This window comes from Spea bombifrons, chromosome 4, assembly GCF_027358695.1.
Source record: "Spea bombifrons isolate aSpeBom1 chromosome 4, aSpeBom1.2.pri, whole genome shotgun sequence".
Lineage (NCBI taxonomy): Eukaryota > Metazoa > Chordata > Amphibia > Anura > Pelobatidae > Spea > Spea bombifrons.
The window spans coordinates 74,276,231-74,348,319 of record NC_071090.1 but is presented as its reverse complement, the minus strand read 5'-3'; the positions used below and the strand labels follow the sequence as shown (position 1 = coordinate 74,348,319).

The following is a 72,089-nucleotide window of genomic DNA, read 5'->3' as shown; positions in this document are numbered from 1 at the left end:
CCCTTTCTACCACTTGTGTAGAAGGTGATTGTTCATGGATGTAAGTTCTCAAGGTCTTTGTGTCCAGCAAAACAGATGCTTTCTGTAACGTCTGTAATGGGTTTAAGATGTGATATGTTTGGTGAAAGCCCTAGGTAGTCTAGAATATAATTCCTGGTTATGTACTGCTAGTTATGGAGATCTTTGACTAATAAGTATATGTTTCTATAGATATATTCTGTAGGTCAGAATCAGGACTGTCCTTATCATATAAGCAAATACAGGAACTTCCTAGAGCAATGAGCTTGTGAGCTTGTGGTTCAGGTTCTTTCCTAAGTTAGGCACTGGTGGTCTCCTTGATATAGATAACCTAAGGCACTATGAACCTTACGGTCAGATCTGGACAAAATCTTTGCATTTTACTATTTCTATATGTTTCTAAATTTTACATAGATGTATCCAGTTCTATTGTAGGGCATAATTACAAATGCTGTCTTTTGTATGCAGATTTCAAACACAGGCCAGACAAATGGTGAATACAAATGCAGGGATGCCATGCTTAGTGTCCTGATGTTATGAGCCAACTAGCTAAGGGGGCCCATTGTGTTTATTTCTAGGCTTCCTAGCTCACATGATTATCACATGGGAAAAACCTAGTCATACCAACTACTTGTTTCTCGTATTATATAGTCCATGTTTCTCTGTCCAGCCATAGGTTATAAGATCCTGCCTTGAAGATGTTGTAGAAGCTTGTAGTCTCAGCAGAAAGGTGTAGATTCAGTCATGTGAATGGACACAAGTACAGCGTTATATCTTGAAGTGCTGCTTCTGTTCAATGAAATATATCAAGCAAACAGAGTGTCCTGACTCTGTATGCAGCACTAATTGTTCATGACATTTAGCGTGGTCTTTGGATACATTTCAAGTTCTGTAAAAATCAGGACTGCCATGTGAAACTGGGACACTTGAGAGTTATGAATTTGGCTGTTCTTTCCCCCCAGGTTGATTGCTGCCAGTTCCCCTTGATGTAAGTTTAGACGTACAGGACATTTTACCCATTTGTATGGGAGCCATTTACTATATATAGCACGGAATGGTTCTTCTGAAATGCATCTTGTTAATGTCATTCCCAAGCAGTGAAGGGGTTACTGACTGCACGAGCTTTAATGCCACTTTTCTCGACAAGCAGTGCTTAATTTCAGTGTAGAGCGTAAAATCAGTTTGGTGGCTGGGGAGGATTAGATGTAATTTTCTGGCGAGCATTTGGTAGACGTCGACGCAGTGGAAAGGGTAGGGTTAATCTTGGTAAATTGTTTTAGTGAAGCTGCTCAGTGAAGCGAAATATTACAGAGGAAATCAATAGCCTTTGTGGTGTATAGCTATATCTGTGTGGGGAGGGATAGAGAAATGTGTGTGAATTTGAAAGGTATATAGCTGCCTCTGTGTGCTGTATGTCTATATTTGTGTGGGATAGAGGAAATCTGTATTGATGTTTAGAAACATGCACAGGATACAGAAATATGTGTGTAGGAGACATATATAATTAATCATTTCAATATTATATATATATATATATATTTCAAGGATGCTGGTGACTTAAGAAATAGAATGCTCCTGAAAATGCAGCATTCTTGGAAAGACATATAATGAGATTGTATACGTTATACGTGGATTTAATTTATAAGGTCCTTGGCTGGCTAAGTGTGATGAGACTCACAGTTGAAAACAGGGAGACCATAGGTTGTCTAGCCTGCTCTGGGTACCTATTTTGGCTCTATTTGTTAGGCAGGAAGGCAAATTGGCACTACCACCTTAAGGCCAGTGACCGATAAATCACAGACTAGACTTTTTACATTCGTACACCGCCTAGACGTCTGCAGTGCACTCGTGTATTCAGCAGGCCACTACACTCTATACCATCAGATCGGTGCATGATAGTAATAATTAGACTTGCGCATTTGTTTTCAGACGAATGCATTTTTGTGCCGAATGTTACAGTTTCGTCCATTCATCCGAATAACAACAAACGAATACAACATTGGTCGAAAAACGAATGTGTACAATACGAAAAATCGTTCCATTGCGGTGGCCACCATTTTTAACTACACTAACAGGAGGAGAATCTCATTGTTTTGTCTGCACCAAAAACTATTTGGTTGTCCAATCAGCTCCCTCCTGTCACATTATGCTGAGGGCTTGTCCAATAGCTGTGCTGCATATTTTTCTGGGGGTAAAAGCAGACTAGTAATGACGAGAGCCTATATAAGAGCAGAGCAGGCAGGGGATCTGTTCATTTCACTGTGACTGCTTTATCTGAGAATTTTACAGAGTTAGATTCTTTTTTGTGAGATTTGGTGAGCCTCAGCCTACCATTTCTTACAGTGTCTAAGACTCTCCAAGGTTTTGATTTCATTAAGATCTTTAATTAATTTAATCAATTAATTCAACCATTCCACTACTATCCTTAACCTTAACTCTATACCTCTATGCTAATTTTGACCTTCTTCTATGTGTTTATTTCTTGTTTCCATGGCAACCAAAAAAACGAATGGGATATCTGAAGAAAACAAAAATTTTGAAGGATGAATGTTTTCCCTGAAAACAAACACAAACTTTCCGCCGGTGCCCAAGTCTAGTAATAATTGTGAATGGCACGTACTATAGGGCACCCTCCCATTGTACCCAGTGACCAGTAAGGGCCTGACTGTAAATCAAGTTTGTAGATTGGGCTAGGGAGATGGTTTATTAAATGTATATTCTATCAGATGGCTAGATTAAGCACTAATGATTTAAGGCTTTTTCAATGCCTAGGTTACTCAAAATAAGGTATTGGCCCACTATTTGTCTTGCACTTGTATATATACCAGCACAATTTAAAATAGGAGTAGTGATTTTCTTGTGATGCCTTTGTGACTATATGACACGTCTTAGTATGTGGAAGGTCTTTACTTCAAAAGGTGATATCATTTGTGAAAACTCTTTTTTTAACTGGCTGTGTAAAGTGGAATCCTCTTAATAACTCCATAAATTAATGAATATAATCATGAATTAATTAACATTCACAGTCACTCTCTGACTGGCATACTGCAGGCATCTACATCAGTCAAAGTGACTACTGGCATGCTTAATAGGGACAACATCTTAAAAACAGCTGGCTATACAGTACCTGTGCTGTTTGGGAGATAATTAATTCTTTGACATGGCAATATGGGGAGGGAATTTCGTAGTCAACTACTTTATATGGATTTTAGCGTTTTACAAACTCAGTGTTCGTTTGTCCACTTTGCATTGGGTATTTGCCACTTTCCAAACGGCATGAGTTATGATCACCTTTTTGAATACTGCCAAAATTTAAGTAGGTTCAAAGTGTAATGAGCACAGGTTCATGTTTTTTCTCATCATGCCAATTTCGTGCTGGTTCAGTTGGCAGACCAAAGTGCATACAGCTAATGTTAAATCACAGATTATCATATTAGAAGAGTTAAATTATACATGATGTGTATAAAGGGAAACTGTTGCCCTTAAAACTTTTAGCTTAACTAGATCATGAATTAAAACTTCTATTTGATTTTTTCCTATCTTGGGCTACGACCCTTCTTACTACCCGACCCCATGTAGAAAGGCTTCCTGAACCAGTCGACAATATCAACTTAATAATAGGTGAAACAGAACATAGTAGGATCTATTCACCAACTAGAAGCTGACAGGAGAGTTTGCAAGAGAGCTGCTTGACTTCACTATACATTATGAAGGGTAAACCCCAGTAAATGCCTAGTGCAGGAAGAGCCTGGTTGGCCCTGTATAATATATACTTAAATCAGTTAGATTTCTTCTGTCTCCTCACCTCCTCACCCATTAAATTATACATTAGCAGTAATTACAAGTTAGAGGGCCGAGCTAAAAATGAAAAACAACCCTGCAGTTATTTGGACACCAGTCCCATATATTTTATTGTGTGGTTGACCTCACGTGCTCACACACCACACCAAGGGTTTAACAAAAACCACCATGCCCCAGTGTGAAAATTGCCCCGGAGCACCCCAACTTCACAAGCAAGATGTCCCACACAACCCCCAGCTTGTCCGTGCCACCTTTTCACCCAAACAACTTATCTGTGCAACCTTTGTCCCCAAACAGTTTGTCTGTGCCCCAAACAGCCTACCTGTGCCACCTTTCCATTACATCACATTTACAGTACAAAGCAGGGAATGTAAATTACATGGAATTCGTTTATAGAGATAATAGAACAATATATATCATGGTCTTTGTTAGGTTAACATTTTTGAAAGTCTGATTTGGTTACATTTGTTAGAAAACTTGAAAATAATGTCAGATTGAAACAAATTCCAAAGGTTTTCTTTTGGGATCAGGCCACAACAGTACTTGTCATAGAGATATATAAATATTATTTCCCGTGGCTAGTGTACCTTGAATGGCACTTATTTGTGCAGGGATTAAAAAAAGAATACAAATGTATTTTCTAAATCAATACCATTATTACTGTTAGTATGTAACAACCACTCCATCGTATGAATTGCATATAACGTGGTATAATTGTGATATTTCTGCAAGCTACATAGTGTGCAATTACAAATAACATAATTTAATAACTTAAAAATAATGTATGAAGGTTTCTTTTAGTGAATTCTGTAGTTAAATGGTTAAATGTCGGTAAAATGCTGAAGCAATGTAGAAGATAAAATTTATTAGTTTCATAAGTTTCAGCCCATTAAGTCAGTACTTTTTAGAAAACCATTTTGCAGCAATTAATGAGTCTTTTTGGATAGTTTTTGACAAGCTTCGCACAGTAGGTTAGTCCATTCTTCACAAGTAAATTGTACCAGTTCTAATAAGTTTGTTTAGCATCATTGATGGACCATGGCCTTCAAATCTCGCCATATGAGACATAATTTGTATGACTTACAGCTGGTGTGTGAACACTGACTGCCATCTTAGACACAAAGCTTTGCAGATCTATCAAGTCCATTGTGGACTTAACAGTGACATCCAATACGGCTTTGTCATTTTCTAAACCTATTCAGTTTTGCAAGGTGACCTGGCTCGGTGTGATGATACATCTTACAACCTTTTAATGATGGATTTTGCTGTGATGGTAGGAATAGTCAGAAGTGTTCCTATACCCTTTTTATTCTGTATGATTCCAATAGACACCTGGGTATACCTCTGCAGTTGGTCCCCTACATTTGCAACCTTGGATTCCCCAGGTCTGTATTCAAGAACTTGCAATCATTTTTCCCTGTACTCTGAAGGTGACCTTTTTGCCCTGTGGCAAAAGACAGTCTTGTTTTCATCACAAACTAATTTTAAAAGCTTACCGGTGTGTGTCTGATATATATATATATATATATATATATATATATATATATATATATATATATATATATATACCGGTGTGTATATATATATATATATTTAGTGCCTGATACAGTTTTTAAATAAGAACTGTAAAGTGGGAACTGTCAGCTCTAAGATAAAATACAGCCTAAGGGTCAAGGCTAACCAATACTTTTTTGTAACTTTGTGATCTTTTGAGCTATTTGAGTAACTGAGTAAGGCATTTAGAAGAGGAGCAATGTATTTTACTTACTCTGTATAATATAAAATACACGTTCTTGTGACTTTTCGAGCTGTTGCTATGCTTGTACCTACCAAACATTCTGAGCTCCAAGGGGATCCTACATATCAATGTGCTTAACATAACTATACATCTTTTATGTAGTTATGTAGTTTTTATTTAAAACGCAATGAATATGGTCCATGGAAACCATAAATAACTATATAATATAATAATATATAATATTATTTTATTCCTAATGGAACTTTCCCTAGTAGAGCAGAAAATATTAATCTTTAAAAATATTTTGTCTTACTTTTACAGGGCGCCTTTAGCAGATATACTGTATCGTGTGTATCTGCAAAATGTTGCTGTATTGATTTGTTTACAGCAAACCCTGTTTGTACAGGAATGTAACAGCGGATATCGGAATTGCCCTACTACATTTTAGAATGTACTGCACGTACTTGTGGTATTTAAAAAGTTAATAAGCAGCCTTAGATAAAAGTCCAGGTTCTGACCTGTACTGCAGGTGGTCTATTGATGTTGGAGATTCCGTGTCCCTGGGTCTTCCTGATTAATTCACATGCCCCTGCACATGTTTACTGTAGACAACATCCATATCGTGAAGGATGATGATTTTCTCTGTTTTGGTTATAAGGTGTTAAATACATGTAATTGTGTGTAAGTACAGTGACATGTAATTATATTATTACATAAGTTATGGTGGGTAAAGGGGATGGAAACCCTTCCACTTAAAATTAAGGGGGTAGTAGAAGTGTTATTAAACACTCATCTACAGACACCACACAAGCCAGAAGGCTTGTTTTTCCCTCAGGAATGTAATGGTGCTGCCACAGCCACCTTATTTGCATGTGCCTACCCAGAATTCCTTGTGGTTGTGGCAGCACCATGAGATTTCTGAGGGAAAAAAACAAGCCTTCTGGCTTCTACTACCCATGTATGTATATGTTATTCCTCTTTTTCTTGTATTTATGAAGTTGTTCTTTATTTGTCTCTACACTTGTTTATAGCTGAGCTTGATGTTGAGAGACAGTGCCCCATATCTGAGAACTCTCTAAAGTAGCTAAGACTCATCAAATCTTAAACTTTTAAAAACGCCCTTTCCAAAGATTATGTTGCAGTGGCTTGCTAATTGTGGCATCCAAATGGTTCTAGCAATGGCGCTTTATGAAAACCATGATTTGTCAGACAATAAAGATATCCTGAGCTATGTCACATGAATTCAAGGAAGGATTTCACCTGTGATATGCCAGAGCCCTAGTTGGAATGATCAGTTCTGATTTAATCAGAGTAGAATATGAAGGAGTCCGCTTCAGACTGTGTGCCCATTTACCCTGAAATTGGAGTCAAAACCATGAGACTAAGGCAAACCATGATACATTCCGTGTGGCAATTACATTTTTGCAAAGGAACTGGGTTTTTTTAACCATCCTTCATAATTTATTGCAGAAGTGTAAACAAGTGTATAGGTTGTTGTAAAATTTGAGTTTGAAATGTGGCATCATCAAGCATTGTTGTATGCTAATTAAAAATCTTAGTAGTAACATTTCATTTGATGTTTCCTGTGTTCTAATGCCACAAATGTAGCCTAGGCAAAAGTTTTAAGATATTTTGATTTATTTTTATCTTCATAATTCTAAATTTCTATTTATTTTTAACGGCTTTGCCGCATTGGGTCCAATTCTATTACTTGAGATTTATTTTCCTACGATAATAAAATACTAATTCTCCAATAGATTGCAACACAAAAAATAAGATAAAACAGCAATAAATCTTATGACGGGTAATAAGATTTAGCCCACTGTCAACCACACCTGGTCTTCCTCACGTTTTATATTAATATAATCCACCGAGTGTGTTATATTATCTCTTTGGAATGCAACAGTAGGAGACACTTGACATAAGAAAATCACCGAATGTCGCAATAACAATTATATCATATCCACATCCTGACAGGATGACTACACCTCAACACTTACAATGAATGCTTAAATCATATATAGAGCACAGTGCAAAGCTGTGGTGTTAAGAGTTCTTGGCAACATGGTGATGGGAGTTTTGAGATCATTTGAAAAATTGTGCCTTTAGGATATGTAAATATCCCAAAGGTGCCACAGTGGTGAGTAGCCATTTAATTAAGCATGAGGGTGGAACTGGGGCTGGAGATTTTGATTGATTGTTTGTCACAGAAATTTGACTTTGTGCCAATCACATTTCCCACATAGACCCTGTCTAAACCTTAGGTCTTTACGTATGTCTTAAATACACTTTACAGTCACATTAAGAAATATATAATTTTGTTATAGTTATTTTTTCTGTATGAGGGTGGTTTAATGAAAAAGTGTGTTATAATTATACCATCTCCTTATTTCAAAGAGGCCATTAAGTGGCAAAGGAGGGATCTTATAAGCCTGTCCAATTCCTTAGGAAGGAGAGAAGCATATGGTTGACTTTTCTTTTCTGTGCAGTGATGGTCTTGGTTTTTAGATGCAAGTTAGAATTAATAGGATGAAAGAGACAGGGCTGATATGGGAAATGAGAGTTAAGAAAAGAGAGAGATTTGGGAAATGGAGGCTGGGGGAGGTGGGTAAAACATTGGATAATGGAGGTATGGGAAGGGAGCTTTGTTACTCCACTTGTCCATGCATGGCACATCTACACAGGGTCAATGGGTATGACAGGTCTCAGTGACTGTTTGCTGAAAGGTGTGACAAATGTCCACAGCTGAATCTGTGGTACAGCAGTGGAGAAGGACCTGGTTGCGATATTGATGAGTTAAGTTATTCATGGCTGTGCGTATGATCCTGGTTATGTATTGCAGGGTGTGTGACTGAATGCAATGAACATAAATTATTCATTCAAATTTATCCTGGATTTAACCAGACTACTAAGAATTCAGTGTGCTTACTTCCAAACAATGTTTTTAAAACCCTTTCTTAGAAATATTTGTGCACTCTAAAGGTCTGGTGTTCAAATATTCCACGACTAAAGAAAAACCTCCATATACTCTGATTGGCAGGGTAGAAATTATAGTTCAACAAAAGGTAGAGGGTGTTTGGTTATCAAAGCAGTCCTTTGCTTTATAATTTTGTATTACTTACATTACATAGTTCCTGGTGAACACATGTTTATTGGAATGCTTATAAAATATATCATGCAGGAGATCATTGCTTTTATTTCTGCCCTGCATTTATATATTTTGTTACCCAAATATACGTAGCTTCGTAAAGGCAGAAATTGAGAGACGATAAATGAATAATATTTCCCTACATCCCTGTAAAAAGTAGTTGAAACTTATATTGTGCTGAAATTCATGCTGATCACAAAACACAATACTTAGCGCACTGTGTTCAAAAGCACCAAGAGCTTTTTTTGAACCTAGCAGCACAATCACAGTGATTATGAAGGTGGTGGACGTTTCTACCCCTGCCCTGCTGGTGTGTTCTTTAGGCTTTAAATAGAAGGTTGTAGTGCAACCATTGAGTCCTACAACAGCTGTCTGGAGTTAGAGGTTAGAAAAGGGTTAGAACATTTTGCCATGTACTTAAGTGTCCATTGTCGCTTTCACATAAAATATGGGTTTATGCGGTTCTTTAATATGACTAAGGACATGAAGACCTTTATTTCGGTTATAAGACACATCACAAGGATATCATGCTCTCTCTCATTGGCTATCAACTTTAGAACCTGCTAATGGGAATTTTGTATTTTGGCCAATAAGCTAGTAATAGGTTGTAATGGTGTAAAAGGTGATTAAGCCATCTGTTAAGTATCTGAACTGTGCCCAGTATGCCAACAAGCAGAAATAACACATTTCTTTCCATATGTACATCCCACCCCTTACACTCTTTCATTTACCAACTTGAAATTCTGCCCTAATTCTGTGTTCCATTCCAATTCTTTCTGCCTCCTTATTTAGATCCATTTCTCTCATCCTCTCGTTTTGGGATCATTTCTACTTCTCCTCCTCCCTCTATGTCTCTTATCACTCCACTATGACCTTTCAAGTTGCTCACTTACTATAGTTAATCTTCTGACCCCTGGAAAACATTGGGGTAAATGACTGTTGAACTTTATCTCTTCAGCCCAGTTCTCCCCTTTTCTTCCCAGTCTCTGTGTCTCTCACCCCTTTATTAGGATTCATGTCACGGCTCTAGTTCCTTCTCTCCTATTACTCTCATTTACCACCCAAAGGGAATTCATTTAGCACTGGGAACGTGGACAGAGCTAATAAAGATAAAGAAGCAAGAGGGGAAGAAAAGAAAGAGACTTTCAGTCTAACAGCCTACACCCTTTGTAACCCCTGCCTTTTCTCTCTCTCGCTCTCTCTCTCTCTGCCCTGCTCTGCCTTCTTTATCTTCCTTGTCTCCTCTGCCCCCGTATCTGAGTCCTATGCCCATATCCTCTCCCAGCCGTTGTATCTGTTTGTTCTCTCTCACCCTCTGTCTATTCCACAGTACCCATCCTCTCTTTTCTGGCAGCTGTTAGAATGCAGGAAATCTAATTAATCCTATAATAGAATTACAGACCAGAGGGGACAAAATGGAGATTAACTAGGTGTTTACCCACCACAGAACTGATCACTAGGACAGGGCATAAAATCCCTAGAGTTGAAGAAGGGTGCACACTCACCTCTTAAATACACAATGCATACATAAATTCATCTATTAACAAAGTATCCTATACATGGAGATAATTACTACTCTCTCATCCTGTTATAATGTTTAATGGATCAGTGTGCCTTGTTTCATTCTGCTTGCAGAAAATCCAGCACTAACAGAGCTTTTCAATGCACACAACAGGGTCCTTTGATAACACATTTCCCTGGCTTTGGACAGACACTGTCTTGGACCACTTCAAACCTGTGATGGGTGTCCTCATGTGGTTGATGCAGTGCCCTACAGTGAGCTGTGTACCACTGTGATGTTTACTCGCTGGCTACATTAATTATTAATCACCCACTGCTGTAATTACCTGCCCCAACAGCGACACAACCCTTTCTGTGCAACAGATGCTCACCAGGAGCTCTGAGCGATGATGGCTATGCTCCATACAGTACAGCTATGTCTCACTATATACAGCACAGTTATAGCTCACTGTATACCTCACTGCTATGTCTCACTATATACAGCACAGTTATGTCTCCGTATATACAACACAGCTATGTCTCAATATGTCTGTATATAAAGCACAGTATATACAGAATGACTTTTAGTGTATACAGCTCGGTGATTTCTCTGTCTATATAACACAGGTATATCACTGGGTACAGTTCAGCTGCCTCTGCATATAGCATAAAGGACAGTATGTAGCACAGCTGGTTTCTGGAACCATACAACATAGGTGTAGTTTGGTATATACAGCGCTGCTCTCCATTTGTATATGCTGAATAGCTCTCTTTGTATATACAGCATGTCTGTCCCTCTGTATAAATACCATGGCTGCCTTTGTGTATACAGCATGGCTGTCTATTGCTATATATGAAACATATATGCCTTACTATGTATAACACAGCCGCCTGTCAGTCAATACTGTTCATTTTTCTCTCACTGTATAGAGCACAATATATACATTGTGTCTGTGCCTTGGTATACATGGCATGGCTATTTCTAAATCCATACTGCACACTTGCTATAAATGGCACTGCTATCTCCCAGTAAATGCAGCACAGTTATACAAGTACAATACTGTCAATATACACAGCACCACCTCCTCTCTCTCAGTATATAGTATATAAGATATGCCTTAATAACCATCGTTGGGCATCTGTCATGGTGTGCAGTGCTCAGTCGCTTTTTGGGCAGAATAACAGTTGCCCAATTGCTCATAGCCACTTCTTTTTTTCCTAACTCATCCCATTTTTCTTCCTTCTTTTCCCCACCCCCCTTGTTCTTTCTTTCATTCCCCTCCCTTTTTCTCCCTGATACTATGTCTCTGCTTGCGCCACCTCTGCTCTGTCTCTCCTCTCTGCATTTTTTTTTCTTTTCCCTTTGCCTTTTTCTGGTTCTCTCGCTGCTCGTTCTTCATCTTTCCTCCTTGTTGTCTTTGGTTCCTCTCCTGCATTGTGTGTCCGTCCCTCCTTCCTCTTCATTTTTTTTCTGCCTAGCAGCACCAGCCTGTATTCGACTATGCATGGAAAATTTCTGCAGCTGGAGATCAGCCTCTGGATTTTATTGCTGAGCGGCACCGTCTGCGTGTGTCCTTGTGCGTCTGTGTGTCTATGTTTATCTCTTTGTGTGCATGTACGTGAATCTCTTGTGTGACTTGTATGCCAGAGGTATCGGTGGCATTTATACCCCGCTTCTGTATGCTGTCCTGCAATGCGTTCTACGTGTGCCTGATTTAGCATTTTTCAGTGTGAACACAGGAGTGATCGTGTCATTGTTTCTTTGATTGTTGTGTGGTGGTTCAAAGGCTGGTGTTTTGTAATTGCTTTACTGGATATGGAAACACAAGAAACGATCTTCCAGTTGAGGAAAATGAAGGCCAGGTATGGATAGAATCTGTGTATCTTTCCTCCAGTACGTTGACAGGGGATAGATATTTATAAATCATATTGTGAGCATGTACTGCTTCCCCTTGCATGAATAGTTGCTCATCCTCTCTCTGTGTACATGCACCATCTAAACACTTTTTCCCGATGGATATATGTTGGTGTGATTTCAACCAATATAGTTTGGTGGCTGTACATACACTCCTTTCTTCCACATTCTTGTTCATGTTATTTGTTGCTTTCTGCTTGTTTTATTTGTCTTTTTACTAAGTCTATCCTGTACATATCTGAACTATAATATCTTCATCAGTGTCACCTTATGGCCATTCTCATTCTCTGTCTCAGAGATACCCTAGCTCCAAACGCTATTACCCTCTAACATGCTGCCACCAAGCTTTTCTTCTGGGAAGTTTTTGTTTGGGGCCTGCTCTCTTTAGTAACCACACAGTAAGAAATACTTACCTCCTCCTAAAATGACAGAACGTTGGTGAGAGAAAAGGAATACAGATTAGCTTTGCATCTCATATCGAACATAGCCGAGGGACGATTATGCATCTTTTGGAGACAGAATAAGAGTGAGAGCTAGCAGTGTATCTTGTAGACAGATGAGCGCAGTGAGAAATAGCTTTTTGTACATCTTGTACAGCGAGTAGAATCCATGATTATTTTTAAATTGAGTTTGGTATACAGGCATTCAACTATCTCATAAACTTAGAATAAAGCCAACTTGAAGTCTGATTTCATCAACCTCTGGAAGACAACACTTTTCAACCAAGACGAGTCTTCATTAACTTCATGTAGGAGTTTCACAAAACTGAACTCCTGAGCCCGTGCCCCAAGGGAAAAGTAACCTACAGCTCTTAGGCAGAATCGGCAGATACCTAATTGACACATATGGTTTACACAATCTTATTCCTACTTCATTTGTTCTTAAACATAGCAAAATATACCTAAAAAGAAAACACCTTTGAGTCATACAGTGACTCATCTGTGATTAACCCAATGCTTTATAAAACTAATCGAGGGGATACTTTCTCTACGATTTCATTTTGTCAGCACATGTAAGGTGCCAATCACTAGTTATTATGCTAATAACTCTCCTCTATTCACCTGTAATTAAGATTCCTTGAGGCTTGGACTTTGACCTCTCTGATTATAGAGGTTATCTTATATATGATGAATAAAGGGTGATCATTCATAATGGAAGCTCAATTTGAGATGTACCATAGAGGTTTCTACAAGATAACTTAACTTACTATAAAAGCTTCTTATTCTGCATGAGTAACGACAGAGTAATGAAAATAATGTGACAATCTCTGTTGAGTCTCATATAGAGAAAATCTATGAGTGAAGGAGTACTCTCCTGAGCAGTGATAATAGTATCTTACCCAGAGAGATAACAAAAGACGGTTGTGGCTCTCAGAGAGAGAGAGAGAAGCAGCAAAAGCAAGCAAAGCCTTTCCCTCCCAATGCCTTTGTGAGGGTTAATAGGACTCACTTTTCCCAGACTAAGATTCCTGGTCTGCAATTATTGTTAATTGTCTAATTGCCTTGTCTGTGCTCATTGTTGGAATTACAGAGGAGGTGGAGGTTGGGTCTTTGTTTTACATCTCTAGCGTTCAGATAAGGTTGGAGCGGGGCATTGGTATTGGATATAAATGCTGGCTGTGTTTAGAGTCTGCCATATTGGTATTTGATTCAATTCTTACACAACTTCGCCTGTGCATATAGTTTTATTTGTACCTCATGTATATAGGTTTATTGTAAAATGTGGTGTTGCATCTGTTTACAAAAATTCAATCAGTGAAGACTGGCTAAGAATCATGGGGGATGTAGTCCATTAAATAGTGGTCGATGTATAAATCTTAAAATATAGTAGTGCTCTTGGTATTCTCTGCCTTCTCTTTATAGATGCAGATCTACCACATCCACCCACAGTATGCTCAGGTTTCATTGATTTTTCCAAATATACATTTCGTTTATCTGGTGCTCAAACTTCCTTTGCTAGTTTTTACCACTTTACTGCAAGTCTACCTACTTATTCTATCTCTTTATATTGTTTTAGACATACTGCTTATCCAATTACATTTAAGATAATCTAGTTTTATAAGATGCTCCCATATATCCGAGCAACATTTTATATTTACAATGTTTCCCCTGTATACACATTATTAACACTTATGTTTCTTTCTAGGTGAGGAGTCAAGCATCCAGTATGATTCTCCCGCTGCCATCTTGCCTGTGTCCCATTCTCCTACTTATAGTGGGCTCCATCCTGTCCGGCTCTGCCTCAGGTTGTCCCCAACGCTGTGATTGCTCCCCCCAGGACCGCTCTGTCTTGTGCCACCGCAAGCGCCACATCTCTGTCCCTGAAGGTGTACCTACTGATACACGACTCTTGGATTTAAGCAAGAATCGTATTAAAACTATCAATCAGGATGAATTTTCCTCTTTTCCTTACTTAGAAGAATTGGAACTAAATGAAAACATTGTGAGTGTCATTGAGCCAGGAGCCTTTAGTGGGCTTTCCAACCTGCGTTCTTTGGGGTTGCGGAGTAACCGCCTCAAGCTCATTCCTCTCGGTGTTTTCACAGGGCTAAGTAATCTCACCCGGCTTGATATTAGTGAAAACAAAATTGTCATCCTTTTAGATGATATGTTCCAAGACTTATACAACCTGAAGTCCCTGGAAGTTGGCGATAATGATTTGGTCTACATCTCCCATCGTGCCTTCCGTGGGCTTAACAGCCTGGAAGAGCTGACACTGGAGAAGTGCAACCTCACTACAGTGCCCACAGAAGCTCTGTCCCATCTCCATGGACTTATATCCCTGAGACTCCGGTACCTCAACATCAATGTTATCCGAGACTACTCATTTAAAAGGCTAGATCGTCTCAAAGTTCTGGAGGTCGCACACTGGCCATATTTGGATACTATGACCTCAAATAGCCTTCATGGGCTCAACTTAACATCTCTCTCTATCACATACAGCAATCTGACTGCCATACCCTATGTAGCCATTCGACATCTTGTTTATCTCCGCTTCCTCAATCTTTCCTACAATCCTATCACTGCTGTGGAGGGCTCCATGTTGCATGAGTTGCTCAGACTTCAGGAGTTTCACCTAGTGGGTGGACAGCTGTCTGTGGTTGAACCCTATGCATTCCGAGGTCTTAACCATTTGCGAATACTTAACGTCTCTTCCAACTTACTTAGCACACTAGAGGAATCCTCCTTCCATTCTGTGGGTAACCTGGAGACTCTTATATTAGACCGCAATCCATTGGCTTGTGACTGCCGCCTTCTGTGGATCTTCCGTCGACGCTGGCGACTGAACTTCAACAAACAACAACCTTCCTGTGCTAGCCCAGAATATGTGCAAGGAAAGGAGTTTAAAGACTTCCCTGATGTGTTACAGCCAAATTACTTCACATGTAGACGTGCTCGCATACAGGACCGTAGTGCACAGGTGATACATGTCGATGAAGGACTCACAGTACATTTCTACTGTAGGGCTGATGGGGACCCACCTCCTGCTATCCTTTGGCAGTCTCCTCGCAAGACTTTCATCACCAGCAAAAGCAACGGGCGGCTCACTGTATTTCCAGATGGAACTCTAGAGGTGCGATATGCCCAAATACAAGACAATGGGACGTATCATTGTGTAGCAAGCAATGCAGGCGGCAATGATACCTCTGTGGCACATCTCCATGTACGTAGCTACTCACCTGATTGGCCTCATCAACCGAACAAGACCTTTGCCTTCATCTCAAACCAGCCAAATGAAAGTGATGTCAATAGCACACGTGCAAGCGTCCCCTTCCCGTTTGATATTAAGACGCTGATCATTGCCACTACTATGGGCTTCATTTCTTTCTTGGGGGTTGTCCTTTTCTGCTTGGTTCTGCTTTTCCTTTGGAGCAGGGGCAAAGGTAACACCAAACACAACATTGAGATAGAATATGTACCTCGAAAGTCTGATGCTGGACTCTCCTCAGCAGATGCTCCCCGTAAGTTCAACATGAAGATGATCTGAGGGGGAGCAGAGGGGAAGGCAGAATAGGGGGGTAATAGGGGCAGATAGTGGAATGCACAAAGCCCATTTTTACCCTAGATTTTCTGCTCAGTCCTTCAAGTTCAAGCAATCTGACAGGGATTCTTTAATCTTATGTTGTTGACTCACAGACTGTCAATTTTGGGAATGACCTTTGCACTTTTGACCCTGTGAATTTAACTTCCCCAAACTGCTCCAGATCTGAAACTGCCCATCTGGCTCAAACCCTGATATTTATATGGGAGGATAGCAGGTGGGGTGGATGGGTGAAATAAGGCAACTGGAAAATGGAGACTTTGGAACAGCCCCCGTATGAAGGAGAAGGAATCTGAGGGGCTCTTGGGAGGCAGAGAAATAGTCTAATATTGAACTTTGTCCTCTTTATCTTCTCCCAATTTCAATACCTGTGATTTTTATGAAAAAAATAAAGAAGAATATTACTGAAAAAATAAAAAAACTAGAAAACTCCAAAGAACGTGGATCTGTTGTAACATCATTAAACTAGGTACACCTCCCTATATATATATATATATATATATATATATATATATATATATATCGTAAGGGTGGAAACAGTTGCTCGTATATTTACTACTATTTAATAAATATCCACATTATTTAATGGAGGAGAAGATTTGAGGAGTAATAGGAACAGAGACTGATAATTCCATATGGCCCATGAACCTCAATCACTAAACCTCTTATCCATGTATCCATGCCCTACATTGACGGCTATATAAATGCTCCTATATTGCTGGCTATATTCTATATTCTTCCTGTAATTCTTCACTAATACTGTGCAGTCTTTTACCTTTACCCATTTTTGGTTTTTTTTTTACAATTTTTTATTTTTTTTACCATTCCCTTTTACAATTTGTTCTTTCTTCCTGCACCTGTTCTTTAAAGATTTAATGCCTTCTTTCTTCATCACCACTCATTTCAGCATTGTTGTATTTCTTTGCTTTTACTTGGCTTTTACCTCTTCATATACTATTATCACCCTCTCCATCATCACCTTCCCCCACTTTTTTTTTATTGTCATTTAAACAGTTTATATATTAGTGAAATATTGATGAGGAAATGTAGAAATGATTTATATAGGGTAATTGGCATTATTGGCCTCAATGAGGGGGGTACACTTAAAATTGCTGATTATTGAATGAATTACAATAAGGTTTATGGTTACTCTGGAGAATCCCCCAGTGAAATGATAGAACTGTTTGCTCGCTGACAGATAAGCGTCTCAGTTCATTAATTTCAGACAGTAAACAGGTCAGTCTGTTGATTGTGGGTGTGACTAAAGAAGATTTGCCATTGATGATAAGCTCATTGCAGCGTATATGACGGGACAGACAACCAATCAATATAAAAGAACTGCTAATTCACCAAGCACTAATAAGCTGATGATTTGTAGATAATTTAGATTTAATTAGAACTTTCTTGAATGTAGAGTAATGGTCCATCATTACACCTACTTCTCATGTAAGCACTAATATACTATGCCGCTATCTAACCAATGTCAGCCTCTGCACACAGTTACTTGACACTATGAATTGTTATGAAGCTTCCCAAGTAGAGAACATTCCTCAAATCCTGCAGAAGTTGAATCCAAAAGCTGACATTACCCCCTACTTTATACCATCCATTTGTAAAGATTCTGCTCTCTGGTAGACTTGTTTAATATAAGTAGCTAACAGCTCATTTAGTAATTGAGTCCTTATCTAATCTACTTGCTGCCAGTGGCTCTGATCCTTGTTAGTGACAGATCACTAAGGACATATATCCAGCTAAAGCTTAATGAGGGAAGTTCTACTGGAAGAGCAGAAATGGATAAGAATGGGAATGGATACAATGTGATAGGTGCAATGCAGCACACAAAACGTTGTGTGATGGGTTACAATTGTTAATTCTATTGGCACACAGGATTCACTTTCACTCTTTACTTAGATATTTTTGGGTTGGAAATCTGATCAAAGTAACAATTCAAATCTGTGATAACATGACAAATAAAACATTGGGATTCCATGTTTTCTTATAAATTAAGAAATTAAAAAAGATTAGGGGCTGCTCACAGTTTGTCACATTCCCATATCTGGCTGTTATGTGTAAAGAGATATAATGAGGCTATAAGCCAGCAAAGGGAGAGTGAGAGGGTAATTAAATATGCTGTTCTGAAACGTACCTTCACACTTGGTATTCGAATGGATAAGCAAGACCATTATTCATGTTATTTGTTACTGCCTATCACCAGCCCATCTTCACTTTGTCTTTCTCCCTCTTCCTTCTGTTTTCCCACTTATGCCAGTAGGCACAGCCTTGAAGCTGGCTGAGGTGCCACAAACTGCTCCGAAATCTCTTGTATGCCGCTAGTTGGACAGCTCATTCTTGTCCTGCATCCCTTTCTGTCTCCCTCTGGGTCTGTCTCCACATATAATTAACATTTACACATTTGCTTGGCCAAATTTTATCTCTTTAATTGTTTGTTAGCTTCCTGCCTGGCACAATTGGATGGTGCCCCTGGTAGCATACACTAATTAGTATCCTTCTGCACGCTAGGAGGTGGCCACCAAAAATGAAAAAAGATCATGCTAAATATTAACGTGCAGCCTACACTGCTGTTAAAGGCTGGTTAAAATAACATACCCAGCAATATATTTTACAAGCACGTTTAAGCTGTAAATATACCAGCAATAAATAAGTAATCAGAGTCACAGTTGTACATGTTAAGAGAATCACCAAAGCGATACAGGAGGCCAGTTTGGTCTTTTAAAATGTCTTTGGTCTTTGCAACGTAGCCGTTTGAGTTCCCCTGCCTAACTGTTTCCACCTGGCCACCGTGGGGCATGTGAGAGAGATGCAGCCAATTTAGGTAAGATTTTTGCCTTGGCTGAAACATTCTGATGCAAATTTTTCGAGCTTTCCATGCATGTCACTTTTGGTGAGTATTGATGTGAATTGGGTAAATGTTGTTTGGGTGTTCTCCTGGGATGGAAGATATCAGCCTATGAACCCTACACCCTCTGCTTCCAGGTAAAGTGCCTCGCTGACAGATCTCATCTGCACCGTAACTTGCTGTGTGATATATAAAGTCCATAATCATCTATATATTCACCATCCAGCAAAAATGGTCTTATAGCTATGAAACATAGCTAGTGGTCACACTCCCTAAATATAGCCAAGAGATAGCGTTACCAGCTGTGTTTGAACTACAACCTTTATAATTCTCTGCCAGTCTTTCCGTTTCTCAAATGCAAATTCTTGGGAATCCATCTCAAGGTAAATGGGCAAACTTTCTGGTTCATATTGTCTATCACACCTTCATATCTACTGTAATTGAATATGATCTGGGCATTCCAATGTATGATCTTCACAATAGTAAGTCACATCTTCAAATCACAGCTTGAGTGCAGGTAAGTGGCTCAGAAAATCATCAAGAAGGTTCCAATGTATGCATATATGTTGTAATCCAATTACAGATGGCTACCCTTCCAGGAATATTAGGCAAAACTGGAAACAATCAGTCCAGTGGTCAAGTCAAGCCAAGGGACCAAGGCGTGCACAGGAAGGAAGCACTTACCACGAGGATCGAAAGGATCCAGTCGCCATGCAAATCCTGCTTACAAATATCATTTGGGGCCCTGGTGGTTATGTTTAGAACTGCAAGTAAAACAGCTTCAGTTAGTGACTCTGAATTAAACCCTCTAAATTGGCAATTGCCCTCCTTGCCTACAGTTCCATGTGGGCTATAATAGTTAAGTTAACAATAGATAATGCTCATTGCTGATTCCGTACAATTATCCATTCATGCATGAAGATGCTTTGATAACACATTAAACAGGCATAGTAGTCAGAGTTCCATTTTCTAGTATGCAAGCAGCAATTTGAATTTGCGCTGCTGATTTTCAGGATGCTGGTAAAGCCCACGCTTTTATGGAAGTTTTATACACTGACAATCTCTGCCTCTCTTATTCTTGAGGGTAACTAAAGAGTTACATTTCAAAGACCCAACTGCGTAGAACAATTGCAACATCGAATGTCTGTTTCCCATTATGCCAGTGCCAGAAAATTAAGGGCAGAGACGGGGTTTTTAAGAAAAAAGGTATAATTAAGGCCCATTGCCAGCACTTGTATAAAAGTATCATCTTTGGCTTACCTGCCTATTCCCAGAGTTCTTCCAAATCCATGGGCAGAGAAGAATTTCCTTACATATTATCACAGAATTATCTACAATAAAATAAGAAAATCCAGACCAGAACCTGCCAAGAGCCCACTAACTTTTTTACATTGTCCATTACTGGGTTTGCTATTACTTGGAGAGTTTTCAGTCAATTATATGTTTTCCCTTAAATCAGTTTCCTTTAAGTGATATATCATTCCTAGTTCTGTTGTTGCCCAAAACCTCCCCGGAAATTTATTATTTCATCAAGTAAAATCTTTGTTTTTTCTTCTGGGAACTCTTTATCACTATGTAACAGAAAAGCAGGTACTGATTGGTTCTTACCATAGCAATGGAAAAAGGGTCTTAAAATGCTTAGCATACTATTAGGGTACAATTAATGTCTTGTCCAAGTGGAACAGCACCTCTACATTTTCTTTACGTACGTGTTTTGCGTTCACTTTTAGTAGGTTTATTGGGTTTATTTCTTAAAGTTACTTAAATTTGAAGTACATTTAGTAACAATGGGTTTGTACCAGTTAACAAGCTGCTCAGATGACCTTGCCATGCTGTAGTTGGCCTTCTTCAAATAGTGTTTTAAGTGAGACAATATTAAGGTCACTTTGTGCCAAGTGTTCCCTTATTTAAATACTTGTTTGTCAGATGGACATCCAGGCTGGTAATCATTCAGCTTGGTGCTTTTACTGTTAATAATTAGCACGTTCAAGTATCTGTATCCCTTAACTGTACAACATGACCCAATATTCCAATCAATGTCTGGGTAATTAAAATCACCCATGATTAAAGCATGACCCAGATGTGCAACTTTTCCGGCTTGTAATAATGACCTTTTATCTCTTGTGAAAAAGTGTGACTCCAGGGCCTCTAGGTTATCAACAATCTAGTTAATTCAGATTTTACATATACAATTACTCATTTCAAATTTCCTATTCACTTAACTAATTTAACTGCCCATCTTCAGTCTCATCAAACCACATTTATGTGATAGCAATTAAATCGAGTTTCCTGCTTTGCTCAAAGAAGACACACAGTGGAGGAGCAGGACCCCTTGGCAATATAGCTCAGACTTGCCGTTTGGGTGCTCTACCTTGTGTCAGGCTTAGGTGAGTGACCCCCAACAATACATTTCTCTTTCCAATCTTAGTTTAAAGCCTCCTCCAGTTTTCCAGAAATAATTGTTTAGAGAAAACCTCTCTCGTCATAAAGATGAAACTTGGCCCTACTATAGAGTCAGATAGTCCTAACCCAAATATCTCCGTCCAACATCACTTTTTCCAGTCTTGGCTTCCTAATACGTTGAAGCCAAGCTGGTTAGAGACAGAAGACTGTTCAGCATTTATAGTCCATCTTTTCCTTATAACAGAGCTGCCTACAGCCAACAGTCCAGCAATTTTGCTTCCCAATGCATTGGAGTAGTTATCTCACTACTACAAGTGCTTTCTCGGCAATGGTAATTCAAGGTATAACAGAATCACAAGAGGAGAGAAAGGCCTTATGCTGTCCCTATGGACATTATGTATAAAGCTCAAAGTAAGCCTTTCAAAGATGTGATTTCATGTCTGGGTGCATCTTCAAAACATAAATACATATGAAGGAAAGTAAAAAAATCACACCAAGTATTTTTAATGGAGACAAATGCTTTTTATTCTCACGTAATGGTATAAAAGTATAAGGGCGAGTGTTCAAACATTTTATCACAGTCATCACGTTACCACCGATAATCTCTGCATATGGCTACTAAATGGTTAATGTTATGTGGGGTTTAGGAAGAGCTCATTAAAAGATCATATGTTAGGCTAGTTAAGTATACACTGAACCTTTAACATGACAACATAGAAGATGGAGATTGCTCTCACTGAAAAATTTCAATCACCCTTATAAACCTAATTTTCAGAATGGTGAGTAAGCTCGGTGGAAACACAGATACACCAACGATATTGTTTTATTAACAATTGCAATAAATAGAACACACTCAAAATTGATGTATTCATACACTGAGCTCTTAAATAGCTGACTAAGCTAACAGCTATTCACAATCTCTGTTGTGTATGTGGGAAAACCATCACAGTGGCTCAGTGCTCAACATCTTCAGGTCAAAATAAATAATCAGTGAATATTTAAACATATTTTATAGTGCTGTTATTCATCTGTCTCTCAAATCTGACTTATTTCTGTAAAGCTGTTAAATTTGTATAGATTTGCTTGACACATACAAAGGCTTATAAATCTTTCTCTGATTATCAGTTTAAGCAAACTGGTTCATGGACATGTGGTAACACTGCCCCCACAGGACACTTCTGGTAAAACAGTTCCTCTATGACTAAGAGTAGATAATATTCATGAATTTCTCCTAGTTATTATCTCTTATTTACATAGCAACAACAATGTACTCACTGCGTCTTACAATACATGTATTCATGAGGTGTAAGAAAATGTTAAACTATAGACTAAGACAAACTAATTAAGTAAAGAGTCCCGGCTCACAAGCTCTAGAGCATTTATTATGATAGGATTTTCCATATATAGTCCATGAAAGGACTTCTAGTGCTGGCTCATATATAGAGTTTATTTTGGTAATCTGACCTGGTAAATTGGCCAAGATGACCTAGACAGATAGTAGTAAGCTGATATGAGGTGTCTGGTTTATAGCCCTAATATATAACATAGTCTAATATATGATCTAGTCAAGGACCATTATAGGTGGCAGAACCATTTAGGAATTTATGTGGCAAATGTGCAGGACTTTCTGCTCTGATCGTTTTAGACCGTTTTAGATCTTAGTTTACTAAGAAGTCTGAAGTTCTCCACCACAAAACAGGAAACATTCAAAAGACACAAAAGATGCTCAAAAGACGAACTGCTGTGCTGGCGTCAAGCTGTTATGTGTCAGTTCTGGCAGGTGTCCTTAAAGCAGGGTATGCCTTTATGCTTTTAGCCAAATCATCACCACTAACACAAAATGAACAAACACAAAAAGAGACATATTTTGGACCGCTGGAGCCTATGGTCTTGTAACAAGCTACAGGGCACCATACAAAGTGAAGGAGCGAAGCTGCCTCTCTCACTTGTAGGGTAGAAGGTGATAAGAAGAAAATAATAGACTCATTTTCCAATTTTCCACAGGGTGCAAGTTTGCCTATAAGTTGCCCACTTTCTGGTTGCATAAAAGACCAGCGAGCAGACTTTGGGTTGCAGTAAATGTACAGCTGTCTTTACTAAATGAAAACCAAATGATAATGGATTTTTTTTCCCATAATCACTTATGTCCATTAAGAAGAGCTTTATTCTGCTCTATTTTATCAATAGCATCCAAAACACGGCTTTATATACTTGTATACATAAATCATGTATTCAAAGTTTCTCGCATAACTGCTTTCAGGTTTAAGGGGTTAATTTTCATGAATACCACACCAGTTATTTTTTTGCACACATATACGTGTTAAATGTTGCTTACCAGGACATGCAAAGTCCTGTCACTTAGTGTGCAATAAGGGATCAGTCATTATCCAGTTGTAAGTCAGCAAAATGTTAAATGTATATGGAAACACTTCATATTTGAATGTAAAACATATCCTAGACAGCGGATAGGGCACAGCAGTGAAGTCCAAGTACCCTAACCTAGCGCACTCAAACCTACACTATGTTTGATGTATATTTGGTAAATGTATTTATTACAGCTCCAACAACAGAGACACAGCCATTGCAAAGTGTACAGAAATATAATTTGTGGAGGGACTGCCCAACGCTGCAGCTGACCGCCGCAGGATACACTTGGCAGTCATGTGAGCCCGTTCTCCTCCCATACTGCCTTTGTTGATTACCAAAGTGATTAAATGCTTAGTAATTAATTACCAGGGTGACACTGGCTTCTGCGTCTCTTTAAGATGGCTTCAAACAAGTTCATTATGTGGTGGGCCTAACCTCGTTAGTGAGGGATGAAGAACGCTATTGATCTGGCACTGATTGGTTTAACTAACTCTCAGATGTGTAATTAGGCAAAGAGCTGTGGCTGAGAGATGGCATTAAAGGCAAGTGCTCTCAGATGGGCATGGTCATATAGCAAGCTATTTATGTTAAGGTTACTCATGATCAGGACACTGATGGCCTCCAAAAAGGAAGAAAAATATATTTTTAAACAGTATTATGAAGAAAGCTCCAGCCAGTCCTAAAACGATGGCTGTTGCAATGTCCTCTTCTTAAGAGAACATACTTTTCAGGACTTGTAGAATATATATATATATATATATATATATATATATATATATATATACATACACACACACACACACACACACACACACAGTGGGACAAAAAGTATTTAGTCAGCCACCAATTGTGCAAGTTCTCCCACTTAAAAAGATGAGAGAGGCCTGTAATTTTCACCATAGGTACACTTCAACTATGAGAGACAGAATGGGGGGAAAGAATACAGGAAATCACATTGTAGGATTTTTAAAGAATTTATTTGCAAATTATGGTGGAAAATAAGTATTTGGTCAATAACAAAAGTTCATATCAATACTTTGTTGGCAATGACAGAGGTCAAACGTTTTCTGTAAGTCTTCACAAGGTTTTCACACACTGTTGCCGGTATTTTGGACCATTCCTCCATGCATATCTCCTCTAGAGCAGTGATGTTTTGGGGCTGTCGCTGGGCAACATGGACTTTCAACTCCCTCCAAAGGTTTTCTATGGGGCTGAGATCTGGAGACTGGCTAGGCCACTCCAGGACCTTGAAATGCTTCTTACAAAGCCACTCCTTCGTTGCCCGGGCGGTGTGTTTGGGATCATTGTCATGCTGAAAGACCTAGCCACATTTCATCTTCAATGCCCTTGCTGATGGAAGGAGGTTTTCACTCAAAATCTCACAATGCATGGCCCCATTCGTTTTTTTCCATTTACACTGATCAGTCGTCCAGCCCCAAAGCATGATGTTTCCACCCCCATGCTTCACCATAGGTATGGTGCAACTCAGCATTCTTTCTCCTCCAAACACGACGAGTTGAGTTTCTACCAAAAAGTTCGACCTTGGTTTCATCTGACCATATGACATTCGCCCAGTCCTCTTCTGGATCACCCAAATGCTCTCTAGCAAACTTCAGACGGGCCCGGACATGTACTGGCTTAAGCAGGGGGACACGTCTGGCACTGCATGATTTGAGTAGCTGGCGGCGTAGTGTGTTACTGATGGTAGCCTTTGTTACTTTGGCCCCAGCTCTCTGTAGGTCATTCACTAGGTCCCCCCGTGTGGTTCTGGGATTTTTGCACACCGTTCTTGTGATCATTTTGACACCACGGGGTGAGATCTTGCGTGGAGCACCAGATCGAGGGAGATCATCAGTGGTCCTGTATGTCTTCCATTTTCGAATAATTGCTCCCACAGTTGATTTTTTCACACCAAGCTGCTTGCCTATTGCAGATTCAGTCTTCCCAGCCTGGTGCAGGTCTACAATTTTGTTTCTGGTGTCCTTCGACAGCTCTTTGGTCTTGGCCATAGTGAGGTTTGGAGTGTGACTGTTTGAGGTTGTGGACAGGTGTCTTTTATACTGATAACAAGTTCAAACAGGTGCCATTAATACAGGTAACGAGTGGAGGACAGAGGAGACTCTTGAAGAGGATGTTACAGGTCTGTGAGAGACAGATATCTTGCTTGTTTGTAGGTGACCAAATACTTATTTTACCGAGGAATTTACCAATGAATTCATTAGAAATCCTACAATGTGATTTCCTGTATTCTTTCCCCCCATTCTGTCTCTCATAGTTGAAGTGTACCTATGGTGAAAATTACAGGCCTCTCTCATCTTTTTAAGTGGGAGAACTTGCACAATTGGTGGCTGACTAAATACTTTTTTGCCCCACTGTATATATATATAAACAAAAGTGATGGGAACAACATTAAGCTACCTGAGATTTTAACCTATTTGATATGCTGGGAGCGTAGCCTTAATAGTGCTCACAGATTCCAAAACTCCCTATATATATGTAGTATACGTTTCTGAAAATCAGATATATTCATCATATTTATCACTTTTCTACAGCAATTTGCCCACTTACTTCTTCTTAAGGTGGTAAAAAAAATAATTCTGCATTTTCAAACTCTCTTTTTGCCTAGGACCTCTTCCCCTTTATAGATGCAATTTAAAAAAATTACAATTTCAGTTCCAGTACAGTAATATCTCATGCATTTTTTTAAGGTAATGGAATTTTCTTACATGTTACAGTGTTTTGATTTCAGTAAAAATATTTTTGTCTACTGGTAGAGCTGTGCAACATGACTAGTTTGTAGACCTGAGGGATCACTCTTAATTAATAGACTATGACAGATGACATCACTGGGGTCCTGTTAAATACTTTTACATTTTCCATTACAGCAAGTGATGCTGCTTCTGAAATCACACTGTGAGAGCACCTGGGCTAAAAAAAAAACTAAAAACAACATTTTCAGAAAGCGATAGATTTAATTTACGCACATATATATTTTTTAACTCCTGGATCTCACATACTTTTTAACCATTAGTGGCAAAATCTCCAGCTCCAGTAGCACTATATTAACTTCTTACTGTAATCCAAACAGTCCGTAACATTATTCTGGTGCTCTAGATTTACACAAATTATAATATATAACTAAATAAGTATAACAGATTACAAATTAACTTCTAGATCCAGTTCCACTTCCACAATCCTGCCTTTCAAAATGCAAAATATACTTAACCCTTTAAGGACCAGCTCCATTTTACACTAGAGGGCCAGAGCAATTTTGTTTTTACTATATCTTTTTTTTCACTGTTTGTTATTTGAATGTACTCACATTAAAGGTTTTTTGGCACAATTAGGACATTCTTTTAAAACCAAATTGTCATATGTAATACACTATTTTGAATATTTTTTAATGGGGAAAAAATTCACACTTGTATTTAAATTGTATACAGTTAGTGCCTATGGAAGAAAAAAACCAGTTGATTTGGAAACCAACCTAAATGCCAATGATTTTCATCTACAATATATGACCAAAGGTATGTAGACACCCCTCTTAATTTTTGAGTTTAGGCCCTTCAGCCACACCCATAGCTAACAGGTATATAAAATCATACAGTCATCTCCGTAAACAATCATTGGCAGTAGAATACGAAGCACTGAAGAGCTCTGTGATTTTAAATGTGGAACTGTCATAAGATGCCACGTCACATTGCGGCTCTGCAAGATTAGGTCCTCCCTAAACGCTATTATTGTGAAGCAGAAGAGTCTAGATAAAACAGCAGCTCACCTACAAAGCAGTAGCCCACCCACAGAGCAGGATTGCTCAGTGCAGTACACTCCGTAAGGTACTCAAGCTGCCTCCAGAAGCAACATCTGAAACTTGAGTTTCTAAGGACGAGCAGCGGCACACAAGCCGAAGATTACTATGTGCAATGCCGAGTGCCAGCTGGAATGGCGTAAAGCACTCAGGACTCTGGAGCAGTGGAAATGTGTTCTCTTGGAACAATGAATTTGTTATACGGGAGTCTGATGGCGAATGCCAAGAGAACGTTACCTAGAGCAGTGGTTCTCAACCCGTGTATCCTCAGGACCCACATTTGTCTTTGGTCATTAAGTCGCGACCCAAAAATAACGTCAGAAAAGATGAGGGAGTGGAAAGGCTGTCCGCGGGCTGCAACAAGAAGAGTGGAGGAGCAATCAGAGAAAAACTTTATTCAGCTCCCACTAGGAGCAGACAGCGACCGCAAACCAATCAAGCAACTTGCTTTGCGGTCGGGGAGAAATGCTAAAGTACATGCCGCACCGGAGGCTGCCTGATGGCCCTGATTGTTGTGGCCGCGGTCCTGACAGCCTGCTGCTCGCGGATTGCGGCTAGAATGTGTAAGACAGCCCCAGGAAATTTTCCCGGTATGCCTCCAGTCCGGCCCTGACCCTCCGCGACACACTGAAGACAGGGTCACGACCAACTTTTGGGTCGCGACCTATGAGTCGAGAACCACTGACCTAGAGGAATGCATAGTACCTACTGTGAAGTTTAGTGCAGTAAGGGTAATGTTAATAGTATAGTATCCAAAGACATTTTAGACAACTGTATGCTTGCAACTTTGTGACACCAGCAGAAAGCCATTTTCTTGGTGTGGATGAACTTGAGTGCCCCGCACAGAGCCCTTACCTTAACCCCATTCAACATCTTTGGGATGAATTGGAAGGCTGATTGCTAGCCAGGCCTTCTCAGCCAGCATCAGCGCCTGACCTCACAAATGCTCTCTCTGCTGAATGGGCAGAAATTTCACATACTCTGTGGGTAGTAGGGGGGAATTAATGCCATATCAATTCCTGTAGTTTTGAATGGGGTGCCCAACAAGCTCATACAATATGTTGGTCATATAGTGTATCTTTGGTGTTATAGGATAAATATTAAAGGTGTGCATCATTTTTTTTCCCTCCAGATATTGGACATTTTTTTTCCCTCCAGACTCCCCATAAAGGGCATGTTTCTAAACAGTAGACAACCCAGGGTATTCAACTTCATCTTCATGTATCAACTTTACCAATTTTAGAGATGCACCGAAATGAAAATTCTGTACCGAAACAAAATATTCACCGTTCGCCTGGCCGAAACCAAAATAGAACCCCCACCTTTAAAATAAATAAAAAAACCAAAACACACTTTTATAATTAAACACACTAAAAATTGCACAAAAATGTAACAATATTAATATATATATATATATATATATATATATATATATATATAATTGGTAACGGCAATCACACTCCTATCATGCCCAGGTTCTACCATATACTGGTTGCCTGGGCATGATAGGAGTGTGATCACTGTTAATATTATATATATATATATATATTACTGTAATTGAATTTTTCTGTCCAATATTGGTGTGTTAACCACACTTATTAAAAGTAACACCAAAAATGGACAGAAAAATTCATTATAATATATATATATGGTTGACAGCAATCACACTCCTATCATACCAATGCAGCCAGTACATGCTGGAACCTGGGCATGAAAGGAGTGTGATTACAGCCTCTCCTATGTCATGGTATCCCTCTATGCTATCTCACACACATTTACTCATTCACAAACATTCATATACTCATTCAATCAGATACTAATCATTCACAGATTCTCATTAATTCCTTTAATCACGCATACTTGCTCATACACCCTCCCCACCCCTTACCTGAACTGCAGATCTCCCACTTGCAGACTTCTGCAGGGGCCCTGCTGCTTGCCTGTGTTGCTCGCACTCTGTGCGAACAACTTCTCTTGTCCCCACCCCAGGGAAAGAAGGAACGGAGTAGAGTGATGTGACGTGCATTCATGTGACTCCACTGGGTTCCTGCTTCCCCTGCCCGGTACAAGAGACGCTGCTCGCACACTGCAGGTAAGCAGCAGGGCCTACTGACAATTATTTTTGGCTGTTTTTCTTTTATTTCGGCATTTCGCCGATAATGCCCTTTTCGGACAATATATTGGTGCATCCCTAATCAATTTCTTACAATTTTGTGGTAACTTTTTTTTCCCACATATATATTGGCATTTTGCTAAGTACTTCTCGCTCAGAAAATGTACTGAAAAAGTTAATGCTAGTTCTGAAAGGTGTTTGACCCTGGCCACTGCCGAAAACGCCAACAATCGGCACGTGAGCATTAAGAACTGGACCACAGATCAATGGAAGAAGATGGCCTGGTCTGATGTATCACATTTCCTTCTATATCACGTGGATGGCCCGGTGTGCGTGGGTCGCTTACCTGGAGGACACATGGCACCGGGATGCATCCATGGAGGCCTCTCCCCACAACTTAGAGAAATTAAAAGGATTTCCTGCTAAGGTCTTGGTGCCAGATACTACAGCACACCTTCAGAGGTCTGGTGGAGTCCATGCCTCGACGGGTCAGGGGTGTTTTGGCTGCAAAAGGGGGACCTACACAATATTAGGCAGGTGGTCATAATGGTTTGGCTGATCAGTGTACAATAACTAGGTATTACCAGTGTACTGCGTTATATTATTTCTTACAAAATTCATATAGGGCCTTAAGCAGCTACTTAATCTTTTGGTATTGTAGCAGTGCATTCTCTTAAGATAACATATAACATGTGATAAGATTACAATGAGTAAATGCTCTTGAATCTAGTGCCTCCTTGAATCTACTACATCTAAAAGGGATATGAAACATTTGGTAAGACAGAAGAAAACAGAGAAACATAAGGAAAATGCACATAGGAGAAATTAAGAGATTTTTTTTCCTGAAACAGTACCGATTAAGTGTACATGGAATATTAGCTTTTACTTTATGTAAACAGTACATAATTTGCTTTACATAAGGTCTTATAAAAGTGCAATGCTAAAAACTGGTTCACTTGTAGTAAGCTCATGCAACAGTAAATACAACACATTTATTGAGACAGTGTACATGCACTGCTGCTAAAACCTGTGCAGCAAGACACACATGGAGGAAAATGCAGGAAGGTTATTTTTATGTACAATATGGTCCCTTAACCACACTGTTACTGTGGGTGGATGTACTGCAAAGAACTGTAATTCTCAAAGTCTAAGGATGGAAAATCCACGTGGATGGGAGGTCATTCTTCACCCTTCCAGCTGGCCTAGCACTTCTCGAACACCAGTAATAAGAGCTTCACTCTCTTTTGGGTGTGTTAGAATGGCAGCCTGTAGACGGCTCATGTAAGAGTCAATTGTCTCCAGTGTTGGTGTTTCAGAAGTACCTAGTGGAAGATGTGGGGGATAGAAGAAATGGTTAAGTGGAGACAAGGACATTAATATAAAATGAAGGAACTGTGGTATGTAGTCACAAGTTGTATATCATATTGTCCACTATCTTGCCCTAGAATGACAAATTTTAGTTATTTCTACTATTGTAACAGCCAAAAACAAAACAGGAAAAATATTCCAGCGCAAATGTACATAACTCTTTGAAATGGATATTAGGAAAGTAAGCTTTTTATTGTTCTATCTTTTGAAGGTTTGTGTTTCAAAGTACCGTATTTGCTCGATTATAAGACAAGGTTTTTTTCAGAACAAATGCTCTGAAAAATACCCCTCGTCTTATAATCGGGGTCATCTTATAATCAGACCTCAATGTCTGACTATGAGACGACTAAGATCCAGATCCCCCGCAGCTGCAGGGGATCTGGATCCTCCTGTCTCAACCCCCCGCCCCACTTACCGGTACTTCAGAGTCCCCGGTGTGCAGCTGGGGCAGCGTGTAGATGTCTACGCGATTCGCGTAGACAACTTCCGCTGCAGCCGGAAGGAGGCGTGGCTAGCAGCGAGGGTTGTCTGCGTGCATCGCGCAGACCTTCCCCGGCTGTCAAAGATCAGAGTTCCCCGCACCGGTACCAGCGCCGGGAACTCTGATCTCTGACAGACGGGGAATGTCTGCGCGATGCACGCAGACAACCCCCGCTGCTAGCCACGCCTCCTTACGGCTGCAGCATGAGTCTACACGCTGCCCCAGCTACTTGACAGGAGACTCAGAAGTACCGGTAAGTGGGGTGGGGGGGAGTGTTAAATGGGGGGCATAAGGCATTTCTGGAGGCAGGGTGCTCTGTGAAATGCCTCTTAACCCCTTAATGCCACTCTGCCTCCAGAAATGCCTTTTTAACCCTCTATACGCCACTCTGCCTCCTGAAATGCCTTAAACCTCCCTATATGCCACTCTTCCCCATAATATGCCTTTTAACCCTCTAAATGCCAGAGTGGCATATAGGGTTAAAAGGTATATCATGGGGCACAGTGGCATATAGGGTTAAAAGGCATATCATGGGGCACAGTGGCATTTAGAGGGTTAAAAGGCATATCATGGGGCACAGTGGCATATAGGGGGTATAAGGAATTTCTGGGGCAGATGTGCATAACTGGGGGGCAGGTTGGAAAATAGAAGGAAATAAAACCAAAATATTTTTCTCAATCATAGCTTTTATTAAAAAAATAGTTTAAATGACATTAACATTTACTGGTAAAACTTTTTTCCTATAGGGTCGTCTTATATTCAGGCTTTTTCTTTTTATCCTAAATTAATATTAAGATTTGGGGGGTCGTCTTATAAATCGAGCAAATACGGAATTTCACATATACTTCATAGAAACTTTTAAACCAACGTGCTGGAGACATTTAAGTAAATTAAGCCTCTAAACTCAGCCTTAAACATACAAAGTTTATGATACCTGGAATGGGGACAGCCCGCAGACAGTGTGTCAGAGCCTGGCGAACATTCTGGAGATGCTGCTGCAACAGTGTATTTCTCCCTTGCTCCTGGCTAAGCTCAGATTCTAGTCTCTGAACGGCAGATCTCATACTTTCTACGTGTTTCTGGAGAGCAGCATTACGCTCCTCAAATTCCATGTTGGATTTCCGCAGCTGCCTCAATTCTGCTTCACGTGCTACAAGATAGGAAGATCAACAAATTTTATAGGCGTGACTGAGAATTGTTAAATTTGTTATCAGCAATTTGAACAGGCTCTCACCTTTACTGTGATTCAAGAATTCCTCGGTGAAGATTGGTATATCAAAAATTGGTCTCTCTTTGAGCACAGACTCTTTCTGAATAGAAAGTAAAATAAATAATAATAACAAAATTATATCTATATATATCTATATATATATATTTATCTATATCTATATATAGATATATATATATAGCATTTGAAGACAGACAAAGTAGACGACAATACCAGTAAATGTGTTTCTCTGCCCAGAAACAGTTTACATAAGCATGAGGCATTTGAAGGGAATAGTCAGCATTACATTATTAAAGAAAACATTTATTGTCCCTTAAAGCTCCACTAAGAAAGAACACATATTGGAAGTACTGAAGCCACAGCTAGGTGCCTCTTCCATAGTCTGACTATTTTCACCACTGATTGGCTGCTTTAAGCATCCAATCTGTTGCAGGAGACCACTCCCACTAGCCTTCTACAGACCACCTCCCGCAGTATTTACCAAGAGAACGCTGGAGCTGACTGGCGCTAAGTATATAATATGTGAGGACGCTACAGAAATTTGAAGGCACCGCTTAGCTATCACATTCATTAAAGTGCTTATGATGGCTGTAGTGTCCCTTTAATATAGTGTCATCATATTTTGATTGAAGAAACAAAAAATGAGGGCCCTTGTTAGTTAAATTAATTAAGTTAGTAAGGTTAGCTGTAGCTTTTTCATCTGTGTATCTGTTTTGGAGACATCTGGTTTAAAACTAAATCTGTGGCATCTGATAACCCTCAATCCCCTCATGTCCATGTATACTTCTCATTAGTTGTCTCTTCTTATAGGTATAACATTTACTTTAACGCTCCCTAGTTCTATCATTTTACTACATTTAGTGCGTCTTCTATCTCTGAATTTGAGCCACCATGGTGACAATAAGACTTTTCCTCCTCCAATTCACTCCAGAAAGAACTGACCAACACTCTGGTGATTGGTAAGGTAGGCAAGCCAATTTTTATAGAACTTTGGAATAGAAGAAGATTGGCAAGCTAAGCAGTTTACCATCTGTAGGATGTCATGGAATCTGTAGGATGTCATAAAGCTCTAACAGTGAATGGTCTATTGCCATATTCAAAAGTTGATTATATAAAACAAAAGTGTATTAAATTAGTTATCAGTAATGAGCTAAATCTAGCTGTAATTTAGTAAAGCTCTAACTCTGACATGGTTATCTTTCCTCTTGTCTCTTTCTCATACTTCCCCTACTACTACTTGCTTTCTGTTGATTCCACTTCTTTGGTGTTATAAGTAAACCAACAAAGTGGTTGCACCACTTTATTAAAAAAACAAACAAAAAAAAACAACTTAGTACCATACTTGTTCATTCTACATATCCCTTACTGTTTCCAATACTCATCTTATGTGACAATAACATTATCTTTACTTTCAATGGAGAAATATGGGGGAGGGGGCTGGACATTTCAATGACTATAAGAGTAGACATTGATTAAACATCCTCACCTCTGGAACACTGCTGATTGTTCGCGCTGCTTCTACATGTAAAGAAAATAAAATAAAAAAATGTTTATATTTCATCTGTCTTCACAATACACCACCTATTTCTATTTGCAGATATTTAGTTATGCTTTGTGCTAGACAGCATTTCTATTTTGCACATTAAAAGGACAGATTTTTTTGATAACTGTTATGGCAGTTTTTTGTGCCATTAGATTGTACCCATGTTTTTTAGCATCTAGGGTACAACATTTAAAATAAAAGCAAAAATACTTAAAAATAGATAATAAGACTGAACAATTCTCCAAGACCAGTTCTATATCATATAGGCCTAGTCTATATCATTAATGCCTTATCCTCCCCCACATTCAAAATGCTTGTCAATAACCTCACCTTGTCTTTGCTGTCTACCCTTCTGACGGCTCTGTGACTTGCGGCTGTATGTACGAAATGCTTCGGTCTTCTGGTACTGTTGCAATTCCTTTGTATATCGCTCCTTGTCTTTTTCAGCTTCATCCAGGTAGTGCTAGAAGACACACAGTCAAATGATAGGAGAAGCAGAGACTACTGAAAGAGTTTATTAAAAAAAAGTCACAATTAAGAAAGAATTGCATGTACAGCAAAGAAACTGTCAGTGAGCACTTTAGCACTTTCACTCACTTAAACTGGATGACAGTTGTGTTCACCCTCTTGAGATAATTTGTTTGCCACACTATCCGTTATCATATGCAGTTGTGGGATCCCAAAAGCTGCATCTATACACTTAGCAGTTATGCTATATATAGCATATGTAGTTATAACTATGTATTTAGAGACAGTTTCCCATCTTCAAGTGCAATTAAATGGACATATATAGTATCACAGAATAGGTAGGAAGTATGGATAGATAGGGTAAATAGTAAAATTATCTCCACCAGCCCCAAGGCTATTCACCTGCTTCTCATGGGCAGGTAACTTGCTCCACTCACTGCCTACGATTCTGGTAATCTCTGGGAATGGAACATCTGGTCTTTCCACCCTAAGCTGCTCCCGCCTCTCGTTCATGAAGCGAACATAACCAGTCAGTGGAGCTTTTGGTGCATTGTTGTCTCTTGGACTCCTTTTCCTCTTGCGCCCTTTCGTCCATCCCCCGCGCCGACCTCTTGTCTGCTAGAAGAGGTATCTTACAGGATTACTTACAACATAGACATCTTTTCTTCCTTTTCTCTATTTCACACTCACACTTCTAGTCTAATTGTTCTTTTCCTCAAACCCCTTCATTCACTCTTCAGTTTATTCTCTTGCTCATTCATTTGCAGCCACCATGTTTCCTCTTACCTCGTCTTCTTGCCTTGTTTCACTGTCTACCATTGGTTGATCACCACTGTGTAACGTTAAATCCTCTCTGTCCTCCTGCTGTGGTGTGGCAGGATGTGCACCATGGCTGGGGTCTGAAATAGGGGTCCTAAGGAAAGATGTATTCTGTTTGCCATGAGCTGTTTTTATAAAGCCAACCTCACAGCATCAATATTTGTTTGTCAGGCATACATTTGTTTCCCTCTTTCCATATCTTAACAAAGATAGCATTTAGTCAGAAGTGGGTTTAGCCATAGTCATCAAAAACAATATCATAAACAGTGAAAAGTAGTAAAACGAAGGGATCTTCCTGGTATAATATAAAAGCAAAAAGGGTGAAAATTAACATGAATCTGAAGCAATAAGAAAGAAGACTTATTTGATCAATTGTGAATAGAAGTAGTGCAGGCTCCTCTTTAAACCAGACAAATCTAAAATTATATACACAATACTTTTAATACATATATTTTTTTTTTAGCAATCTACCTATAACATTTGAGATGTTATAGGTAGATAAAACTTTCCTAAAAAAAGTGTAATTTGATGTGTGTAGAAACCAGATGTGTTTTACCCAGTTAAGGGGGCTTCCTCAGAAGTGTTAAAACTCTTTATTGAATAAATAACTTTTTTTATATACTTGGCTGATCTTATAAGATGAAAGGTCTAAAAAAGAAAAGAAAAAGACTTACTGTATATGCAACATCCAAAGATGGACATTTCCATGTATTAAATAGAAACACATTTCACATCCTGCTGTTAATATCACATGCAATCATTTGCAAACTGTCATTTTTTTTTTGTTTTATCTTTCTAATGTAGCACAAATGAGTTTCATACACAAACAATATTGATAGAAGGCGGAATGCTACTCAACTAACAGGTAGTTTGTCCATATTTAGAAGTATGAATAGATACACCATCTACATGATCTTACCCTGGGAATGGTGGATCCAAGTTTTCTTTCGTATCCTCATTTTCCCCGGGCAACTGGAGGACAGCAGTTCCAGCACCGTCCATCTAAACATAGTAAAAATGACTGTGTAACATGAGGTGTAACATATTATGTTCTCTTCTGCTACCCAACCTGAAGCGATCGAGCAGATCTGTGATTTTTTCCAAATCACATTTTCAGTTTCTAAACACAAAATCAGCCTACGTAATGGTGTTTTCAGGTTAAAATATGCAATATGATTATATTAAAAATTAAATATGTATAAAATGGGGAAAGATACCCTATACCATTGATCCTGGGGTCTGCATGGTTATTCTACCCAGTCATCACTGTCTTTTTGTTCAGGCTGAATTTGTAAGGGAAGGGTGAGGAGAAAGAAGATGGGAAATTTATTTCAGCTTCCATGAGATAAACGTCTACGGTCTAAAACAATTAAGAGAATTAAAAGGCTTAAGCCACATGAGGTTTAAATGAAAAAATGTAGTTACAATAAATACTTTGCTAGCTTTTTTAGTGGGGTATCCACACAAACACAAAGTTTGCATTAGTACACTATATAGTGGATTACCACACATTCTCTAATTATTACGTCTGTCTAGTTATTGAATAAACGCATGAATGGAAAATAATCCCACATTGTTTCTAGTATTGCTACATATGATTAATTCAGTTCCTTTATACCGCACAAAGTGTATGTTTTTACATGCAGATTAAAACGTAAATACATTTATAAAAGTAAGGAACTGGACCCATGTTCCAAAAAAATGTAAACTTATGTTGAATACATATAAGAGGGGCTAGATTTAATGGATAAAAAGCAAATGTAGTTAGGCAAAATTGAAGTAGGTGTACTGAGAAAAGTCAATGAACTAGATTTACTAAGCTTGCCTTAATGGCAAAGTCATGAAACATGCTTCTCATGAGGGAAGTCTGTACACAGACAAAATAATCTATGCAATTGTTGAGTCAATATGAAGAGAAATGAAATAAAAGGGCTTTCATTCTCAAAGGAAACGCACAATCTACAGCAGGCAAACGACTGACGCCCTTTAGACGCAAGTCAATGGTAGATTATGCTGACAAGCGACTTTAAATCGAATACATTTAGCTCTTTAGATGCCAAAGCAGTAAGTAACAAATACATTAAATTAGCTTGTATAAGGAACTATTACCCCTTAAAGGTTTAGACTGGTCAACGAACCTGTGCCTAGCATATTTTCTCAGTATCTCTAATGCAATTATACAAAATTAACTAGATGAAGATCCAACGTCAACATAAAAGGAGTGTGTGCCAATACACAGAGAAACTTCTCTTTGAACTGTGTAATTTAGACGTTTCAGTAGGGGAAGAAAAATAAATTAATATCAATAATCAACATATAGAATTTTACCATTAAAATAGCAATTTGATGTACTTGCCTTGACGAATTAGCAGTAGATCTGCCGATATCTACAGATACCGTGTTATGGTCAGAAACTGTATAGGGCCTGCAGGAAAATTAGGAAGTCTTCAATTCTGCCCTGCACAACAAAAACAATGGATTCAATATATTGAACAAAGTTTAAAAACGGACAACAAGCTAAATTCACATTTATGTATTTGCAGACCTGATGCATGCAGACATCAAGATGTATGAATTGATTAAAATGAAATATTAAAAGATTTAAAGAACACAACAAAGTTTGTAAGAACTGGGTTCTTCATATTTTTATAGTACATAAATGCATTTCTTATAATAATAGAATTACTCTTTCTCAGAACTACTAATGTTAAAAGGTGGTATTGATCTGCTATAGTCTAGTATCAATTGATAATACTTGACAGCAATAAGCACCATTAATTCCTTAATGCAACAAATAGGTCTATAAAAAGCAAACTGATTACTTAAGTGAAGTTATTTCCTGTACAAATTATGTAAAAAAAAACAAAACAAAAAAACAAGGTAATGTTCAATATTAAGTGCATCCAACATGCTATTAAAAAATGTAATTTTTTTTCCTTCCTTCCTCAATGACCCCACAGTAATAGCGTAGCTACTCAGACGCTGAAAGAAGGGGAAAAATGATCCAGGCAAAGTAAGGGAGAGTAAATGTGCATGGGGCACTCATCCGTACCTGCCAGTTTATTTTATTTATTTTGACTTTTCCTTGAATAATATTAAAAACAAAATCTGAAAGCTGAGATACATACACGACATGTGCGTGACACCTTACATTTATGCTCTGAGGGCATAAGAAAACACAACTATTTTTTTTTTTTTTTTTTTTTTTTACATTTGCAGATTTTTTTGTTTCAGTCGGTTTATTTGATCTTTTTTTTATTGTAAAACATATCGGTCTGTAGTTTTTTCTTTTTTTATATATTTTAATGTTTATTAAGAATTTTCATATTGTTACAAATCATAAAACATTTCTTCCATAGATGCCATAAGATTACAGCAGAAAAACATACAAAGTGACCGTGCTTTCTACTATTTATAGGAAGATAAATATCATAATCATTATTACCAACTTGGATATGACATTCAAGTTGACCATGCATACCTCACTCGTTCACACTACACACGTATACTTGGGGTAGACATTCGATTGTGTTAGGCGGAAGAATTCCCACAGGGGAGCGTCTAATCAAGCATGTCACTATATAAGTTTACCCACGGGCGCCATATTTGTTCGTATATATTATAAAGGCCTCTGGAAGCGAAGAAACCTTGTTCCATCTTATTTTGATATTTAACCTGGTTAACAACATCTCTCCACTCTATTATTGCTGATTGTTTCCATTTTCTTGCAATACAAATTTTTGCTGCTAAGTACAACTGAGAAATTAAAATTTGTTGTACCTTGCTCACTACCGGAAAATTAATATTAAATAAAAAAGATTCCACTATAATTGTTTGTTTTGTTTTTAACAGCTTAGATATCATATCATTAAGGTTACCCTTTAGAGAATCAAGCATAGGGCAGTCCCACCAAATATGTAACATATCACCTACATCCTTCTGACATCTCCAACAAAAATTCGAGAAAACACAACTATTTAGTGTCTATTACTGCTAGCATAGTTTGCTGTAATCTTGGCTCACACAATATTTTATGGACACTTCCTATCATGTGTTTAAGTACTCATCAGCCCGGATGGGCACCAGCTGCCAACTCAATGCCATTGCACATTATTGAATTCACAAGATTAGCACTTTAAGGGAATGACCTATGATTTATGTTTAGAGACCCCAAGGCTCATAAATATTAAACAGTACAATTTGTTTATAGCTGCCCCTGGGATGCTGTAATTTGAAACACTGGCTGAAAAAAATCACCCTGCATAGCCCATTACTCTTAAACAATCGCCACAATGTATCATAGTACATCTTGTGCTTTTTGTAGCGTCAACTAAATATCTCCCTGTCGCTGTAAGGGAGACCGGGCTGTCTGAATACACCACCGGTGGACTAAGAAGATTAGATATGAAAAAAATACTAATACAAATTTAAGAATTGACAGTAAAATAAAAAAAAACATATCTGCTAACCCCAGTGATATCAATGTGACATTATTGGCAGGGGTACTGTTTTTTAAAAAAGAAATCTATAAAGGGAGCTCATTAGTCCTGCAAAACATAAAAACCAATGGGATATTACTGTACTCGTGGATGTTTCATAAACAAGTGGTCGCTTTCAGCAGTTGGTACCCCACCTGTGGAGAAACTGTACTCTACGGTAAAAAATAGATTTTGATTATTTGATATATACATACTAAACGGCTGACTATGCATTTACATATGTATACAACAAAAGCCCTCTCTGTCCTTGGGGAGTGCAAACACCTTATACAGTTTGTGCAAAAGCCCGCAAAACCTGCCTTGGCCCTCGTGGGGCTCAGGTAACCAGGACTAGGGAATATTCACAGGGTGCTTTTAGTGTTATTTGGGAGCTTTCTGTGCAGTTCCTCTTTGTGACTGTATGGCGGACAGGGTTAGATACTGCACACCGAGTGCATTTATTCATGGGCCACTACTTGCCCTGCTAACTGGATGTTGCCAGTCTGGTGTTTAAATGTTTTTCTTCTTCTAACAGTTTTGGTATCTAAATTATTCAATAAACAAGACTGGGAATGTACTAGAAAATAACAGACTGATGTAACATATACCAATAGACCCACAAAACCTCTAGAGCATACACACATACCGCACGTGAATAAGAACTAAGGTAATAAGTCAATACATACGATATATATATATACACACATAAATATAATACTAATATATATATTATATATATAGACGTGCGCTAACCCACTGTTCGTGTTATCAATAACACATAATGTTTCTTTGTCTATTTAGCACATTATGAGCAGCGGACTATTTCCTTAGCGGTGTAATATCCGCTCCTAGCGTATGTCATATTTGCTGTGAAACCTAAATGCAAATACACCCAAGCGCCGCCATTATCACACTATACGGTGGTCATGTTATTGTTATTACCAGCAACTCCGGTTTTCTTCCACCTCTGCTCTCGCTTCTTAGCAACCGGCGGGCACGTACCGTACACGCCGTACGTCATTACGCAGTTCACGAAGCTTTCCTTCAGTATCCCTCCGCCGCCCTATTATTTTAGCGTTAATACTGGTGTGTTATAGAAGCTGAATCGGTTTTAAATGTTGACGAAAGATCAGTTGGGTGGTAGTTTTTAATTCTGGTTTAATTCCATATGGTTATGATAATTTTGGCCTGATAGGCACTACTTTGCGCAAGACTGACATTTATACAAATACAGTGATGGGCATGCTGGGAATTGTAGTTTTAACAGTGCGCATGTTGGATAAAGTATTATGCCGATTGGTTGGGACTTTTTCCAAGCCTCGCGTTGGTATGAACACTCTTGGCACATACCTATCCAGTGATTGGCTAGTGTCCCGAGGTCGCCCCGAGGGCTTTATGGAGGAAGGCGGTGATGATACAAGGTTTTGGATGCAACATGTAGGGTGACGTCAGGTAGGCCGTTCGAGCTATCGGGCATGTCATGTGATACCGAAGACATGGGGGTGGGTTTGAGGAGCGGTATGGAAAACCGTGGGTGACAGATATGGGGTGTGTGGCAGAGTAAGCAGAATATGGCTTGGTGACAGATGGACAGATTGTGTGCAGGGCTGGCATTGATGGGACCGATTGACACAATGTGTGCGAATGACAAGCTCAGGCTGGGGTTGTGACAACGACATAAATGAATGGTGGGGGTGAATATGGCAAAGAGCAGCTAGATACGAGGTGGGTGCCAGACACTGAGGGGGGGGTCATTGCGCAATCTGCTTGAGTGGCAGGCGGTCTAGGATCTCTGGTAGTAACCGAGTGATGTTAGTCTGGGGGTGTGACCGGGGGGGCGGGATGTGACGGTGACATTAGGAATTACTGGGGGGGGGTGAGTTATGGAAACCATGAGTATGGCGGCCAGGGAAGAAAGATGGAAAGAAAGCCCTACGGGGAGGGGACACCATGCAGTAGGATGAAATGTATGCAACCATTTAAAGCATGCCTAAGGTTCCTAACAGCCATAATATTAGGCAGTGCAGCATGTACCCTCCGTGAAAATATTGTGTTATCTACCCCTCTGCTCCTTCCATTCATTTATCATCCCCCTATTCTTTTCTCTTTTTCCCATCTGTTTCCTTTTTGTCTCTCCGCTCCTTTCCCCCCCTCACCCTCACATACAGTTTCCATTGCATTCCATAAGAATAATCCATTAACTCGTTACCCGCTGTGACAGATGAGTTTAGCAGGGCATCCCCCTTAGTGAGTGTGAGTTTAACCTCTTTCCGTGTTAAATGTTACATGACACGTCTGAACTCCAGCATGTTCAGGAGATTGAGCACTGCGTTGGCAGAGCAATAGTCTATAGAACAATAGTCTATAGACAGATTGTCTGCTGGAGTGCAGTAGAAGCAGGGTTAATGGAGCGACGTTCCATCATAATTCCTGTTCGCATTATGAAACAGGAGTTGTCTGATTTTTGGAGAGGGGCCGAGTTGTGATCCCACGCAGGAATTGAGTCAGGATGTATGAGAGCGCAGGCAGCTGTTGTGCCTGACTGCCTTGTATCATTTCCCAGTTCACTATATATAGTGACGCATTTTTATTATCCATTTATAGATGCGTCGATGGATGATCAAGAGTATCTTTCATCACTTTAGCCATTACCCACGAGGAGGGCATCATCTTCATCTATATATAATGTCTCATAAGCACAGGGGTTTATTAACTAAACTGGTGTTGCCACCCGCGCAATGTCGCCTACTGCATGCCAGAGTTGGCCCTGCTTAATGCATAGTTAACGCCGTGGGATCGTTTTCATCACACTGCTACTTATCGACCGCTTGCTTTTTAGTGAGTAAATCCGTTGCTAGAGTTCTGTACTCTGCCTACGGTAGTGCAGGCCGAGTGTCTACAATATATGGATCTGCTATAAATTAGCAAAGTAAAATGTTAAAGCAAGAATGTAAATATTGCGAGACTTGACTTAACTGCCCTGCATATTAGGAGAAGTAGCCCCGAGACACTGGGCTAGTAAAAAAAAAAAAAATGACTGGGGAAAGCCAGAGGTCACCCCAGAAATGGCCCAGCGGGTAAAAGTTGCGTTGCTGGTGCTGCAATTGAAGCCTAAGTGGGTGACAAAGTGTCAGCTTATCCGCCAGTATCACACCGCCGAGTGTGAACGTTGATATTACATTGTAGATGAGAGAACCTGCGCATTTTCCTTGTAGGCACTTTGATGCCAGTTGATCATGTTTTTTTACAGCTTTATTGTATAGAACTGTTGTGTCAATAAATGCTTTTTGTTCATTAACCGTGCACGGCATCACCTTTCAGTTTATTAATGAACATATCAATGCAGACATAAAACACGGCACGGCATCATCAGCAGTTGCCTAAACATCGCGTTTTCTAAAGCACTGCATGGCCACGATCATTTCATGGATGATTGGTATCTGTATAAACCGCTGCATTTTTATTGCTGTTTACGTTTCAGTGTATGCTTATCTATATTGGTGCACATTATTTGGATTTCCATATGAAGAAACATTTAATCATCAAGACGCATGTGGAGGTGGCACTAATAGAGCATGAAGCTGCCAAGGGGAAACTAACCTTATTTCAACAAACCTACATTGTGGAGGCGGCTTTAGAAAGAGAACAGAGAAGTAGATGTGTTAAAGGGATAGTTTCCCTCTCATTAAGAATGTATATTTAATAACTCTGTAAGAGTCTGAACATACCCCACAGCGTTCTCTGAGCTGGAGGTAAACACCGTATTGTCCCCGTGTTATAGGCTGTATCCTTATAGTTTGGTGCCATTTTAAAGAAAATGGAACTCTTACGCTCGCTCTGAATGTCTCCTTTACCACCTTTGCCGAGCACTTCCATGTACCAGTTCTTCAGCTTTGCTTCTTCTCTTGCATCTTCTGTCTTCTTTCCTCGTCCGCTTCTCCCCAGTATCATAGTGCTTCATCAAAAGGGCCAAGCCTCCACACAAACGTTCTCCATGATTGGAGGAATGATGGAGAGGCAGTCCCCCGGGTGCTTGCCATAGCTCCGTTCTTTTGCGGAAGCCAGAATATTGTAATGTATTCACAGAGGGGGACAAATCATTTCTGCACCTCTCTTTCTCTGTGAATCCATCTGCATTATCCTGGCCTCTTGGAGTACTTCTGCAAAAGGACAGAGGCACGGTGAGCATCACGGGATGGCCTCTCCCTTATTCTTCCAATAGAAGGTAGGAGGTCAACCATAATCTATAAATGCCGATTATAGGCTGCCAGATTTAAATGGGGGGGGGGGGATTGGCCTATATTTATAATAAGATGTATAACGTGTAGGAAGGTATGTTCGGCTGAACACTTCTGCATGCAAAATCACTGAGGGAGTGGGGTGGGGGAAGAGTTAAATGCATATGGAGAATCACCCTATGTGTTTGTAAAAAGAGATGATACTAATGGTGCTATGGTGACTGGATTGTATTTATGGGACAGTACAGGTGAAGCCTGGTAGCAGATGAAGTCCACAGAGATGCTCACAGTGTAACAGAGGAATTCTTGCGCTATTCCACCTACCCTGCTGAATTTAAGTGCTTTTTATATACACTAAATGCAGCATTATAAACACATGCTTGTACTTTTGGATTCCCAAACAGTGGTACACTGAGGTTGGAAAGTTTTCACTTTTCTATTTCTCCAGCAAGAGTAGTTGAGCTGGCCTTGTATAATCTGTTGCAGAGTAGATGAAGAGACTGAAGAGATCTCACTGATCTACAGATACATTATGCAGGGCCAGCTAAGCTCTTCTTGTTCCAGAAGCTCCGTGGAGGTGGCCTTTCCTAATTATTTCAAGAAAACGCTCCTGCAGCCTCTTCTTTCAGTCCTCTAAGTGAATAGTCCTCGGAAATGGGAGCGTCATGGCTTATATTTGTTTATTGGAAAATATTAATATATTAGGCCATGTCCTAAGAATGATTGCTACCCAGTTAAGAATAATGATGCCGGCCATCGGGAGTATGTGAGAAGTTTTATTATATGAAAGAAAGATAGGACATAGAGAAGATAGCTGAAAGATTTGTTTAAATCTCCTATCATATACATTAAAGTGCATATGATGGCTGGATTGTCCCTTTAATACGTAGACAAATTACACACAATTAGACATAATTATCCCTCTTAAATTTATAGCACTCTTGCATTTGTTGTTTCAGACTTGATAAGTATGAATAAGTTAGCGGTTACGTAGTATAACCATCGCTTTTCACGATTCATCCAATTTATGTTAAAGATGATCTGTCGTTTTCAAATCCCAACATTTCACCATGCGGTACATACCGTATATCGAATTCTTACCCTGTGATTTTCAGTTAATGGGAAATTTCTTGTGTATCGATTTGAACCAAAGACATGTCAAGGGCAGAGAGCTAATTATCAAGCATGATACATATGCAGTCAGCTAGCCAACTTAGTTCATGCGGGCTTGCAGTAAAAAGCCCTTAGGACTGTAAAGCATCTGCCAGTAGTATGTTAACGCTAGGCTGACATGAGCTCATTTTGCAATCAGAAAGTCTTAGTAATTGTTCTACTAGGATGTTAATACACTCAGTCTGAATGCTGTTGTCTGTGAACTATATCCCTTTATTCCCACTTGGTCCCTCAAATGTGTATATAGGATTAGTAGATTTCGTTCTGAGCCTGTGGAGATACACAGTGCACCTAATCAGAGATCTTTTAACAACACTGGCACCCCTCGCCAATCAATACCACTCAGGACTAAGTGATGGTAATTAGTAGTCTGTATTACAGAGGATGCAATGCCGCATGTATCCTCTCTAACCATGGAGGCATTATCCAATGCAATATTGGTGGCACCCAAGATCATATGTACAGCTGGTTGTCAATTGAGTGCATAGGTGTGTGGAAGATATTTCCTAATTTGATGCCCATGCTTGGTGGGTATGTCATAGACAAGGGGTGTCCAACCTGCGGCCCTCCAGCTGCTGCAGGACTACATCTCCCATAAAGCTCTTTCAACTAAGTGGCTGGCAGAGGAGTATGGGGGATGTAGTCCTGCAGCAGCTGGACACCCTTGTATAGACCCTGATACACATTCAGTTATGATGTGCTACTAGAGACTGCACACCTCCTGTATTGCTCAGCTAATTTATGGTTGTTTTATTGGACCATAACAACTTTGGAGATAACTAATTTTTCTGTAGACGGTAGAAGCTTAAATTATGAAAAAAGACAAAGTGTTTCAAGGAATACCACTTTTAGGTTACATGGAATTAACTGGTGTGTTTTGAGCACCACTTATACATCGTAACCTTGTTTTGTGAGATAACAAATCTGTTAGAGATGGTTTGTAATCCACTGTGGATTATTCATCTCTTTTCATCAATTGCTTTGTATAAATGCCTCTGTTGATTTATTTGTCCCGCCAGCCGGTTTAAATCTTTATCTTTTTACATTGTTCTGCTCAGGTTAAAAAGTTATTGTTTTTAGACAAGTAGTCTACTTTATTGGATGGAAACAGCTGGCGAGGAGTTCTGTTGGAGAGAACTTTAAGTAAACTGCATTCACGAACACAGATATCTGTACATTGTTGGACCAAGTTTCTGCCTGGGTGCTTCAGAAGCTTGTTGCTAAACGAATAGAGGAGGATACTGGCAATGGTGGCCAGGGATATCCAAAAAGGCCCAGGTTGCTGTAACAAGGGGGGACTGACAGAGGAAGGTTACAAGCACTGATGATGTTGTGTAGTGTTCAGGAGGCTGGTACTACAAGGTTATGTACAATGAGAATGACTATTAAGTAACTATTACAATACGCTCACTTTAGCATTCTTGCGATGGGCATAAAACTATGTTCTGGAATAAAAGGTCATCTTTTTAAATTGATGGTGGAAAATGAATGGCATAATTAGGTCTTTTGATCACATGCTGGTATTTGTTTGATGTTACTGGCTTTGAGTATTGGATAGAGCTCCACTGTGCTTGTATGTTTGTTCCATCTGTCTACTGGGTGGATGTGTATGAAAGTATATACAAGTACTGGGCTGTCTCTGGGTTCCAGATTGTCTCTGCAAGGTATTGACATTGCCTTAGGCATGCTTTGTCTCTGATGTGCTACATTTCTAGATATTCAGTTTGATTCACATCCCCCATTTTCTCTCCACAGTTTGTCCATGGGCATTCTCACAACCACAGAGTATAAAGAAGATTTGTGGACCTTTTGTTAAAGACTCCAGTGCCCGTGTGCGCAGTTGCAGTGATCTACAAGGTATCACTTAGACATAATGCCAACCAGAAAGTTAATATGTAATACAAGTTTGCCAGATTTACTGACTCATAATTTGAATTTCCTATGTTACCTGCTATATTGTTTTACTTCTATATGTATCTCTGCATTCTTTTTAGCCAAAAAAATGAATGCCTCTCTCTCTCTGTTCTGAGATATTCATTAAATATACAAAAAGATTTTGTGCCAGCGATAAACTTAAAAGGAGTTATGGCTACTTGACTACCGGGATTTCCGTGAGCCTTGTTTTACAAGCAATCATAAATGATCTGAATGCTCAACATTTCCACATTCGCTGGATAAAAGCCCTTGGAAAAATGTGAAAACCAACTTGCTGTCTGTTACATTCATATTAACATGACTCTAACCACCCACTGCAGCATACAACATTGACCCTATTGTTTTCATATTTTTCATCAGTAGTTGTAGGCCTATTTTGGGGAAACTTTTTTAGCTTCTGTTCCGGGAACATGTCATAACTGATCGTGTTGTGCTTATTGACCATTAAAAGAACATTTTTTTTTTCCCTGTAAATACCAATTATAGTGTTGACAGTTGTTTTAGCCCTTGATTGGTGCATGGGTTGACCATATAGTAAAATGCAGGGACAGTTGTTAAGACCTGTGTAAGTAGTGGTTTACAACCCGTAATAAACCAGCCCTCCAATAATCTGAGATTTAAACTGCATTCCTAAATATATGATTTATACACAACAAGCAGTTACAGATCAATAGGCTACTTCCTGTAAGGAGCCTTATTCATGTCAGTACAATACTGTGATGTCACACCCAGTTTTGGCCATGTCATAAGCGGAACGCACTGTTATTTTTTTGAAAAATGTATCTAACATTTGGAAACGGGGGTCTGAGGTCGTGCCACTTAGGGTCACTGATTGCATATATAGCAAAACATATTGTGCTGTGTTTTAGGCTAGCACTCCACACAAAGATTGGCCCGTCAACACCCCCCTGCCCCGGTAGGGTAATGAATGCACCAGTATATATTTAGTGTTGTCGCGAGTCTTTTTTGCCTACCTGGTCCTGCGACACTGTGACACATGGGATATATTAGTCTTGATAATTGCCATTGTTTGTAATGTAGAGGAACTCAAAATATTTACCTAATTGACTTAACAAGATGTGATAATTGTTTGTAAGGCACCAACACGTTGCATTGCGGTGTGCGCTATAGTGACTTTACTAACAAAGAATACATAGTGTGTGTTGCACAAAACGAAAAGATAATGTTTGCCCTGGCCATGTAATGACTGGAATGTGGCCTTTCGTGAACAGCTGCCTCATTTATGGTATTTTGGTTTCTTTCTACCACAGCGATGGTTATTAACCTTTGGCAGCACAGCTGTTATATATGTCTTGCTCCAAATAAGTATAGCCAAAAACGGAAGTTCTGCGCCACCTTGTTCGCCTTCCTTGTCTCCTTTTTCGCGGTTTCTCCCTCCACCACGCCTCACGATCTGGGTGTCATGTTTGAGGTCTACATCCCCTTTGACAATCAAATATCTATAATATTGAGCTTTGAAAAAACTGTCCACGCATCCCATATTCTCCAATCAGTCTGAACACATATCCATGCCTCTTGTGTGTATGTATACGCATATATGTGCTACATGTATACTTAATGCTTATAATAAAAGGGAGGTACAATAAGGTTGTTTGTATAATAACTACAGTAGTCATACAGAACTTATTATCAGGAGCAGAGGCCCCTGTCCCAAAGAGCTTACACTTCCAAAAACAGCTACTATTTAAAAGGATAGGTTGCTTAGCAACTTGTGAAACATCAGATCTAAGCCAGCAGACAATGCTTCACAGAGCTAGTCTCCGAGATGAAGCTGCCAGACCGTATCCCAGGATACTTTCGTTACTCTGTAGGATCAAAGTAGGCTAGCTAAGAGGCCAAGAACATCCAACCTGCGCACAGACGCTGGAGGTTTCTGATGATGGTTATTCAGGACACAATTCCGTGTTTTGGTGTTAAGAGAGGTTATCAGAGGAGAAGTAGCGAATGAATGAGATACAAAAATATAACTTTGAATGATAGTGGCGTACCTTAACTGGAAAAAGCAAGATCGGAAGAAAGGGCTGAATAAATTGAAAAATACAGAAAATCCGAAGGAAGAGATCAGGCAACGGAAGAGGCTGTTTGACCGTTGGGGAGGACGTTAGTCTGCATTTAAGTTATGACAATTGGGGGAAAAAACGGTTAAAACGTGAGGAAACTGGATTTTAAAAATTCCAGATAACAGATCTTCAGTGAATCCTGGCTCCTAGAAATGTTTTCACTTGTAACTATACTGTTGTATGGATACATATCCCTACTGGTTCCCCAGCGAAATTGTTGGGGCATCTCAGTTTTTTAAATGGACCTTTGAAGATAGACTAGTTGTAATATAGAATAAATAGTATGGACACAGTTTTGGGAGTGTATAACACGCTGGTCAGACTAGGCCTCCCAAATAAGACCATACACATGTAAGGAAAGTAGTGCAGATGGTGCAATATAGATGGCTGTGTATACATTGGAACATGTGAAATTGAGATATGTCTGCTGAAAATCCAGTGTAGTTATGCCCATGTTTGTGGGCGCCTCCAACTTTAATATGGTGGGAACCGGTTAGGTTACCGTTTTCATGCTGTGTACAAATGTATTTTATATCTCCTTGCAACCTGTTCCACTTGAAATGGGAAATTAATCTTGAGATAAATGCTCTAAGGCACCGTCTAACGTCCGTGATAGTCCTACTGTAGAAGAATGCATATTAAAGTACGCTGCAAGTACAATAACCATTCCTCTAAAACAGGATTCAATAAAAATAAAACACCTACCTGACACAGAATTTGCAGCCATTCTACAAAATATTAATTCTTCCTCTGTGATCTGAAATATTCTTGCTACTGATTGGATGCTCAAGCTGTCAATCAGTGGCAGTACAGTACTTCCAATTAAGTCAATCGTAGTACTCTTGTCATTGATTGACAGTGTAAGCAGCCAATCAGTGGCAGGAAAGTACTCCCATTGAAATAATAGATAGACTTTACACATATGCACTGGGGTGTAAACAGACTCCTGCAAGCAACGTTCAGCAGAGCCAGCGCTGGATTTGACTGTAGGTGAGTACATCACGTGTAGGGAGGTGCATTCGGCGGAATGCATCTCCTGCAGGTCATTAAGCTGGGGGGGAGGGAAGTCAATTTGGGGGGATTCTGCAGAATTCCCTCATGCATTTGCAAAATAAACCACACAAAAATTTAAAGGGGCCGTGTACCTTAAAGTGCACATAATGGCTGGCGCTTTCATTTTAAAACACCTTTAACACTTTTTATTTTTTTAACTAAAGTGTAAAGTTAGCTTTTTATGAGAGTTGTGTTGACAATACATGTGTCTTGGAAAAGGAATATGCTAGCCAATTGTTTAATCACATTAGGTGGAAGCTGTTGTGAATGTCAGTTTTATGCATTCTGTATATATGCTACATGTGCAGATAATTTACATTTATTATTTCGAGGACTCTATTTTGATGTATTGTATCTGTGTTTTGACTCTGGCCAAAATATTTACAGCTGTGGTTATCTCTAGCTAGGATCTGGTTTTGCTTTCAGGGTCTGCGTTGGTTTCAGCACATTTTGTGTTCTGCACTTTGTACTATATACCCAGCTGTAGATATGCTTTGTATATTAAAGTTTTGGAGCTTTGAAGATGTGATTTACATCTTAATATTTTGATCCCTGGTCTGTAAATCTAAAGACCCGTGTTTAAACATTTCTTCATGGGGGCTGCATGCAGTCCGGACTTTGGGGTAGAGCCTATTTTACTAAAACTGTAATATAGTGCAGCGTAAGGGAATTTTTGATGGGCTGGGGCCACAATCCATCTGCTCAACAACGATTAAGAGTAAATGTATCTCTGTGGGTCTGTGTGTCGCTGATCCCTCTATTCTGTGCCTAGGTTTCCCATTATTCAGGGTCTTTGTGTAGTTAGCTGTTTGTGTTTTTGTGTGTTAGCCGTTGGGACTTTGTATGGTTATAGTACTAGCCAGCACATTCAAAGATTGGGTCTGTAAACACGTCTTCTTTTTTGTTAATTGCTGTGGTTAGATGCCTGTATCTGAAGGATATGTTTGTATTTTAATGTCTGGTTCTGTCTGTTTGTTTCTCTGGTTTTCTGCATTTGATGTCTGTGTACCCTGATTACCTCATTTTAACCTTTACCCAAATCCCTTTATTTTTCAAGCTAGTTTCCAATTTGGGTTTACTTTGCCTCTAATCAGTATTTTGTAAGATAGCCTTCTGTACGTAGGACACTGCACTACAAACACTGGCTTCTCTAGGTAAGCTGCCGGCCTCTTATGTGAAATACTTTTGCATTTGCTTCCCGTCCCAGAGGATGGGTTTAAATGGATAGCATGACTCGTCCATTAGTAGTGGAAAAGGATCCATCTGTAATGGATTGGGGATCCCCTAGGGATCACATGATCAGCTGGAATAATATCCTCCCCTCGGGATCCCCCCTTTCTGTAGCGTGCATCGTTTCTTTGTGTGAGACAGGAATACCATGATTCTTCTACAGAAAAAAGGCTGCGTTCTCGGAGATGCCAGGCTTTGTTCCCTTGAGATTAGGAAATAAGATGACTTGCTTCCCTTCGTGGTGGATTTATTTTAACGGTAACACACTCCTTTTTTTTCCCGCATGTCTTCTTTATGTGTCACCGATACAAGGGACACTCTGAATTATGTTGACAGTGTCAGAAGTGACAGCTACCATTGTAAACCATTAGCAGTTCTAGGACTGTTCGTTATAGGATGCTAAATCAGGAATCATGCGTTTTCTGTTGTGTTTTCTCTTTAAATCCCATGGTTTATAATTCTGCAGATGCATCCTGGTGTTGGGGGAAATGCTTGACAACCAACAGCCGCGACCATGGGTTAAAGCCTGAATAAAGAGGATGCTGCATGACAGGATGAATGCATTAATAGATAGGGGAGCAGTGGGCCTTTCAGAAAACGATGGGGCTTTACAGGGGATGGCAGAGGTCTAGTGACTGCTTCTGTGTGTTTTATGTTGTACCTACTGCTGAACTAAGATATGTCTAAAAAAAAAAAAGTATGGAAAAGAAACAAGGGGTACAGTGGAAAAGCAGGCTTTCAGGGCAGCTGAGTGGGAATCCGTATCAGAATTATTGTGGTGATTCGGTATATTTTGAGGCATCTCTATCTTTTTCTTGCCACCACCCCTTTATCTGGCTGTCAGTCACATGGACCTTATAATGTGTTATACATATCCTAGGTCTGCACTGTGTGTGGAATGATGGCTGTGTGTGCGCATATGTTGTATACTTTGCAGTATGCTTGTTTTACTGACGTCAACATAACACATGCATCTGTTCAGCCTGTGTGTAAAGCAGAGGGTATGTGGTAGGGATGTGTGTCTTCCTCCTTCAGGAAATGCTTTGCTTGCTGCTCTTAACACTCCCTGCAGGGGGAGAACGAGATAGACAGAGAGAGAGCGAGAGACAGACACAGGCACGCTGGCATTCAGACACACACACAGACAGGCCAGCGAACAAACATACACAAATCATACGCACAACACATCTGACCCACAGCCCTCTGACTGCACTATACATAGTGACACACTGACACACATCGATCCTTCACAGGCGCACTGAATAGGAACTAAACAGACACAGAGAGGCCACACATACACACGGCTCGTGTCACACAGCTCGGTTACATACGTTTCAGCCACTCGGTGCAGTGTGACAGCTCAGCAGGGAGAGATCTGCTAAATGCTACATATTTTGGTAAGTGCTGGAATTACCATAAAAGTGGATAGTTTTCTGCAGGCTCTACTTATGGGGATGGTTTTAAATAATCTGGAAGTGGGGCAGGAAACCGGCGTTGGTATGGTAATTTAAAGCAGTGCTTTTGTAAATCTGGCACCAGAGGGGTTAATGGAGACATGATGTGCTTCTTTTGTGCATGGGAGAGTATAATGAAACTGATCTCCACCGCTCGCCTGTATGTGAAAGAGTAAAAAAGGGAATGGCGTGTATTTGTGTGGGTCTCTAAAAAGCTTGATTTGAATATAGATTTATGGTACGAGAGGGTTAGGTAAGGAAACCATGCTTTACATGTCTCTGGCACACTAAAGTTTTGCAAAAGATGCTTTAGGGGTCTGTGACTGGGCGGTGAGCCTCCCCCCCATATTGTCCTGTAAATAGCACATACTTTCCCTGCTCCCAGTCTGACCCCCCCAGACATACCAAACATTCCTGTAACCATTCCCAGGCCTGAAAGACTGAGAGGCCGGACCTATATACACACATATACTGTCACATATAGACAAACGCATTCACAGCCTGTCTTCTGTCAGAGAAGTATGTGAGGTGCTGTCAAACTTGAAAGGCATGCACATGCAACCTGCTGGCGACGCCAGACACATGTAGACAGGTCTGTGATCCCTGTTTTAATAATACTTCAAATATGCATGTTGTCGAGCATCGGGTGGCTATATGCAAGATAATCATGAGAACGTGCCCTGGTATCTGGAGAAAGAAGACATGATGCCTGTGAATTAGGACGTATTCAGGTGTCTGTTAAGGGGGGCAAGTGGTTTGTATGCTGTCGTTGACACCTTCATGTTGAGAAGAGTACAAATAGATGTAAATAAGGAAGCTAGAAATGTAATTATAAGAGTGAGGAAAGGAAAAGGCAGCATGTCTGAATACTGTGTACATTATATAGCCCTCATATGTTGGCATTAGGGGGATGATAAAAGCTTTTGATGGCAGCAGATATTTAACTTCCAACACAACTTGATGTATTTGCTTTGGGGCTTTGCATCAGAAACATCTTGGGATGGGTGCATATATCATGATGTTTATGTATTAAGACATGTATGTGTCTTAGTAGCTGTGTATAAGGAGGATAATATAGGTAAGTGTCTCGCCTGATATATGAAATTTGTCTTGATTTCCGTTACATAGGATAATAGCTGTATATTCTGGGACCTGTACAAAGCTAGTACATCTCATAGCAACTAGATGAGGTGTATGTGTAATGGATATCTTTGTGTTGTAATAATACTTTATTATTATAAGATGTTTAGTGTTCTGATATGTATTGTATTAGTATATGGGGTAATGAGAGTAACCAGTTCTTATTCTGTTAGCTATTGTGTGTGTGTGTGTGAGCGATATACAGATACAGTCATCTGACGGGTTAATGTAGCAGTACTACTGGAGGGTTAATATAGTGGAACTCTGAATGTCTTTAGCCTGGGAGTTGCCTTCCTTATACTCATATGTGATTCAGAGGCAGGACGTTGAGGTGGGGGTTAGTCTCTGGTCCAGACCTTAATATCTTCCTTCCTCACTGGAAAGGAAATGTGTAGTAAAGAACAGCCGACTAGGCAAGAATGGAGAAGCAGTGGATGGAAGGAAAGGAAAAGTAAAGACTAATACTGTCTAGTATACAGAAGGACAGCGGTGGGTGGGGTAGGATAGATCATCCTACCCCACCCACCGCTGTCCTTCTGTATACTAGACAGATCGTCTAAAGGTATAAAAATTGGGTGTGCAGGGCTGATGAGGCAGAGGCTTTTTTTCAATACTGAAATTAACCTGGGTGCTGAGATGGGGTACAAGAAGAACAAATGATACTTTTGGGGGCGGTGGTGCAGTAGAATGTGCAGAACTACAGAGAAATGACAGACCTAGTACGGGCACTGCCACACTGTGATGTTTCTGTACTGTATTGCTTGGACAGCAAATCTGGGAGAGTTTGGCAACATGTTCTGGATAACTTTCCCTATGACCACAGCATTATTTGAGGGGGAATGTTGGCTTTTCTGTTGTAAATGTTGCTTAAGTGAACATTTAGCTTCCCGTATAGCCTCACTAACGCATATACGTTTGTGTGCTGTAGGTAAAAAATCACTGCTTAGGAAAAGTTTGTAGCATGTTTAAATTCCCTCACTGTATTAGTCTCTACCACTTCTGATGGGAGGCTATTCTATTTATATGCCACCATAGGCATTGCTACAGGTTATTCCCCCCCCCCCCACTGAATTTGCAATCCCCAGCTCTAGGACCAATTGACACACTGCTGTCTAAACACATGGGCACACTGGGTAGCTGCCCAGGGGCCCCTCGTTCTAGAGGCCCCATGGTGAATCACACTGCTGCCAGCGGTGTGATTCACCACAGAGCACCTAAAACAGTAGCATATCTATAGAGGAGGGGGAGAGTGCCTCCCCTGCTCATCCGGTGCCCCCTGTGGGCAGTGCGCACCCAGGGACCATGAGCTGGACTTGGTAGCAGGTGCCCGATGAGCATGTCTGGTTGGGGAGATCACAATCTCCCCATAACTAGTCACTTCAGACCTCGGCTAACACGCCCCATAATCATTATGCACCGGCAATTGATGTCTTGAATATGGAAAAGGAGAAATGTGTGTGTATGAGCAGGCATGTGTAAGGGCAGTGTATGTGTATATGTGTTTACAGGCAAGTGTGTGTGGGCAGTCATTTGAAAGGGCAGTTTATGTGTACTTATGGGCAGGTGTGTGTAAAGACAGTGTGTATGAGCAGTGTATGTGTATATGCATGTTTATAGACAGGTGTGTATTTAGCCAGCGTGTAAGGGCAGTGTGTATTTATGGGCTGGTGTGTGTATAAGGGCAGTGTGTGTATATGTGTTTATATGGGCAGTCGTGTGTGTGTGTGTGTGTGTGCGTGTATAAGGGCAGTGTAAATAAAATATCCTCTGTTAAAAAAAGAAAAAAATAGTGGAGGGGACACAATTTTCCATTCTTTCCTCAGGCGCAAAAAGGAGCTAGCTGTGGCTCTGCAATTATTTGTAAACTGTAAAGAAAAGGTTTTGAGAGTTTTCCTCTCTTTCTCAGATCTGAAGAAACACCTGAGGAAGACTGAAAGCTTGTCTTTTAAGTATTATGTTGGTCCAATAAAAAAGGTATCATTGCATAATGCATTACTCTGGTATTTTGGCATCTTGTCTACTGGACTAATACAGCTAATCCAATGTACATTACAATAAATTACATTACCATATGCAGATACTGAATATAGCTACATAAAGAAGCAAAGGTATTCCTTGAGACCTGAGAGGAAAACTCTTGGAAACTTGTCTTAAGTATTATTTTAGTCCAGTAACAAAGGTATCCTCGCGTACCGCGTTACTCTGGTATTTTGGCATCTTATTTATATATGTGTTTCGTTTTTTTCAGTGGCATGATTTAGTGGTGGAATATATTGTTCCTCGAGTCCCAACTCTCTACCACCCTCTCGGTAAAGTCAAAGTTCATTATATTACACTGCATATTCCATGGGGGAGGAGCAAGATGGTCCATTTTAAAAGGGGGTACTAAACTCTCATGAAATAAAGTGCCTTTGATGGCTCCTTTAATAACATATTGAGCAGTGTGTAAGCTAGGATGTACTACCTAGGATGCATAGGACTAGAGCTGAAACAACGAATCGATAAAATCGATAATAATCGATAACGGAAATCATCGATAACGATTTCCGTTATCGATTAATCGAGTGATCAATTCGTTGTTGGAGCACTCGGCTCCTTTTACTTACCTCCGCGAGCGTTCCCCGCTTCTGCTACACGCTCTGCAGTCTCCGCCTTCTAGCTACGTGACGGATGTGACGCGTTCCGGAGGTAAGTATTCTTCATGTCTATGTGCACGGATCGCACAGAGCCACTCGCACAGAGCGAATCGCTCTGTGCGAATGGAGCCACTCGCACAGAGCGGTTCGCTCTGTGCGAGTGGCTCCACTCGCACAGAGCGGTTCGCTCTGTGCGAGTGGCTCCACTCGCACAGAGCGGTTCGCTCTGTGCGAGTGGCTCCATTCGCACAGAGCGGTTCGCTCTGTGCGAGTGGCTCCATTCGCACAGAGCGGTTCGCTCTGTGCGAGTGGCTCCATTCGCACAGAGCGGTTCGCTCTGTGCGAGTGGCTCCATTCGCACAGAGCGGTTCGCTCTGTGCGAGTGGCTCCATTCGCACAGAGCGGTTCGCTCTGTGCGAGTGGCTCCATTCGCACAGAGCGGTTCGCTCTGTGCGAGTGGCTCCATTCGCACAGAGCGGTTCGCTCTGTGCGAGTGGCTCCATTCGCACAGAGCGGTTCGTGAGTGTGGGTGCAGGGCAGAGTGGGGGTGGGGGTGCAGGGCAGAGTGGGGGTGGGGGTGCAGGGCAGAGTGGGGGTGGGGGGTGCAGGGCAGGAGACTGGGTGCAGGGCAGAGTGGGGGTGGGGATGCAGGGTGTGAGTGTGGGTGCAGAGCAGAGTGGGAGACTGGGTGCAGGGCAGAGTGGGGGTGGGGATGCAGGGCAGGGTGTGAGTGTGGGTGCAGGGCAGAGTGGGTGCAGGGCAGAGTGTGAGTGTGGGGGCAGGGCAGAATGTGGGGGCAGGGCTGGGTGCAGGGCAGAGTTAGAGACTGGGTGCAGGGGCACAGTGCAAAGTGCTGGGTGCAAAGTGCCAGTGCTGGGTGCAAAGTGCCAGGGCTGGGTGCAAAGTGCTGGGTGCAAAGTGCCAGGGCTGGGTGCAAAGTGCAAAGTGCTGGTGCAAAGTGCTGAATGCTGGGTGCAAAGTGCTGGATGCAAAGTGCCAGGGCTGGGGCAAAGTGCTGGGTGCAAAGTGCTGGGTGCAAAGTGCCAGGGCTGGGTGCAAAGTGCTGGGTGCAAAGTGCTGGGTGCAAAGTGCTGGGTGCAAAGTGCTGGGTGCAAAGTGCAAAGTGCTGGGGCAAAGTTTCTTGAACAGTAATAGTCCACCTCTTTTCAGAATGTTTGGGGTTATTTTGTTTCATAAATATTGTGTTTGGGTTCTTGTACTTTGAAAATATTGTTTTTTATTACATCATAACAAAATAAGAATGTTAATGTAAATTTTAAGTTGTTTTTTAACATCCAGTTCATTAAATTCTTTTAAATAAACGAAAAATTTGCATATTGTTTTTTTTATCCGATTAATCGATTAATCGAAAAAATAATCGGCCGATTAATCGATTATTAAAATAATCGTTAGTTGCAGCCCTACATAGGACACAGTGCTGGTATATTTACCCTAGTCACAACCTTATCCATCCCTTCATAAGGGAGGTTATAGCTTCACTGGTACATACTTTGGTGAACCTATTCACCAAAGTTAATTTCTGAAGCCTACCTGGTAATGCACCATTGAGGAACTGCTATGGCTTTTAGCAGGACTAATTTTGATTGCAAAACAAATGGCTCAAACCTTAAAAAGATTAATTGTTTTAGAATTGTAATGAAAGCTGACATTTGTGAGTCAAAGGTGGCAGAGCTAGCATATCAATTAGTATCCTGTCCTTGTCTTTTACAAAGGCCACCACCTGCCTCCAAAGATGTACAGCACCATAAGAAAGAAAGGGGGGGGGAGGAAAAAGTGAAATTTACATGGATCCAAAAGCTGGAAACAAGTTACGATGGCTATGCCTAGTAATACACAAAATATTTGTTTCTAATAAACGTACATTTAACACAAAAAAAAATCATTTTGGGAAAGTGACATATCTTCCTAAAAAGTGATGACATATTCCACTAAATATGTATGCAAAAGGGGCAGAAAATATTTGTGACAGTCCGTGTGTATAGTGGAATGTAGCAGTTTAATACTGCTTTGGTACAAAAAGCTTGGTCTGGCCTCATCCTGAATATGGGGCAAATTGTAGCAGGAAATGGATAATAAAGAAGATATATGGTTTGGGGGGGGGGTGTTACACTAAGGTTTAACAAAATGAAAAAGTAGGATGGAAAATTCCAGTTATTTAAAAAAGGGCAAAATGAGATTATTTTGTACTGGAAATTACACTCACATGATTTATTTATAGCAGTATATTCAAGCTTGGTACAGTGAGCTCATGTAGCAGCTTTTTTTCTCTTAAGATGGCACAAGGTCTTAATATCAAAAGTAGTGTGCTTTACGTCGGATAGTGGCTCCTTCAAGCGTGTTTTGAAACATATAGATCAGATGAAGTTTGCCAGTTTCTCTCTCTGGATAAACTGTATGATAATATGGGAGATGATGTATTATTTATAATATGCTATAAAAAAAATTATTATGCACATAGTGAAGTATACTTGTACAGTATAGAGATAACACCACAGTTGAAATAATAAGGCCACATTCACATAGGGTTTACTCCCTATGTCTGAATCGGTCTCACAAGAGAAATCTCCCCTGACATGATGTTTCTTATAAATTATTACTAAACCAGCTCATTACATTGTTAATTATCCTTTTACATATCAGCCTTTTCAGAGTTCTAGAGTGCATTTAATCTATGTAGTATAGCTATATGTGAATAAAGCAGGTGCTGATCTCTCACATTTGTCCCTCCCTACAGATATTTGAAGATGTTAGGAAATGTGAGGACATATTTTTCCGGTGCCATCTGAAGATCTGATTTTAAGGCAAAGGCTCCTGTTTGTGCCCCGGTGCCATGCTTTACAGACTCCACCATCATGTCAGCTTGCGGCTCATTCACAGAGCATGTCTGGAAACCAGGAGAGTGCAAGAACTGTTTTCAACCCAAAGGGCAGCACCAGTTGGCAGCTCTTGGGAGAGGCAATACTGGTCAGCCTCCTCCTCCTCCACCACCTCCACCTCCCTACAGAGCAAATCATGCCAAGGTCAACTCCAGCCAAAGGCCACGTGCCACAACTGGATTCAGGCCCCCTGTGGCCAAGAAGCCCACCATAGCTGTCAAGCCCACCATGATGGCAGTAGATGGAGCTGTCTGCCATCCTGCACAGGTTCAAGCAAGGGCACCTCCAACATCGACTCGGATCCATAGCCAAACACCACCAGTGGTGTGCGGTGATGATCAAGCGAATAACAACGCAGGAGTTGAACAGGTGATTTCCAACAATAATCACATGGACAGTAGCGGTCTCACCGAAGTACTGAAGGAAATAGCAGGTTTAGGAAGTCCTTCATCTCATCTGCCACCCCCAGAAGGCACAGCCCGAGAGACTTTTTTATGTAGAATTAACCAGTGTTACAGACGCTCCTTAGAGAGAAAGCCATCTGCTAGCTGCCTCTCTGGAAGCCGACATGAAGGAGGGGGAGAAAAGAAAACTGAGAGAAGGGTGGCACTGAGCGGGGAAGAAGGAGCAGTGATTGGAAGAGATGGTGGGCGCTTTTGTTATCCAGAGTTTTCCAGTGGTGAGGAGAGCTGGGATGAGGAGTTTCAGGCAGAGACAGGGGAGAGGGAAAGCTGGGAGGAGAGCGATGAGGAACTTTTGGCCATGGAAATTCGCATGAGAGGACAACCACGTTTTGCCAACCTCCAAGGGGGAAGCCTCTCACCAGTGCCTGCCCATTTTCGAGGGAGAGAGAAATGGAATACTGTGCCGCTGAGGCAAAAGTCATTACAGAGGGTTTGTGCTGTGGATTATGATGATAGCTACGATGAAATTTTAAATGGCTGTGATGTAGATGGGGATGTGACTGCTATTTCCCCCTCTCCTGATCCGTCATTATCTGAGTCTTTGTCTTGCCCTCCCTCCACCTCCTCTTCTTCTTCATCAGGGGGACTCTTTTGCAACGGTGTGATGTCATCAGCAAAAAATGAAGATGTTACTCAGGATGTAACCATACAAGAAGCAATCCAAGATACAGCTATAGCCCAAGCTAAGCCATATAGTGTTGTGAGCCTAGAGCAGCCTGTCTGTAAACCATACACAATAGTTGATGTGTCGGCTGCTATGGCCGGAGAGGGTCCACCCCTACCCAGCACAAGGCTGAAAAAAGAAAGCTCCACTCGCTATCAGGAGGTGTGGACATCCAGCACAAGCCCCCGACAAAAGCTTGCTAAGACAGATGCTGTGGAAGCCCCAAAACGAAGCTGTCACAAGTCAGCCCCTACCTCTCCCACTGCTGGACTAAGCGCCCACACTGTACCTGTCCGCTCACCAAACCTGTCAGAGATAAAGTTCAACAGCTACAATAATGCAGGCATGCCTCCTTTCCCTATAATAATTCATGATGAACCTGAGTATGCCCACAGCTGCAAGAGTGCTGACAAGGTGCCAATCCTCATAAATCCTAGCGCCTATGATAACCTAGCTATTTACCGCAGTTTTGTTGGTGCTGGAGGAGTATTCCCACCTCCACCGGACAAAGAAAAAAGGCAGACTTCAAGCCTGAGCAGCAATACTTATGAGGAGATAGAAACCCCTGCTAAAGGACAGCAAAAAGAGGATCCCAAGGAGGACACCACTCCAGAAGTCACGAGCTGCCCCAGGGAGAGTGCTAACCGTGTACTGTCACAAATTGTGGCATCCATTCACCCACCTCGTTCACCACCAGAGGCTGTGATTCTGGAACCTACTACGAATGAGGAGCAGCGTCCTCCAGAGCCTCAACCAGATGCTTGTATTCATCAAGGTTCGCTTGGGAGACCCAAGTCCCTGTTTCCATTGCAAAGTGAACAAGTGGGGACCCTAAGCTTTAGCAAGACCTCTTCCGCACCCTCTAGTGAAGATAGCCCTACTGTGCCTGTGAATACAGAACCCCTGCCACCTTTCCCACCACCACGCTCTACTTCTTCTCCTTATCACGCAAGCATGCTACACAAACATTTTGCAACCCGTGGCAAACCTACAGGAACAAATCGTCCCTCACCTACTGAATGCTCAACACAGCCACGCAGACCAGCTGATGGAAAGCCGCGCCGCTGGATCTCCTTCAAGAGCTTTTTCAGGAGGAAGAAAGAGGGAAGCGGGCAAGGAGCTGGTGAAGAAAGAGGAGAGGATGGCAAGCTGTTGGGGCTAGATGGCACAGTTATTCACATGCTACCACCACCACCAGTTCAGCATCACCAGTGGTTTAGCGAGAGCCGGGGCGAACCTGGAGAGAAACCTGCCATTGTATTCATGTATCGACCTGAGGAAGAGCTATTGGCCAGCAGCCCACAAGATAGTGTATGCACCGAAACCAGGTCTAGCAGGTAAAAAGAGTGACATATCAAGCAACGAAAGATACCAGATGACGAAAGTTTTTTTTTTCCTTTTTCTATTATTTTAACTTTCTCTGTCTTTCCCCTCCTTTTGACTGTATCCATTTTTTATTGTGCAATCTTATATTTATTCCTCTAAGTCTATATCATTGAGCACCTTGCTCTGTTCTCCTAGCGTTCTTTTCTTTTTCTGTAATATACTGATTTGCTGTCCCTGCCATGTATCCACACGATAATAATTCCAGTAGGTGTGTTTTTACTTTTGTAAATGTAGGAGGACACGTTCTTCTCCCCTCCCTCATATCCTTATCTTACATTTCATGGGGCGGGGGAGGGGGGTTTATGTCAGCGTTGAGCCGTTACAGGGTTGGGTGCCTAGGGACACTCCCTCATAAATAAACATACAGGTAAAGTCAGAGTTCACTGCTACCCCCTTCATGAAAGTCAGAGAATGGGAAGCTGTGTCAGTAACAGGACACGGTGAGATCATGCTTGTTGTATTTTATTTCCTGCCAGCTTTCACTTCTTCAGCTTTCTTCTAATGTTGTTATACAAATCCCTTCCTCTTCTATTTACAGCTAATTTTTTATCTCACTTTTTTTCTGTTTCCTTTATTTAATTATTCTCCAAGTATATATCCTTTACGTATTTCTTTTTACCATGCCTTCTCCCCCTTTTTTTAGTAATTTGATTTTGGCATTTTTTTTTTTATAGGAAAGCACGCTGGGTGGGGCTGGGGCATTCATAGAACAGACTTTTTCTTTAATTTTTTTTTTTAGTACCCCGGACGATTCATCTGCACAGGACACTCCTTCAGCTGGGTTTTCAACCAGGACATTGCCACCTCCTGATGAACAAATTGGCACAGACACTGTCTCTCCACCTGTTAGTGCTGAGATGCAAAACAGAGACGAGCCTGGCACTGCTTCTGACTGCTCTTCTGACTGCAGTCCTGGAGGTGTGACATACACCAACCTTGGTGAGAACCACTGATTAGTTCTGCAATCCCTTCCCTTCTAGATACCTGCAGAACATTGTACAATAAGGCAGTCATTCATCACAGTCCAACCCATTGCCTGAAACCTGCAGTACGCACTTGTTATGGCCATTGTCCTATTAAAAATGCCCCGTCCCAGAGAAACAAAGACTTTGCCCTGATCCAGCTCATGATTTCTCACTTAACCCCCTTTCTTGGCAGGACCCAACAGAATAATTTAATTCACACCCTCTTTCCCAGAAACCAACAGACATCTAAAAATGCGCCGAAGTTATGTAAACATGATTTAATAGGCTATGTTTAATACGTCAAGGGCATTGTCGTGTATATATATTATAAAGGTTTCATAGATAAGTGGCAGTGTGAGATAAATTATATACTAATTGTGTGGGGCGAATGAATGTTAATGCTTTTAGCACACACCAGAATGTGTAGACCAATTTCTAAATCACTCTCAACCTGCCAGGGACATCCAAAAATGTATACACTAACTCTGGAATGTGGGAAGTTTCCTTAAACAACAGCGTACCACATGCCTGCAGGCCAGTATGTTGGATATGCCTGGATATAATGCCGCTCTGCATGTTTAGCCAGTTATACAGAAAGAACAAGAAAAAGGACAGCATAGTAGAGCAAGAGGATAGAGGATTAGTATTTGAAACAATGGCAGAAGTTGTTTAGAAGATAACGGTAGAAGTGACGGTAAATAATCTTTGGTGTGCTTGTGGCAAAATAAGCGTTACAGTTAAAAAGACAGGAACGGTCCTATATTTAATGAGATAACATAGCAAATTAAACTGTTTGTCCCTGCAGGAAAGTCTCGTGCTGCTATGATACCATACAAGCAACCTCGTCAAACTCTAGGTGGGAGCCCCCCACAAGACCCAGAAACACATCCTACACCTCCTCCTCTTCCTAAGAAGACACCCCGCCAGGCCACCCCAGAGAAGACACCCAGTTACCCGCTAAACCTTGCAAATCCCACCTATGACACAGAACGAAGTTGGGAGGCAGGTGGGAGCGAGTCGGGAGACTCTCTTAAGAAGACAAAAAGGAGTGGAAGCCAGATTGCTGAGCTACAGACTCAGGCCTTACGCAGATTTTATGCCCGGTGCGAAGACGTCTTCATGGCAGGCCAGAGAGAGCCAATAAGTTTTGGACTGGAGAGCTGGCCTGACTTTCGCCTAATCAGCCCAACACCTTGCTGCCAGGCTGGAGATGCAGTGTATTACCGCGCGTCATATGCACGGGACCCTGGTAATCTGTATTCTGTGAAGGTAATCCAACTCCTGAGGTGCTGGACACTACTACTTTAAAAAAAAAAAAAAAATCATTTTTTACTGTTTTTCCAATGCGGTGAGGTGGTACTTTAAAACTTGTATCTCAGAAGTGAGTGCTTTGTGCTTTCACAATAATAATATCTACGAAGTGCAACATTCATGACAAAAAATGTCTGTTGACAGCTATGTAAACAACAGGAATGTGCAATGGAGAACTGCTCCCAACATTGGAGTACATTTTCAAGCATCATCCCCTTAGTGTTGACTACCATTTGTTTTATTCATTAGAAAAAGCTATGGTAAATGCATAATTTCTTATAACTATTTTATTTCACCATTGAACCTTGTGCCAACCATACTAAACTACAGTTACCTATACTATTAACATAGAATTTGACAGCGGATAAGAAACATTAGGTCCATCTAGTCTGCCAGTTTTTCCTGATCTAAAGACTTAGACCTTAAACGCTCGTTGGTCTTGTGTTGGATTCAGAATAAGTTTATGCTTAACCCATCAGTGTTTACATTTCCTGACTATATTAGCATCTCCCAGTTCTGCTGAAGTACGCGTGCATTTTTATACAATTCGTAGATAATAGTAGAAAATCAGACTACATAGTCCTCTCTTGTGTTTTCAAAACCAGAAATCCATGTATGTTTGTATAACTGCTAAGAGATCTGTTTTGAAATCTAATCGTTTAAATGTGACCGTTAGTTTCAATATAAAGTTGTGAAGTTTGGCTATAAGCAGGCCCGGACTGGCCATCTGGCTCACGGGCAAATGCCAGGTGGGCTGGTGGCCATTAGAGCCGCATACTTATTGATATTGCCGCTCCAGCAGGAGATCGGGTCCTGCTGTGTGCAGCCACATGCTACCAACGTATAAAAGAATGTAACACTCTGCTGCATGCATCCAGCCAGGGACAGCATGTACGTCATTTGGCAGCTGCTGGCTTTAAAGTGCCAGGTCCAGCCATGAATGTAAGTGTTCTAAGTCACAGCTTTCATTGCCTCTGCATTTATTGACTACATCTTTTGATCTCTCCAGATCTGCCGAAACAAAGCAAAGCAGGCCCAACGGGAATACTACCATTGCCTGGCAGTGCGACAAGGCCTCTCGGAACACTTTAACATCCAACAGGACTGCGGCCATTTCCTGGCAGAAGTGCCTGCCCGTTTACTTCCTTGGGAGGACCCTACTGTGTCTGAAGAAGAAGAAGAAGAAGAGGAGGGAGAACAAGAAGATGAAGATATTTCGGCTTCTTCAGAATCTAAGCCGAAACCTAATAAAAATCAAAAGCCGTCTGCATCAATGAACCAGGGTTCTCTGGGTAAACGTCGGAGCAGGGTGGTGGTAATCACAAGGGAACCTCCGAGACAGACACTGGCAGACTTTGTACGGGAGGGGGAAGTTCGGCATCGCAGAGAGCCGGAGATTTATGAGCGCCAAGTATGCCTGTTGCTGCTCCAACTGTGTGGCGCATTGGAGCACTTGAAAGCCCAAGGCATTACGCATTGTGACCTAAGGCTGGACAACTTGCTGTTAGCAAGCTGTCGGCCCAGTGAGTCAGGCTGTAGCTGCTGTCGTAGCAATGCCACAGAGGACCAGAGTGAGCATGGCACTGTGGAGCAAAGAGCAGTGTCCACATGTGCAGGTCGCCTTCTCCTCACCAACTTTAACCAAGCTAAATTGAAGAGCCAAGGAGCATGGCGTCCACAGGGTTTAGGAGATCCATCACGATTGGCTCCAGAGATTGTGGGAGCAACACAGTACAGGAGGAGTGATGAATTCCAGGCAGGTATTCTCATCTATGAGATGCTACATCTCCCTAATCCTTTTCTGGATGGGGGTTTGAAGGACAGAGAGTATGGTCCACGGGATTTGCCAGCTGTGCCACGCCGATCTCCATACTCTCGTGGACTAGGACGCCTTGCTGGTCTTCTACTGCAGCACAGCCCATCAGACAGACTGCAGGTGGGGCAGGCCAAGGCTGCCTTGCGCTGTCTGATATGGGGACCCCGGGATGAGGTTCTTCAAGGACCGGAAGCTCTGCAAAATTGGTTAGAGGTGAAGAGGACATTGCTGCTAATCAGACTGGCTGAGCGAGCTCTGGAGAGGGAAGGAGGAGTTGGTCTGGAGGACTGGATGTGCTGTCAGTACCTAGCATTTGGCACAGCCCAGGGACTGGCACAAACACTGCAGCTACTGGAGCAGCATTGAGGCTGATGTTACTCACTTTAACCCCTCAGTCAGTGTGCAATAACTGGGATTTTCTAACAAGGCTCCGTTTAAGAAGCTTGAATTTTCAGTGTTATACCACTCCCTTTCTGAACAGTTAGGCAGATACAGTATACCAACCAATTACAGAAGCAACACATAACTGGTATAAGTAAATACATCTGTCCTATGCACACTGTGACATGAAGTCAATGATCATGTGATGAATACATATACTGGTTCAATACCACCAAATGCCTAAAAATATGAGTAGACATTCATTTTTTGGTGCTGGTATTTTCTTTGAAGCAATGGTAAAGCAGAGCGATGGCATAAAGGTATTAGGGATACCATCCACATTTCTCAACATGTGTCCGTCCACCACTAGTGATGTAATTTTCCAGCCAAACACTAAAGTCCATCTTAGCCCATTAAGTTATTTCACTCCTTTTGAGCGGCTCATTTGCTGATTAGTTCACAACGCCTTTTCTTGGGTTGGTTGGGAAAAGAGAGGGGACTAATAGAAAATTAGAACATTCTGCCAGCCTATAAAACAGATCCCAGCTTCCTTCAGTTAAACCTTTTAAAATTTCCTCGAAATAATTACACTGAGTGAAAACCCAAAAGCACAAACTAAAGGTAGTTTTAATAAATAAATATTATAGCAAAAGCTGTCATGCTGACAGCTCCCCTTAAATTCCCCCGAAGCAAGAAAGTACACAGGTTGAGAAACTCTGCTTTTAAAACATTCTACTAATTGTTACATGAACTTACGTATTTTCTTCCGTTGCTCTAATAGCCCGCCGACATGTACAAACACACGCTGCCACTCTGTAATGGGAGAGATTACCAGAAATAGTATTAATATGAAATGTTTTATTATGAATGCTTTTAATACCATAAATCCACATTTATATTTATATACAAACACACACTATACATCCCATAGCGTTATGACATATTTATCTATATATACATTTTGTGAAGTAGTCACACTTCAAACTGATTATCTAGCCATACTATGAAATGCTTCTTAACCCTTTAACTGAACATTGTATTGGTTTGCAGTGTGTTGCACATTTTTGTTTTTGCGCAGAAAGGGTTAAAATATGCACTGTTGGTGTGACAGTAGATTTTTTGAAGGATTTTGTTACTACACAATCTGTTCCTCATGTTACAACTTGCTTTAGGTATGCAAAGACACTTTTTGGTTAACCTCACCCAGCAGAGGGTTACAATGTTCCTTTAAGCTCCTTTGTGCAGCCCAAGTTCTCTGTGCCACCTCTGTTGATGGAGATAAGGTGGACACAGATGGCATTTGTTGTGGGGTGTCCCATGCTTTCTTTCCTCTTATGCCATCTGTTTTTATTGTCCGTTCCTCTTACCACACATCATAGAAGCTGATGTTCATAATATAGCTGTTAATAAATCTGCTTTATGGCACTAATTGCACTGTACTTTCTCTGTTGATATTGCCCAGATTGACAAAAGGGTAAGAAGTATTTTTAATGACTTTGTACTTAAGTAACTTCAACAACATCCTCACTTGGAAACAAACAGGTGTAAGGAAAAGATACATATGTATTTACTTGGAATCATTTTAACTATATTTTAAAGCCCCACTTTTATCTATAGTATAAGAAAACAGTGTTTCTAAAAGAAATAGTATGCTTTGTGCTTATGTCCCACTGTCTCGGTGATGCTGGCATCCCGAACTTTCTCACGCATGCTTTTGTGGGACATACGTGTCCTAGTTATGTGGCTGAATCCATCTGCAGAGGAGAAATGCACTAGGAGGGTTCAACTGTCTAGTGGCTGTGGATGTGCATGCGTGTAGATACATAGCACTCCAGCATGTCTGATATTTGGAGGCAGCTGTGGATTTCCATGATTGGTTTCCTTTGAGAAGCTTGAAGATGAAGATTTAGCTTGCATGATCCTTGAAAGAACAGTAGGCTGCCTCTTTATTTTGGTGGAATTTCTATAAAGACTAAATAATTCATTGTACTGGTCCAACTCAGCCCTGCTTGTGGAGAAACCTATCATGCAACTTTATTTTTAGTGAATAAGTGCGTTGAGACCAGATGATCAGAATTTATGTATTGTAGTTGACCACGTGCAAAACTGTCATCAGCTGATTGACATCGTTAGTAGCCCTTGATTATAAAGATTTCTTTGATAAGTGAAGTGTGTACACTATATCAGGCTGATCATCCACAGCACATGATTTTCCATCATTTGATGGTGTGAGCTTACATACTTGTCATTACACAAACATTTTGGGAACGATGGAATAAGCGGTTGAAGAAAAGTGGCTGAAAGTATAGGGGATGATTGGGGGCATTTGAATATAAGCTACAGATAAATAATAAAACAGTGAAGATGTGTTGGAAGAGGCAAGACAGGCCAATAAGGAAGGGGTGAAGGAGAAAAGCGTTTGAGGGGGCAGCGAGAACAGAAACATGGAATTTATCAGGAGATAAGAACCATTAGGCCCATTTGGTCTGACCATCATTTGGCTGCTGTAAACCCTCAAACTAACCCTTACTTAGACTTTGGCCTTGTTTAGGTTCAGCCTTGTACCTGTTCATCACTGTATTCGTTTCTGTCACACCTGCTTGAAGGCAATTCTGGTTATGGAGCATCTGCTCAACCAGCTACGATTTAGTGGAGTAAGGAGCAATAATTCAAATAAAGGGGCTATACTGCCTTTTTGACATTTTCTGTAGATTTATGAATGTCCTCAAAGTTGGGTGATTTTACTATTATATTTTCATTGCCATTCTATGAACCAACAATAGACTGTAGATACCCACATTAGAGAATGCTGCATTTACTTAATATTTTTAATTCATAACAATGTTGCATAGTTTAGGTACAAATGCTTAAGCCAGGTTTTCTAATATTACACTGTTCAGCCCTAATCCCTATCGAAGGTTTATGGAAGACAAGCAGCGATCCAAGCTCACATGAACAGCCATACATCCCCCTATTGTCCACATTTTTTGTACATGTGGCCCTACCGGAGAAGATGATCCGACAAATAGCACTACTATCACCACCCATTGAGTGTGTATATATAATTTACTATGACCCAGGCTCATCAACTGAGATAAAATGTATGTAGAAGCTGACAAAAAGGAATATTAGTATTCCTGTCATTATATTGTGACCTCAATTTAACAGCTGAGCTGAAATTACTCTCAAAGTGCTGTTTTGCCTGGTTAGGCGTCTCTGGGTTTAGTGCATGTGCTAATGTAGTTCACCACTGTTTAAGAAAAATTTCTAAGCACTTTCCTGTATGAATTTTAATTAAAGGTATCTTGTTTTAAAACGTCTCCTACTTTTAAAAAATTAAGAGGCTTTCTTTTTTTCCTTTTAGCGAAGGGATGCACTTAATTAACACTGAGCTACAACAGATCTGTTCCTTTGAAAATTAATTTCTCTCTGCTAGGTGCTTTCTCTCCGAACGGGGAACAAGATGAATTGTTTAGTGAGCATCACAGTTCTTGGCATAATCCCAATCAATTTTGGTAGTCTCAGTATACCTGTACAAGTTGTGATAAATCACAAGGGTCGCCAGATTAATGTTAAAAAGAACATTAATTATTAATTACTTACAGGTTCGTTTGCATAAATAACTTTCATCAATACTCTAACCTCTAACAGAATTGAACTGGTTACTGGAGGTACAGATCTCCTGTTCCCCTGACACTAAGTAGTTGATGAGACTCTTAATCTCAAGGTTGTGGGTTTCAGCCACATTTTGGGCACAGCTGTTTTAGATGTAATGTAAGGATGTTTACTTTTCTTTAGAGGGTTCTAGATGAGTAGAAACGGCCTTGGGGCAAAAATGGTAGAGCTTAATTGTGAGGGAACTTAAGCATTCATAGGATAGTCCTATGACTATCCTGAATCTAAGACACGACCAAGAACCAGATAATGTTAGAGGTTTTTATAGCATGCAAAACACGCCAGATGATTGCTTCTCATCAACTATCAAATTCTAGGTTTACAAACAGTGATGCCTAACTTGGGTGTCTAGTGGGGCGCAAGAATGGGACCTGGGACCCAGTTGCCCTGCAATTCATGTGCTTATGTCGGGAGAGCTGTCATTTATAGGGGATCATTGCTCCGGGCGGTGTTATAAATGTACTTTAATAGAAATAGCCAGCTTGATGCATTGCAATGTGAGCCATTATGCTGGTTGAACACATCTTCTGTAAGCCATTTAGCTGAGAGCGTGGAAAGGGGCAAACTGATATGCAGCATCCCCCTATGTTTTGGCAAAACGTACCACACGAAAATTTCAAGGGACCATATGGCTATCATGTGCAAAGTGCACATGGTGGCTTGAGTGTTTAATTGTGGCTTATCTCTGTGCACGTGATAAACTCAACTCCAGGACTGGCTTGGGGGAAATGTTGTGTGAAGAGGTGCAGACCCCCGTGAGCATATATGAAAAGTACTCCCCACTGATTTCAATAGGAACACTTTCCTGACATCGACTTCTTCAAGAACCTGTGTCTGGTAAGTGCCTCCCCCTATTATTATAATATTAAAGTATTATTATTATTATCATCTTTTATTTATATAGCGCCAACAGTTTACGCAGCACTTAATACAATACATAAATTCAAGGGGTATGACAAGAATTGACAAACTAAGACAAACCAATACATTAAGTGGAGAGAGCCTGCGTGGACATTTATACTGTACCTTTTAAGGACATTTTTGCACTTTGCTTATGTGGACCATTGCAGAATAGTCCAATTAAGCTCTTTAATCTCCAAGAGCAATAATGTGCAGAGACACTGTATCAGTAAAAGTTTGTGTACACCCCTCCTAATTATTGAGTTTAGGATTTTTAGCCATACTCATTGCTAACAGCTGTAAAATAAATCTCAATAGAAAAACATCAGCAGCAGCAGGGGTTGTAAGGAAGAATTCAGTGGCTTTAAATGTGGCACTGTCATAGGATGCCACCTTTCCCACAAGTCCATTCAGGAAACATCTGCCCCCGGTCACTAAAGTGCGATTATCGTGAAGTGGAAGCATCTAGGATTAACAACTGTTTAGCCACCAAATGGTAGACCACGCACACTCACAGAGCAGGACTGTCAAGCACTAAAGTGTGTAGCGCTTAAAAAATATAAAAAATCACACATTCTGTAGCATCACTATCTACA

The 72,089-nt window shown here is 40.5% G+C and overlaps 3 protein-coding genes across 5 annotated transcripts; 2 read left to right on the top strand and 1 right to left on the bottom strand.

The window, feature by feature from the left end:
* Nucleotides 1-11,906: 11,906 nt before the first annotated feature.
* Nucleotides 11,907-16,600, top strand: LINGO1 (leucine rich repeat and Ig domain containing 1). The gene is made up of 2 exons (XM_053465166.1): nt 11,907-12,068; nt 14,266-16,600. The coding sequence occupies exon 2, from the start codon at nt 14,287-14,289 to the stop codon at nt 16,105-16,107; it is 1,821 nt and encodes a 606-aa protein (XP_053321141.1). The 5' UTR covers nt 11,907-12,068; nt 14,266-14,286; the 3' UTR covers nt 16,108-16,600.
* Nucleotides 16,601-30,573: 13,973 nt separating this feature from the next.
* HMG20A (high mobility group 20A) lies at nt 30,574-41,082 on the bottom strand. Its single transcript, XM_053465168.1, has 10 exons — nt 41,037-41,082; nt 37,973-38,074; nt 36,536-36,618; nt 35,584-35,710; nt 35,200-35,415; nt 34,660-34,792; nt 34,273-34,304; nt 32,793-32,868; nt 32,493-32,708; nt 30,574-31,031 (listed from the first exon to the last, which is right to left on the bottom strand). Exons 3-10 carry the CDS (start codon nt 36,616-36,618, stop codon nt 30,895-30,897), a joined length of 1,020 nt encoding a protein of 339 aa, XP_053321143.1. The 5' UTR covers nt 37,973-38,074; nt 41,037-41,082; the 3' UTR covers nt 30,574-30,894.
* A 378-nt stretch (nt 41,083-41,460) lies between these two features.
* On the top strand, nt 41,461-67,165 carry PEAK1 (pseudopodium enriched atypical kinase 1). Of its 3 annotated transcripts, none has more exons than XM_053465164.1 (6): nt 41,461-41,546; nt 47,261-47,362; nt 59,790-62,396; nt 63,185-63,384; nt 64,216-64,679; nt 65,731-67,165. In XM_053465164.1, the coding sequence occupies exons 3-6, from the start codon at nt 59,908-59,910 to the stop codon at nt 66,901-66,903; spliced, it is 4,326 nt and encodes a 1,441-aa protein (XP_053321139.1). In that variant the 5' UTR covers nt 41,461-41,546; nt 47,261-47,362; nt 59,790-59,907; the 3' UTR covers nt 66,904-67,165. The 3 variants fall into 3 exon arrangements, with proteins under 3 accessions (XP_053321139.1, XP_053321140.1, XP_053321138.1); XM_053465165.1 differs by lacking the exon at nt 41,461-41,546 and adding an exon at nt 41,686-41,819; XM_053465163.1 differs by lacking the exons at nt 41,461-41,546; nt 47,261-47,362 and adding an exon at nt 52,918-53,201.
* The last annotated feature ends 4,924 nt before the right edge of the window (nt 67,166-72,089 follow it).

What these genes read in the sequence shown, in the direction of transcription:
- LINGO1 (XM_053465166.1), top strand. Translation starts at nt 14,287, where the DNA reads ATGATTCTCCCGCTGCCATCTTGCCTGTGTCCCATTCTCCTACTTATA.
- HMG20A (XM_053465168.1), bottom strand. Translation starts at nt 36,618, where the DNA reads ATGGACGGTGCTGGAACTGCTGTCCTCCAGTTGCCCGGGGAAAATGAG. An exon ending in AAACAAGGCAAGAAGACGAG is followed by an intron (nt 35,416 to 35,583) that starts GTAAGAGGAAAC and finishes TACCTCTTCTAG; the next exon opens with CAGACAAGAGGTCGGCGCGG. An exon ending in TACCTGCCCATGAGAAGCAG is followed by an intron (nt 34,793 to 35,199) that starts GTGAATAGCCTT and finishes TGTGTCTTCTAG; the next exon opens with CACTACCTGGATGAAGCTGA.
- PEAK1 (XM_053465164.1), top strand. Translation starts at nt 59,908, where the DNA reads ATGTCAGCTTGCGGCTCATTCACAGAGCATGTCTGGAAACCAGGAGAG. An exon ending in ACCGAAACCAGGTCTAGCAG is followed by an intron (nt 62,397 to 63,184) that starts GTAAAAAGAGTG and finishes TTTTTTTTTTAG; the next exon opens with TACCCCGGACGATTCATCTG. An exon ending in TGTGACATACACCAACCTTG is followed by an intron (nt 63,385 to 64,215) that starts GTGAGAACCACT and finishes TTGTCCCTGCAG; the next exon opens with GAAAGTCTCGTGCTGCTATG.